At 33.7% G+C, this 72,089-nt stretch overlaps 3 protein-coding genes across 3 annotated transcripts in view; all 3 read left to right on the top strand.

Moving 5' to 3' along the window:
* Positions 1 to 6,553, top strand: part of LOC129228398 (acetylcholinesterase-1-like) — a gene marked incomplete in the record, with an annotated part of 45,971 nt that extends 39,418 nt beyond the window's left edge. Inside the window, 1 exon segment of the mRNA XM_054863077.1 lies at positions 6,431 to 6,553. Coding sequence (XP_054719052.1) covers positions 6,431 to 6,553 — 123 coding nt within the window.
* An 18,976-nt stretch (positions 6,554 to 25,529) lies between these two features.
* Positions 25,530 to 28,226, top strand: LOC129227519 (tRNA (guanine(37)-N1)-methyltransferase-like). The gene has a single exon (XM_054862095.1). The coding sequence runs from the start codon at positions 25,545 to 25,547 to the stop codon at positions 26,742 to 26,744; it is 1,200 nt and encodes a 399-aa protein (XP_054718070.1). The 5' UTR covers positions 25,530 to 25,544; the 3' UTR covers positions 26,745 to 28,226.
* A 3,746-nt stretch (positions 28,227 to 31,972) lies between these two features.
* Positions 31,973 to 60,214, top strand: LOC129227819 (putative ribosome-binding factor A, mitochondrial). The gene is made up of 6 exons (XM_054862432.1): positions 31,973 to 32,298; positions 40,270 to 40,300; positions 45,376 to 45,528; positions 47,044 to 47,159; positions 50,148 to 50,337; positions 59,719 to 60,214. The coding sequence occupies exons 1-6, from the start codon at positions 32,141 to 32,143 to the stop codon at positions 60,163 to 60,165; spliced, it is 1,095 nt and encodes a 364-aa protein (XP_054718407.1). The 5' UTR covers positions 31,973 to 32,140; the 3' UTR covers positions 60,166 to 60,214.
* The last annotated feature ends 11,875 nt before the right edge of the window (positions 60,215 to 72,089 follow it).

Here is a 72,089-nt window from a genome sequence, read left to right as displayed (position 1 = left end):
ATCGATGGCTTTGCGAGTGCTCGCATTGATCCAACCAAATCCCTTCGGGTACGCTAAAGAGGACTTTTTCACGTCAAATCTAAGAAGCATAAAAACCAAAAGCGAATCGACAAATACATGTTATGAAAATTACGAAACGGAAAATGTGTGTATGTGAGTAACACAAACATAAACAGAACATTAGGCCTTGTGAGATTGAACTTTTACTTCTTTCGATTTATAACGTATTTGAATTTGTTTTCAGTACTTTTTATTTATGTTCAATCCTAGTTTTTTAAAGCGTACAGAAATACCTGTGTAAGTACAAATTAAATAAGTACCTTTGCGCAACAAAGTAACAGTAGTAAACAACGTAGATAAAGCACACAAATAATTTATTTCTTATTTGCTTGCAGTTGTTTACTACTATTTACAAAAATTGCTTACTTACACTTGATCCATGTTGCTTACTACAGTTATTAATGTGTGCAAGTGTTGAAAAGTCTTGCATTTCATGTGTATGCTCACATTGACTGACGGCTTCTAGGAATGTGGGACTTGCTACTTGGTCTGCAGTGGGTTAGAGACAACATTGACGCATTCGGCGGTGACCCAACCAGGATCACGATTGCCGGAGTGAGCTCCGGATCCATCTCAGCAGGACTCATGTCTGTCTCTCCTCTCACGCGAGGACTCTACGCTAGACAAATCTTACAATGTGGATCACCTGCCTACCGCCTGGCATTCAGCACCAAGCAAACCCTGGACCGCAGTCAGCAAGTGGCAGAGAAAGTCGCCTGTGCCAATCAATCCTTTACTATTCAAGACCATCCGCAACAGGTCGTCAGATGTCTCAGAGGTAAGACAATAACTGGATTCATGATGATCTCAGAACACTTGCTTTTTGGAAAAGCAATATTACTTATAGTATGGCAGCATCCTTTTATTAGTAGTGGTTTAATATTTGACTGATAGTGGCCTGTGCCAGGCCATCGGCAACAGGTCGTCAGGTGTCTCAGAGGTAAGACAACAGCTGGATTCTTGATTATCTCAGAACACTTGCTTTTTGGGAAGGCAATAGTACTTATAGTGTGTCAGCATCCTTATATTAGTAGTGGTTTAATATTTGACTGATAGTGACCTGTGCCGGTCAGTCCTTCACTAGTCAAGATTACCATTCACAACAGGTCGTCACGTGTCTCAGAGGTAAGACAATAGCTGGATTCATGATGATCTCAGAACACTTGCTTTTTGGAAAGGCAATAGTACCTATAGTAGTATGTCAGCATCCTTTTATTAGTAGTGGTTTAATATTTGACTGATAGTGGCCTGTGCCAGTCAGCCCTTTACTAGTCAAAACCATCGGCAACAGGTCTTCAGGTGTCTTAGAGTTAAGACAACAGCTGGATTCATGATGATCTCAGAACACTTGCATTTTGGAAGAGCAATAGCATTTATAGTGTGTCAACACCCTTATATTAGTAATGATTTTATATTTGACTGATAGCAGCCTGTGCCAATCAGTTCTTCACTATTCAAAACCATCCGCAACAGGTCGTCCGATGTCTCAGAGGTAAGACAACAGCTGGATTCTTGATTATCTCAGAAACTTGTTGTTTCGAAGGGCAATAGGACTGTATAACTTAATGATTTAAGCATAATTTAAAAAGGTTACTTTTTACGATGGCAATTAGTTATTAATTTAATAAATTATTTCTTTATGTTCTATAAACAAATATGCTGGCTTAGATTTTCAATTTAAACTGGACAAGTGTAACTCAATTTTATTTTTTTATAATGGCAGTTAGCTAGTCAATTGATTTAATCATTTATAACTTGACTAGCAGTTAGCTAGTCAATTGATTTAATCATTTATAACTTCATATTTGATTGACTAATGTACCAAGTCACAATTAGTTAAGCGCACCCACTTTACGCGAACGGCTTACCCGCTTTAGGCCCCCTGGTAGGGCAAAACTGGTTTTTCAAGTGTTTTGTAATGTTTAATGATAATGGGTTTGAAAAAATGCAAGAATCATTTCTATTTTGAAGTTCACGATCCTTGCTAGGGAATGAAACCGAAATTGTTACGGTAAAAACTTCAAAAACTAAGATTTTTGTTTTGTGTTTGGGAAAATGTGTTGACGAACTGGAAAGTTAAATAAGGGGAAAACGGCTGTTTTAATTTCAGCAGGTAATCAGTCTTCGCTTATCAGGTAACATTTCTTTGAACTTTATCCTTTTGAGTGGACTCCAGCGGTATCGTACAGGTACTTGATTTTTTCAGATGTCGAAGCTATGGTTCTAAGCCGAGCAGAAGCGAGTTTGAATCCCCATTCCTCCAGAAGTTTTCTACCTCAGTATGGGGACGAAATCTTTCCCCAGGATCCAAGGATATCCATTGCAACGGGAGAGTTCCAAAAGAATAGCATTCTTATCGGCAACAACTTCGATGAAGGATCTTTTCAGGTAAGATACCTTCCAGGATTTATTGACTGCAACATGAAGGATACTTTCTGGTAAGATATCTTCCAGGATTTCTTGACTGCAACATGAAGGATACTTTTGGGAAAGATATCTTCCAGGATTTCTTGACTGCAACATGAAAAATCCTCTCAGGTAAGATATCTTTCAGGACTTCTTGACTTCATCATGAAGGATTCTTTCAGGTAAAATATCTTCCAGGATTCTTTTGACTGCAGTATAAAGATGCCTTGTTTTACAAACTACCGCTAATATTTTAAGACTAATTACAGTGATGGCTTGCTGAGCCGTTGTTCGTATTTGATGGATATAGCAGAAATCAAAAGGTGTTTCTAGAGTCCAAAATCATTTCGGTAATAAAACCGAACGTAAGGAAAATTAACTCTGAATAATCACCTCTAACTCACTCATTCCTAATCATTCAAAGGGTCAGGAAAAAGTGGTAACCAGGGCCCTACTATGACTCTCGGTGGCATCGGGCAAGAACTTTATTTAGTCCCCTCCCCCTTCCATGCGCGATTACAAGTCAATCGAACAAAAAACGAAGTTAATAAAAACATATTATTAGGTAACTGGAAAGTATAGCGAAGGAAGAACGTAGGAGTCGGCGTAATTCTCAAACGTATTTAATGAGAGGGGGGGAGAGGATTCTTTGGCTATGCTGTTAGGGAAAGACTTTACACTCACTATCCTGACAGGAGTATAAGGATAATCAAATTCATAACTTTCGAAATTGTTTACTGGTTGTGAATTCTTTTGGTAATCTATTAATTAATTAGATGTAATATAACTGTTCCTATCAGTTCACTCACGCTGCTACACTGTAAAATGTTTGCAAAATGTCACTGATTGCTTCCGGTTAACGTTTTGGGATTTCAAGGGCTCATTCCAGTTTCCTGTGAAAGTAAAGTTTTTGGGTGAAAAACAAGTTCCATGAATACCGATTTTACACTGTGGTGTAAAACATTTTTAGCAACCAGTGTAAAAATATGTTAGGTTTCTTTATTAGGTGTTTCTCTTTCCGTTTAGTTACTGCCCCTTCCGCATCGACGGAGCCACAATCAAAGGCAAAATGTTGTCTCTCCGGATATTGAAATTTAGAAGGAATGGCTTGCAATCCGTCTTAGCCTCTGCTATATTTGCTGTATTAACTTTCCAGTTAAATTAAAAGGGTGCTAAGCTGTTACTATATACATACCATATAAATTTTTACTGAAGGTTCTTGAATCAGTCCCAAAGCATGGCTGCATTGCATTGGGAAGGTTACTGAATTTTTCAGAAAGATTCCTATTTAGTTTCAGAATGGTTACTAACTTTTAGCATGAAACTTTCCTGGATTTTGCAAAATATGTTATTGACAGAAAATAGGTACATTTGCTGCTCGTAATTTTCCAGGAACGATTCGAAATTTTTTTTAAAGTTTAGTTCACGTGACCAAAGGAACGCCAGTTCTTTATAATTTCATAGATAGCAGTATGACAATTTCAGAGAAGTAAAATATTGTTACACCATTTTTATATCATCAATATCCAATGACTGAAATACTATTAATTACGTTTTGATTTTGATTGATTGGTTTTATTGAATTTATTGGCTCAAGAATTTGATTTTGATAATGCCTTCGTCATTTCAGATCGCTACCAGTAACCCAGACCTGTATGGATTTTTCGGCGAGAAAAATCCGCGCATCACCAAGAGTATGGCTCAGAACATGATGCGGTCCATGTTCTCAAGCTTCAAGGACCCGGATGCTGTGGTGTCCCACTACCTCCCTGATAGCATCGGCGATGACGATTACGAATTGCCAAGGCACCAGCTATACACAGCGTCCGCCGATTATTCGCTACTCTGTCCCACCGTTTATTTCGCCGAGAGTTACGCTTCCCAAGGTAGTGACGTCTACTTTTATTTTTTCACGAAGCGCCCCAGCACATCGCCGTGGGCACCCTGGATGGGCGTCGCGCATGTTGACGAGGTTCAATTCGTGTTCGGGGCTCCACTCAAGGATCCAGAGAAATATGAAAAGGAGGAAATAAAACTGAGTGAAGAGATTATAGATTACTGGACACAATTCATTAAGAATGGGTACGTAATTTTTGTAATTACATGAGTGATGAGTTCATAGATTACAGAACGCAATTTATAAAGAATGGGCGCTTAAACTTTGTAGTTACAGTCAAAAATACTTTGTTCCAACACTTGGATAATTTTTCGATGACACAAAAAGTTTTTTTTTTTTTTTTTTTTTTTTAATTTTAAATTTTAAGGTTATGAAACTCCGGTGTTTACCACGGTACGAAAGTTCTTCGTTTAATACAGTATTTCTAAATAGAAATGTAGATAAAAATGAATTGCTATTTTTATGGGGGTTTTCTGAAAAATGGTCCAAGCATTAAAATGTTCATCTTCATAAGGTAAATGAATGTAGTAATAAAAACGTTATGAGACATAAGCATGAACATGAAGTGTCTTATATGTGTTTTGCGGCTGAGTCTTTGCAGCTGTAAAAAGATGTGAGCTTCCGAGATGCCAGCCGAGCGAAGCAACGCAAGCATTTTACTATAATATGCTCCATCTGATCCGACTCGGTGATAAAAGTGTAAACATTGGTTCAAGTCTTAAAATGAATATCCAATTGAGATATGTATAACTTTACCATGGAAAGATGGCCGTTGAACTCGAAGCGGAAACTGCCCACTTCATTTTGTAATAGGTTGGATGAGCTGATTCTACCTATTACAAAATGAAGTGGTCCGTTTTCTCTTCCAGCTCACCCACCATCTCTCTGTAGTCGAGATTTAACATCTTTTCTCTATTTATAACATAAAATAAATCATGTTTGATTTCCACTTGACATTTTGCAGTGCGGAGCCGAATTTCAATCGAGTTGTAATTATATTTATTAATTTATTTATTTTTGGTCGGAACTCATGTTCACTGAATAAAACCGATAATAACTGACGATCGTATGAGTTAAAGGAATGAGATGACTTATCAAGTGACAATGAAGAAATTAACAGGTCTTCGTGGAGTGTTTCTCACGATTCCAAAAGAGATTTACTTTTTCTTTTACAGTTAAACTCTCTACCTTTTAGCATGACGCCTTAGGCACCTTATATCCTTTGGGATATAAGGAGAGCTGACTCATCCAACATTTTAGTTCCAAAAATGTGCACTTGATACCACCAGTATGTGTACGAAAATGACATTAAAGATAACTGTTGTCTAAGCTTCAAATGTGTTGCTATATGAATGAATATTTCAGTCTATAAAAGGAGAAATTTTTGTTCATTCGGAGTAAAAGTAAGCGAGGATTGAAGATGCAACTGTCCACTTTGAACATTTTCCTATAAGCTATTGTTAAATTCAATAAACATGTTATCTTCTCAGATTTACTCGAAGTGGCTTTTACCTACTCAAATTGAGCCAATGAGAAGCATAAAGGGATGTAAGTGGACAACTTAAAGTTTCGAGTAAAATGCGTTCAAAGTTCAGATCCTAGGTAGACTTTCATTAATTTTTTCTCTAAATCATGCAGTATAGCAGCATCCCATCTCTTGCTATAAAACAGAGGAGAGGTTGGATATCCTACCATTTGTACTCATTATTTCTATATTTTTAGTTTTGGCATTTACATCCCTTTGCTTTTCACTGCTTCAATTGTCATCAGTTCTTTTTACGACGCAGCAACCAGTGACTACCATTGCGTGCTCCGAAGTACTTGAAACGAGGATGGATCAAAAAGTCACGTTAACGATCCAAAGTCACTTTTAGAGGCAGTTATATAATGCAGATGTACAATAGAAAAATAAGAGGTCCCTGAGAATGATAAATACAGATTGATGTAACTTTGAAAGAACTGAAAATGCTATCCAACAGTGATTTTTCGTTTTTTCGATGGAGCAACTAATATTTTCTTTAAAAAATCTTCCTAAATATTTTTCTTTCCTGCAGGAAACCAAGTCAGACGTGGCCGAAATACTCTCGAGAGAATCCAATCCTTCGCATTTTGGACGTGGGATCAAACAAGACGGGCATGGGACCGCATAGGGACCACTGCGACTTTTTCAGGCCTTACTTTGGATTCTGAATTTGTCTTTATTCGTATCATTTTTTTTTAAAGCATTGTACAGCAATAAAGTAATTTTTCTTTGACTTGTTTGAATTTTCAATGTAGAATTTCTTAATATTTGGATCCGAGTGATACGGAGTTCACCGTATCACTCGGATGAACTTGTTAGTAAAGTAACACAGTGTAATTAAAACAAAGGGGGCACACAAAAAACTTTCCAAAAATGTTGAATTTAAATTTTGACATCTTGAATATAAGATGTGTGTTTCGCAAATCCAAGGGCGGATCCAGGCTCCGGTTAAGGGGGGGTCACCAAACGTGTACCCACAAACAACAGTATCTTGATGGGGGGGGGATTACGACATGCTAGTCAAAAAAAAAGGGGGGGGGGTTCTTCGGTCTAAATCGTAGTTTTACCATATTTCGTTATGTATGAAGAATCTGAAAACGTTGGTATTGAAATCTTGTGCTTGTTTCTTACTTACCAACAAATCGTTGTTGCATTATTAGCATATATAAAACAAACGAGCTGATGTGTGCATCACATGACTTCCTTTTACTCCAATTTAATGTCATTTTCCCATTATTGGCAATTTTAATGCGATTCAATAGTTTACTCTCTAAATATCACCAACAGTGGCCAAATCGATACCAAATTAAAAAAAAAAAGAAAAAAATCGCCAAATTTGTCGCCAAGTTGGCGACAAAACTTGGCGACCAAAAGACTGCCGATATATCGCCAAGTGTCCGCCAAATTATAACACCACTTGAGTTTACATCGAAATTAACAATGATTTCCCTCCAAAAAGGGGCAGAAGACCCCCTTAGAAACACCCGAATGCAACCAAAAGGAAAGGTGCACAACTAGACTCCACTTGGAGTCCACGTACCAAATTTAAACTTTCTAGGACATACCGTTTTTGAGTTATGCGAGATACATACACACATACGCACATACGTACATACAGACGTCACGAGAAAACTCGTTGTAATTAACTCGGGGATCGTCAAAATGGATATTTTGAGTGTCTGTACGTTCCTAGGCATATATCCACGTGTGGTCGAGTCGAAAAAAAAAAAAACAACATTCATTCGGGGGTGAGCAAAATGGAAATTAAGGCCAATTTTTGAGTGAAATTTTTTTCGCGAATACAATACTTACTTTTTTGTAAAAGGAAGTAAAAAGTTAATGAATTAAAAATTTTCTGGGATGATGAGAAACATTTAATGAAACTCATTGTAGAAAATAAAACTACTAATTGAATTTCATGATGCAATAAAAAAAGAAGAGTGAGAGAAGCAGACTAATGTGCCCTCGACTCCCCCTTATACACTTGTGCAGTCAAAATTCTTCTGAAAGTCAAAGTTTTTTTTAAGTATAAGTTGTAATTCCTTTTAAAGGGCTTACTTTTGGTATTTTTTTCCTAGGCAGGCTGTTCAAGTATTTCGGTAAAGAAAGAGCAGTTTTGAAACAGTTGCCAAGTGTAGAGTCCGTAACATTTTGGAGAGTCCGTAACCAAATTTAGAAAATTAATATAAAATACTGAATTAAAGTAATCATGAAACTTATTTTAGAATATTGTAACACTATAGGTGAGATTAGAAAATATTCAATTCAGGGACATAAAATGCATTATATAAAAATTTCAACAAAACTTTTCTTCTATTTATTGTTACGGACTCTACAGTCATCATTTTCACAACTTATAATTTCTTAACAAACGCTCTTTTTTTAATTAAAATTATTATCTTTATCAGAGATTATTCTTTACTTTATTTGTCCGAAGCACCATTTTTGGCTTGAAATTTAGTTCAAGTCAGTATTGAAGAAAAATTCAAAGTAGAGTCCGTAATGGTATAAGTTGTATTTTTGATGTTTTGAGTGTGATTACATGCAAATTATGAAGTAAAACGAGCTGATGTGTGCATCACATGACTTCCTTTTACTCCAATTTAATGTCATTTCCCCATTATTCGCTATTTTAATGTGATTCAATATTTATTCTCTAAATATCACCAACAATGGCCAAATTGAAACCAAAAAAAAAAAAAAAACTCCGCCAAATTTGTCGCCAAGTTGGCGACAAAACTTGGCGACCAAAAGACTGGCGATATATCGCCAAGTGTCCGACAAATTATAACGCCACTTGAGTTTACATCGAAATTAACAATGATTTCCCCCCAAAAAGGTGCAAAAGACCCCCTTAGGAACATCCGAAAGCAACCAAAAGGGGAGGTGCACAACTAGACCCCACTACGAGTCTATGTACCAAATTTCAACTTTCTAGGACATACCATTTTTGAGTTATGCGAGATACATACGCACATACGCACATACGCACATACACACATACGCACATACATACAGACGTCACGAGAAAAGTCGTTGTAATTACCTCGGTGATGGTCAAAATGGATATTTCGCGTGTCTATACATTCTTAGGCACTTTTCCGCATGTAGTCGAATCGAAAAAAAAACTCAACATTCATTTGGGGGTGAGCAAAATGGAAATTAAGGGCGATTTCTGAGTGAAAATTTTTTCGCGAATACAATACTTCCTTTTTTGTAAAAGGAAGTAAAAATACAGTATGCTTCTAAGAAAACTATGTATATTCTAAATGTTACAATTTTTAAACTTTGTGGAGACCTGATTTTTCTAATTTGAACTAGGAGCAGCAGCAGTCAACGCAACTAGATTATACTAAAATGAAAATGAAAAAATTATAAAACGAACAAAAATTTCAAATTATACGAATACCATACTGAATAGTCAGTAGCAGATTTTAGGGGAAGTCCAGGGGGTTCAGGTACCTCCCAAAGGTATAAATTAATGCAACTATTTCATTTAATTTTTTAATTGACTTCTCTTTTACATAAATAAAAAACTTTCAGTCATGAAAAAGAACACAAAACACACAAAGCATATTTGATTAAAAGTATTTTGTTTGCTCAGGAAGTTTAATAGACTCTCTCTATTCTGAACACTCATTGGAACGAACGAAAGTCTTCAGTTTAAGAGAATGTTCAGTATAGGGGGAGACGGAACTATAAGTAATGCATACGTGATTCCCGGGACCATCAAAATGTGTTCATAATATCTGGGTGTTCAGGTAAAAGAGTCGACTGCACTTCAGGAGTCAGAGGACAGAGCGGCAGAATACATTTGATTCATCGAAGAACCTAATACCGCGTTTCGTCTGTTAATTCCTCTTTGAGGGAATCAACTATTAACATTTTAAAATAATGTGTAGCCTGGAAGAGTCATTTCTATCCAAGAAGCTATTTTGGAAACAATAGAGTTATTTTTTAGCTTATAAAAAATGTAAAATGAAAAAAATTGCATGGTAGTTTCTTGGCTATGCCATATAATATTAATAGAAACGGCATTTAGTATCAAAATGGTATGTCATCTGTATCAGGGCATTAAGAACAAATCGACAACTATTTTGAAGGAAATAATTTCTACATAAAGCAAAATATAATACAATTCTACTAATGTAAATATACTACAAACTAAATACAATAAAACTTACACGTTATGAAGGTATGATTTTCTTAGTTACATAATATTTTATAGTTAACACATAAATTAATTTATAAAAACTCAAATGAAGTATGGATATAATTAAAAACCTTACCCCCGTGTTATAATCATTATGACAATGTTTCTAATTGAAACGGTTTATTTTATGGCATCTCGGTGAAATTATACAGGGTTTTTAGTAGAGGAATGTGGGGCAAAGTGAAATAGTTAATATGACTGAGCTCTTTCAAAATGAACAAATTGGAAATTTGTTTTGAAAATTACAGTACATAAAGAAAATACATTGTATTTTATAACAAAACTTGCATTGAAACCTTATTTTTGATTTTTGGTAGTAAAATTGTTTCTTCAAATAAAAAAGTGGAAAATGTTCACCTTTTTTTCCATGGGGCAAAGAGAAAATTGAAATATTTTTCGGTTGAAATATGTTCTATTCCATTGTGAAAAATATTTTTGATCAAATTACTAAGTAAATAAAATGGGATGATTTATTAGATAATTGAATGAGTGACTTTGACTAATTGTGAGAAATATTAAAAACACAAGTAAACTAAATATTAACTAAATAAATACTGCACCGAATATTAGAAGGTCCCAATTCATCATTCGATAATATCAAAATAATTTTTGAGTTACAACAAAATATTACAATTTGAGTATCATTTTTTAAAAATTGCTTGTATTATACGATTAGATTTTCGGAGGTAATTTTTTCTTGACTGGAATAGACTACACATGACACATCTTACTACATAGTTAAAATATTACTAGTTAAGTAGCGCTAAAAACGGAGTAGATATTTCACCATTTCACTTTGCCCTGCTATTTCGCTTCGCTCCACATTCCCCTACTAAATTGGCTTGAAATGTTAAACATATTTTACCTCCACATCAAAAGTGTGTTAGTGTGTAATATTTATGCATTAAAAAGTAGTTTAATTAATCTTAAGGGATCCTAAAAAACATTTGAAAATAAATTCATGAAAACTTTGTTATGAAAAATAACATTGGTGAAGGTGAGCGCTTTTCAATTTCCGGGGTTCCCTCCAAACATTATTTTAGTATTTCTGAACGGTTTTCTTCCACACATTTTCGCACAAAAAAAAATTTAACTTCCTTTTCGACTTCTTTGCGAATCTAGTGATTATGTGGTCAAAGTTTACATCAATGTCTCTGTGGATATTTAAGAGAGAAAGTCCCACAAGGCGTTCCTCACACATTGAGGCTCTTAACCAGGTTTTTAAACGCCGCAATGTCGAGAAGGTTCGCTCACTTGCGGCAATACTAACTGGCAATGTAGCTATGAGTCGAAGAAGGCAATTTATTCCAGGATACATGTCCTTGTCACATTCTTTGATAAGTTTTATGATACATGGAGGGAAATCTTTAACTAGATTTTGATTCTTTTCCCGTGTCCACTTCGCGACCCACAGTTGGTATTCAACTTGCAGCGATGATGTATTAACTGGCAAAAGTCCTTTATAAAAATCCCCCACTTTGTGTGTAAAACTGCGTTATTAGTACCTGCTAGCAGAGTTTGTAGCAAAAATGCTTTAAGATTGAAAAATAACCACATTTCACCAAAATTGTCGAAGAGTGTCCGTTTTAATGAGAGTAAAAATCCTTTTTACAAGAAAAGTTGTATCTGTGACCGAGTTTGAGAGTCTCCATTTTAATAAAGGAAAATTTAATGTTTTAATCCTAGAAAATGGAGGAAATAAAAATATAAAAAAAATGTCCGAAATGAGGGGTGTACGTTAAGCGAGGTTTCACTGTTTTACGCACACTTAAAGAAATTTTATTTTCCGCAAAACAACTCTTTTGCGAATATTAATTGTTTATGTGCAAAGATAGATGTAACCGCAATAGAGGTTTAGCAATGATCTGTTCAAACAATATATTCCTCTTTAAAAAAAAAATTCCAAGTAATTCCAGGTTTTAAAAGAAAAACCTATTTGCCAGAATTTGTTTATAAATATCCAACAAAAATTACTTTAGCCCCTGCCCCACCCCCTCTTTACTTTTTACTTCCTTTTACAAAAAAGGAAGTATTGTATTCGCGAAAAAATTTTCACTCAAAAATCGCCCTTAATTTCCATTTTGCTCACCCCCAAATGAATGTTGTTTTTTTTTCGATTCGACTACATGCGGAAAAGTGCCTAAGAATGTATAGACACGCGAAATATCCATTTTGACCATCACCGAGGTAATTACAACGACTTTTCTCGTGACGTCTGTATGTATGTGCGTATGTGTGTATGTGCGTATGTGCGTATGTGCGTATGTGCGTATGTATCTCGCATAACTCAAAAATGGTATGTCCTAGAAAGTTGAAATTTGGTACATAGACTCGTAGTGGGGTCTAGTTGTGCACCTCCCCTTTTGGTTGCTTTCGGATGTTCCTAAAGGGGTCTTTTGCACCTTTTTGGGGGGAAATCATTGTTAATATCAATGCAAACTTAAGTGGTGTTATAATTTGGTAAACACTTGGTGACGTATCGCCAAGCTTTTGGTCGCCAAGTTTTTTCGCCAACTTGGCGACGATTTTTTTTTTTTTTTTTTTTTTTTTTTTGTGCTTCTTATAAATTAATTGTTCTCCTGCCAAATATACCTAGCCATTCCTGATTTGTTATTTTATAAGAATGAGATTAAAAAAACATATATTCAGCTCAGTGGTGACTCTTTTTTACTTCCTTTTACAAAAAAGGAAGTATTGTATTCGCGAAAAAATGTTCACTCAAAAATCGGCCTTAATTTCCATTTTGCTCACCCCAAATGAATGCTGAGTTTTTTTTTTCGACCCGACCACACGTACATATGTACCTAAGAACGTATAGACGCTCGAAATATCCATTTTGAAGTTTCCCGAGTTAATTACAACGAGTTTTCTCGTGACGTCTGTATGTACGTATGTGCGTATGTATGTCGCATAACTCAAGAACGTAATGTCCTAGAAAGTTGAAATTTGGTACGTAGACTCCTAGTGAGGTTTAGTTGTGCACCTCCTTTTTTGGTTGCATTCGGGTGTTTCTAACGGGGACTTTTGCCCCTTTTTGGGGGGAATTCATTGTTAATTTCGATGCAAACTCAAGTGGTGTTACAATTTGGCGGACACTTGGCGATATATCGCCAATCTTTTGGTAGCCGTTTTGTTGCCAAATTTTTTCGCCAACTTGGCGACAAATTTGGCTATTTTTTTTAAAATCTGGTTTTAATGTAGCCATTGTTGGTGATATTTAGAGAGTTAGAGAGAGAATCACATTAAAATTGCAATAATAGAGAAATAACATTAAATTGGTGTAAAAGGAAGTCATGTGATGCACACATCAGCTCGTTTTTTTAAATAAAGCCTCTACATTGTCTCGTTTTTTAGAGGTACCAGGTATTTTGTGTTGAGATATGCATTGCAGTCTATATATAACTGCAATATGCTGCTTCAAACAGCTTAAAGCCAGAGCTCTCAGCACGAAAATCTTTTTAATTTAAATACAAAAACACGTCCCCCACCCCCCATTTTTGCACTTGGATATAATTTAAATTTGTACACAAATTGGGTGATCCTCAATTTCTCCTTCGAAAAAAAATCTGTAACTGGAAGATTAAAAAGGATCCGGTGGGTAATGTTCGGTTTGATTAAGGGGGGTGGGGTCATGACCCTCATGAACCCCCTCTTGGACCCACGCTTTTCCCCTCCGTAAATTTTGCGCTTGGATATAATTAAATTTTTTATACAAACTGGGTGATCCTCAATTTCTCCTTCGAAAAAAATCTGTAACAGGAAGAATAAAAAGGATCTGATGGGTAATGTTTGGTCTGGTTAAGGGGAGTAGGCTCATGATCTCCATGACCCCCACCCCCTTGGATCCACACTTGCTCCTCCCCCCTTAATTTTACACTTGGATATAATCATAAAGTGGGTGATCCTCAATTTCTCTTTCGAAAAAATCTGTAACTGGAAGATTAAAAAGGCTCTGTTGGGTTATGTTTGATCTAGCTGGGGGGGGGTCATGACCCCATGACCTCCCCCTTGACCCACATTTGCCCCCCCCCCCCTAATTTGTGCTTGGATATAGCCTAAATTTGTTCACAAACTGGGTGGTCCACAATTTCTCCTTCAAAAAATTCAGTAACAGGAATATTAAAAAGGCCCTGTTGTGTAATGTTTGGTCTGGCTAAGGGGGGGGGGAGTCATGACCCCCCCATTGGATCCGCGCTTGCGCAAATCACGAGTTGCGATGGGACCCTACTCGTTGGGTTTCTCGTCGCTACAAATAGCTCCGGTCCCCCGGAATCAACTCTATTTAGGTCCGATCCTCTCGACTCTACACAATCTTCTTCAGACAAAAAAGGCATCTAGCATACAATAAACCTCCGCCAATTCCGGATCTACAAATTTTCCGAGACGGGGCAAATCTTGAAACTGCCGCCCCTACCCATCTTCCTTCAAGTTTTTAAATTGAGTTTCAGCTAAAAAAAAACAAAACATAGAAATAGTGTGATTTTGCTGTCCTCTAGAAGTTGCCGCCCGGTGCAAGAACCCCGGCTTGCTCCCTGCTAGATCCGGCACTGACCTAGACGATCATGTCCCCTGGGCGGTAGCGTTCATGTCCTCTTGGTCCACGGCCCTCCACGAGCATGTCCCTCCTTCTGAATGGTGGTGGTGGTGGTGGTGGTGGTGTGTGTGTGTGTGTGTGAATGTGTGTGTGTGTGTGTGTGTGCGTGTGTGTGTGTGAGAGAGAGAGTAGAGCGTGGACACTAGCGCCCAGGAGAAGGTCACGCTCGCGGCGACTGTTGAACAGTGCTCGCGGAGTCAAAGGTCCAAAAATCAAGTCAGTATCAATTGTGGTCAAGTGAGAGTTTTAAGTGATGCGGGATTGCTTAAAAAAGTAAATATTTATTTTCATTTAAAATAAACTATTTAAGAGATACTGCAGTCTGTATCCATTGGCTGATGAAAGAAGTAAAACAAGACCCTCGAATAGTGAGTCCAGGTGTCGTGACTGGCACTGGCATTTTTCTGGTGAGCCCGGTAGAGCTGTATTTCCGAATCTTCGCAGTTACAGAGTGAGGTAGTTTTAGTTCAGCAGCAAACGATGCACCAGTCAAAGCGTAAACTTCGCTATGGGAGAATCATATGGGTCAAAGAGAGTAAACTTTAAAACATGACAGGGTTGGCCAAAAAATATCATGTGATCTCGCTAAGCTCGTGAACATGGAGGTGCAAGCGGTTGCAACCGAATAACTAATCTGGGCAAGTCACTACTGTGATAGGAACAGGAGACACTAGGGTGTGAGGTGAGGTTGCAACCAGATCGATTGCCAGAGAGCCACTGCAGCGTTTCCGAAAGCTGACGTCTTTGGGCCACCGCAAATGTTTTCGAATGCTTGCAGTGCCGCCGGCGCGATAGTTCCTTTCATTTCCGAACGCCCCCCGAAATTTTTATTTCTTTTGTTAATTTCTCAAATTACTGCAATAGGATTGGTCTTTTCAAGCTCTAGAAACAGCGAATTTCAATGATTAACTGGGAAATTCAGAGAAAATGTTTAATTTCTTTAAAACGTAAAGTTTTGAAAAATTGGGGACAAGTGAAACGAAGTTCATAGAATGTGAACACTACTCAGTATTGAAAAACATGGGGACAAGTGCTGGAAAATGGGAACTGTCCCCACAATTCGCAACTCCAGGGTTGCCCACCTAGGGGAAGGGGTCAAAATTGAGCGCCATTGAAATTTTTAGAAGGGGTTGTTTTTAGGGGCATGTTTTTCTTTTTGGAGGGGGGTTTATGTATTCGGTTGATCTTTGCAATTCGGGGGTGCACCCTTGCTCTTAAGGAGTGGGCACCCCTGTGCAACTCGAATAAACTATAGGGGCACTGCCGCCACCGTCTAATGGCGGATGAAAAAGGCAAAACAAACACATGCTGTAGCGTATAAAATGAAAATAAGTCTAGTAACTTTTATTTGTATTTATGAGTTTTTAGTTTATTCTTTTGAAATTAATTTTTTAAGTCTTGTGGATATTCTGGCCCACGTAAAAAGAAATGATAAATTAAGAAGCATTACTAAACGTTAGAAATTAATGCAAATCACTTAGTTCCTAGTTCTCAAGCAGCCATTTTCACGATGTTGAATTCGATATTTATCATTTCTTAATGGAACTACATTTTCATTGTGGCCATAAGACTGACAAGAGTAACATATAATTCTAGATAGTTTAATTATATGACAATACAATTGATTATCAAAAGAGGAAGATGATATTTCTTTGTTTTGTTTGGCTAGCCCTAATTGTTTTATATTTGTAGCTCAGTCATTTCTCAAATTGCTGAATCTGTTAATTTTAATCTTTTCTGTTTCATATGTTGATAATATTTCAATTAAATGATTTAATTCGATCATGCTATGCAAATCATCAACAAAATTCTCACGGATATAATGGCGGTAGTTCTCTTTTTAATTGGTTTTCCATTATTTCTTTATAAACTTTTAATGAATTCTGTAATCTTCCAACCTGTTTAATCCATTCAGCATACAAATAGTTTAACTGATCGCCAAGGCTTCTTTCCTAACCCAATACTAAATCTATAGCCCTAAATAAATACATATCACGAAACTCTTCAGCCGATAATGTAAGCAATAAAGTAAAGTAGGCTCACAATTTTGGCGAATTAAATTCTCAGCTTGTGTTTTTGCTACTTTAAATTATAAACGTTCTTTCTTGGTCAAATATTTTTCATTCCATTCTGGGATAATATTTTCAAGAATATATTTTGCATACTGTCTATTCCAACTAAATTCTGCAGTAAAATAAGGTTAGTTAAATCAATTATTTTTAAATTAGGCGGAGATGAAAGCCCTAATTCTTTAGCTAATGTTATCAAATCCGCTCTTCGATCTTCAGATTTAAAAAGAAAAATATATATTTGAATTCTGAAATTTTGAATTCAAATTATGTTTTTCGCAATCACGAACTAAGACAGGATCCTACTCATTGGAGTTATTGTTTCTAGAAACAGCTCCTGTCCCCCCCCCCCCCCAAGCCTGCCTCTCCTCCTGGGCGGTTACGTGTGCATAGTTGTGTGTGTAAGTGTGTAGACTTGTGTGTGTGCGTAGACCTGTGTGTATGCACGTAGGCGTGTGTGTATGTGTGTAGGACATGGACGCCTCCGACCAGGAGAAGTGGATAGCTCAGGACCGGAGCAGCCGCTCCGCCGCGCCTGCAGAGGACGGTGGGCGGTGGTGCTGCAGAGGCTTCTGGTCCAAGCTGAAAAAGGCACGGACCTCAAAAACGGTCAAATGAGAACAATAAGCAATCGTGATTGCTCAAAAAAAAACTTCAAATTTACCAAAAACAATAAAAAAGGTTACCTGGTAAAACTGTATCCTCTTTCCAAAAAAAAAAGAAAAGAAATGCTTCGAACAGACGAGCATATTCGTTGTTACTTTCATGCCAATGCAAAGTTTGTTGATGCAGAGTTTTCTTTTGTTTACACGTTCGCTATTTACGAGAATCAACTCACTTTTAAGGGGGAAATAAAGGAAGCTAACATTATTTTGAGAAGCTCGAGAATACCATTTAGGGACAATTTCTGTAGCTGAAAGCAATCTAGACACATCGAATGCCTTAATAAATAAATACTCATAACAAACTGCAAAAACTGCTTATGTTTTCCTAAACAGACACACGTGATGCGAATTGGGTGTCTAATGAGTGAGCTTGTGAACTTTTGAGGTAGCACTCCACCTTTTTCTTTTTTCGACGTTAAAAGAGATTTTATGTTATTCAGGCTGGCATCATTATTATAATGTACAACGTGAGTATTGTTTGTTTTTGTTTTGTCTCGAACTTTTAAAAGTAAACTGTTACACATCGGAATTATCTTTCTCTTATATTGCTAACCTTTCGATTATCTTGAGAAAAATAAATCCAAGAGAAAACAATCTGTGAACAGTTTACCAAAGATCTGACTATAATGCTCTGATTTTAAGAGAATACATATGATGCCGCCACATGCTTTCGAGATTCTGTTTACCTTAACTCTGTTTGAACAAATTTCATAAGTTAATGAAAGTTCCAATACAGTTTTTTAGTAAAAGATCCAAGATTTAGGAACTGTTTCATGTTTGTAAGAGCTGTTGATCATTTCTCTATATTTAGTGAAAGGTACGGGAGAGCAGGGTTCGCCGATATATATATCAGTGTGATATATCACGATATATATCCGATATTTATTTTGAAAATATTTTAATATTTTCGATATTTATTTTTTCAACTACCATAACTTCAATGTGAAAATCATATTAATCACTGTAATATTGCTAATTTATTATTAAAAATAACTAAAAAGTTATGTACAGTAAAACCCCTCCTAACGGACACCCCATCGTATACGGACATTTTAGAATTCTCCGATTCCAATGCAAATAACATTATTAAACCCCTGTCCTGCGGACACCCCTCTATTGTGGACAGAAACATTTGTCCCGTTAGTGTACGCATTAGAAGGGTTTTACTGTACTATGTTTTTATAATGTATTAATACATCATTAATATAACGAAGTAATATAATATTCCTTTTTCACTTGCATTTTATATTCATAAAATTATGAGTAATGTAACAATTTTAATTCACATTAAAAGTGCCTAATTAAATAAATGTTGGTCAAATCTGAAGAAAATGTCTTATGACTGTGCACGGACTAATACATATATATGTTTTATTTCTGAATCATATAAGTGTAAAAGTTAACAGAAGAAAAATGAGTAAAACAGCTAACTACCTAACTCCATTAAAATTGATTAAAATGTAAAATGAAATATTAGATGTAAATAATAAAAGAAACTTATTTTAAGTCCATATTGTAATAATATAAGAAAATAAAGAGTGAGATTTGAGTATGAATTTTTCGTTTTTTTTGAAGGCTAGTTTGTGCTAATTGAAGATATCATATATATGTATCAAAATATCCGATATATATATATCAAAATATCGGATATTTTCGATATTTTAGAAAATATCATGATATTTGCGAACCCTGCGGGAGAGTGATAATGAATGGGACATCGAGTTTTCTGGCCATGAGTATTTATAGTAAATGTAGTTTAGAATGTATTTTTGGTGTAAATCTGTAAGGCTAATCAAGTAAACTGGCAAAATATTTTTTCGTACTCGTTTAGTAAATTTCTTTAAAAGGCTTGAGTGCAAACAACCTTCTTGATTTTTTTTTTTTTTTTTTTTTTTTTTTTTTTTTTTGTTTCTCTGAAGCAGCTATTTCTTTTAAAATTTGCCCTTCAGTATGGTCGTTCGGGTTGTCAGATTTAACTCTAACACATTTACAGCTAGCTATGATACTATCACCTTGAAGCTTCAGTTAAATCTTAATAAAATAATTGTAGAGGTTGAATAGTGTACCCACACCAATCCTGGTTCTGAAAAGGAAGTTTCCCCCCCCCCCCCCTGTGTCCAAAGAAATTTGATTGTTTGCACATTTTAACTATTCAAAGAGAAAAACCTAATGTAGAAGTTTTCTGAAGTGTTTCTGATCGTGAAAGAACTCATGCAGTCAGAGGTGTAACGTTGGGGGGGCGGGGGCACATGCCCCCAAACTTGCTGGACACTTGACCTTTTGTCCAGGAATTATACAAAATTAGCACAAAAATCAAAAAGTGTATCTGTTTTTTTCCGATTTGTATGGTCTTAAAAATGCATTCTAGAAGATCTTTGTTAATATATTACGGCAGAAAAGCAGCCTGGGGGAGTTTTCCCTGGCCATTTTTCAAAATTGAAGCTTGAAAAATACAATTTTTTATTTTTTCCCTAATTACGTTAAAGAGGTTGGGGTTTTGGGGTTCTTTCTCAAAAAATTTTCAAAACTGTTGTTCTAAAAACGCAGTTTTAAACGATATTCGGGGATGTTGAGAGGAGAAATCCGGGGTCCTTCTCCCGGAAATTTTTTGAAAATGAACAATTTAAAATATGCAATTGTGCACCATCTTTGATATTGTTATGAGGACCAGAAATTTTTCGAAATTGGAGCTCCAAAAACAATTTTATTGGACTTTTGATAAAGTTAGGGTGAGTTTTCGGGAGCTTCACCCCAGTAATTATTAAAAATTAAAGGCCTTAGAAAAAAATTAAGACAATTTTAAATTATATTGGCGAGGGAGGGGGACTAGTTGACTCGTGCAAAGCATTCACGCTCAAAGAAAGAATTTTCAGATTTCAATGCAATCTCTTAATGCTATAGACCAAAGTGTGTAGTAAAGCAGCAAATGAAATTTACGCTTCTACAGTCTGATGGCCCTGTTAAAATCAATTATTTGTTTCCTGATTTTAACAACAGCAGGTATTCAGCTTAGAATTCTGCTATGTGTATAATTTTGCATATTGATGGAAACTTGAATAAAAATGCTACTGAAGAATAAAACCATTAAAACGGTATTTTTTGGCCCAGATTGAAGCCCCATGCCAAAAGTCTCATGCAAACAGGGATAATGTTATATATCTATAAGTTATTACACAAAATGGAAGAAATAGGGTGTTTAAAATAATTTTTAAAAGACTAACAAAGACTCTTTCATTCTTTGCTTGTGTATAAACTGTGTAGTTATTTAAGCTTAGGTCAAAGTACGGCAGTCAACATGCCTTTACAAAAGAGGAAGAAAGAATTTCATCTTTGTACCTTATAAAATTCTTTCAAAATAGGTACAATTTGACTTGTCCTATGTTTGAGCCTGAATGCCTGCATTTAGCAGTACAGAAAGCTTTAATTAAGAAATTTCTTAATACTTGGAGAAATAATGTAATAGCTGGTATCAACTGTGTGAAGGAAGAGAAATAACTATATGAGGCAATGTCTCTTTCTAGACCTAATAGTAAAAGCTTATTAAGTTGAGATATTAATTCATGATACAAGTTTGTTCTAGACAGTCTTTTAAATTGTGATATGTCTGCAATCTTAAAACTCCAACTAAGTCCAAAATAATTACAGAAAGAGGCAAAAAAAAAAGAAACATTTTTCTGAAGTAGTTTTGGGAGAAGGAAGAGAGTTTCCTATTCATATGAATTCAATCCATTTGTCTTTGCCATTTAAAAATTATTAATATTCAGAGTCCGCACTAAGCATTCACCACCGCCCCAAAGGTGAAAAAATCGTAAATTTGGCGAAAAGGAAATTCTCCAAAAAATTCCACAGAAAGAAAACCCCCTTGATCCTTAATTATATCATAAGATTGTTAAAAATTCTGCTTGAGAAAATAAACCTTGACAAACAAGCTTGGGCACCCATAGGAAGAAGGAGGGGCAACGGCAAGCCCTTCCTGCCCCCCCCCCCCTTTAGAAGTTAGAACTTGTTTGCTTTTAGTTCTTTTTTCTGTGCAAAATTGTAAAAACATTTCTTCTCCAGCCATTAATGAATAAGTTATTTAAAATGTCAAATTTCACTAACACTAATCTGTACTGAAATCGGTTTCTATGGAGAAAATGTCCTGCTAAAACATGGGGAAAATATCTGAGCCCCCCCCCCCCCTAAAATTTTGCATATGAGCACCCATGCAAACAAGTGTCAAAATTATCTAAAGTGTATAAGTGAATGCTGAATCATTAAAACATAAATAAGTGTTTGTATTTTATACTTTCTAAATTTATTCTTTGTTCTCCCAATTTGTTAAAATTAGTCTTTGGCTTAGAGTTTTGAAATTTGGCTAATATTTTAAAATTTTGGCTAATTTACTTGCTAACAAATTATTGCATATTTTTATTTTTGATAACAATAATAATTATTATTTTTTAAGAGTGCTGTCACATCTCCGATCTTCTAATATTTGAGCATGCTCATTTGAAAGGATGAGGTGTAAAATGATAGTAAAAAAATTAAAACTTTTTTTAAACTACAGTGAAACCCCTCTATTACGGACACTAACGGGACAAACTTTTTTGTCCGTAAGAGAGGGGTGTCCGCTTTACAGAGGTTTTTTTAATTTAATTAACTTTAGTTATTTGTTTATGTTTTTTGAAATCTTAAATGAAATATGTGTGAATTCTACTCTTTCATATGCATAGATTTTTTTTAATTTACTAGTTTTTACCAACATATACATAATAAACAATTATTTTATCAGGTTAAATTCAAATATTACAGTTTTGCACACTCAAAGAGATTTAAATAACAGGTTCGCATAAAAATTACATACCTAATTTGTACTTTTAAAAAATTGTTCGATTGATGTCTGTTGATATGTTTTGATCGATGAAAGTCTTTCATTTTCGAAATGTATCTTAAGTTCTTGTACCAAGTCTAGTCCTTTAGGATCGTTGTGTTTAATTGAAAATTCCCTGAGTCCATCTAATACGCTTAAAGCTTCGTTAACATTTTTAATTGTTTTAACGTCTTCTTTTACGGACAGTTCATCTTCATCGTCATCCTCAACTGTATGATCTTCGTTAATTTCGCGCACTATGCTTGCAATTTCTGTTTCGCTTTCTTCAGTGAAAACTTGGTCGTCGATGGGAGCATAGTCTTCAGCGGTCACATTTGTGAACCCTGCTTGTTGCATTAACGACTGCAAATCGGATCCATCATTGTCACAATCAACTTCGTTGTCAATTTCCTCTGTGGCAGATCCTTTTTTGAATCCAACGCGATTAAAGCAACTTACTATTGTTTCTTTTTTAACTTCCTTCCATGCGTGCTTAACCCAGCTGATTGCATCTAACACATCAATTGTTTTGGACAATTCGCTACTTGTTTTAGTTTCTTCCATTTTATTGATTAAATGCTTCATAACTAGTTGTCTGTATTGAATTTTAAATGCTTGAATTATCCCAGCATCCATAGGTTGGCATTTCGATGTTGTGTTTGCTGGCAAGAAGACTATTTCTATATTTTTCAAGTGAAAGTCTTTGGGATGGGAGGGCGCGTTGTCCATAAAAATAACAATATGCCTTTTTTCTCTCCCCAACTTCTTATCAAAAGTTACAAGCCAATCAGATATGACACTGGTTGTCATCCACACTCTTCTATTTGAATACCAGTCTACAGGTAATTTTCTTATATCCAGTCCTTTAAAACACCGAGGTCTGGCTGCTTTTCCGATGACAACTGGTTTTAATTTTGTACCATCCATGCTGGCACCCAACAAAACTGTTAAGCGTTCTTTGGAGATTTTGCCACCAGAGCAGTTTTCTTTCCGTAAAGTTAAGGTTTTATCTGGCAGAGCTCTATAAAACAAACCGGTCTCATCAATGTTATAAATGTCACATGGCTCGTAATTTTCAATCAAACTAGGCACTTTCTCAAACCATTTCTCGCAAACGTCAGCATCCACATCCATGGATTCACCACATATTTTTTTAAAAACGATATCATGTCTCGTTCGAAAACGATCTAACCATCCATTGGAAGCTTTGAAATTTTCTATACCCATTTCAGTAGCTGCTTCTTTCGCCTTTTCTTGTAAAATAGGGCCAGAAATCGGAATATTTTTGCTTCTTGCGGACACAAACCATTTAAACACAATTTCATCCACTGCAAGGGCATTACTTTTAGGAAAATCTTTTTTCTTCTCTTGGTTTCCATTTATGAACCATTCTTTCTTAAACTTCTCTTTTCCTTTTAATATACAGCAAATTTGTGTGCGTCCCACACCAAACTTTTCAGCAATGTTCCGTATTCCAATTTTATTTTTTTCTGCGAAATCTATAACTTCAATTTTTTCTTTAAGAGAAAGAGTACGACGCTGACGATGAGTATTCAGAACCATTTCAATGAGAACGATGAAACAACTGAATGCTTTTACCCTTAAGTTTACTTTATGATATTGCATTGGCTTTACTTTTACTCTCTATAAAATATTTTTGTTAGATGGCGCGTCAACTCGGCTCCACTTAGACACAACACGCCTGCTTGTTAGTCATCTGAAAAGGAACAAGGCAACGGGGGAGGGTAGGGGTATACAGACAGAAACTTGCAGAATAATCATTTTCTCTTTTCTTTTCTTTTATTTTTGACGATTTGATGATGTTTTTTGGAATGAAAAATGCATTTCGGTGTCAAGCTGAAAATTTTTTGCTACGCAGTAGATGCAAAGTAAAATTGCAAAGAAATTTTTTTTTAATCTCCGTATAAGCTGGTCGACTTTGCATTAAATGAAGCCTTTCAATGGAGTAGCTATTTAATTCTCAAGTTTTAAATACTATCCGCAAAAAAGGATATATCAATGTAAATGACTTCGAAAAGGGTGTCCGTGTCCGTATTTGAGGGTGTCCGTACGAGAGAGGTTCCTTATACATTAGTTTTAATGTCTCTCTGCCGGGGAATTAAAAACTGTCCGCATAAGAGGGGTGTCCGCATTAAAGGGGTGTCCGTTAGGAGGGGTTTCACTGTATATAGGTTTTTTTATAAAATAAAAAAACATCCACATGTCTAACAGTCCTCTACCCTATATGCTATGTGTGGTGGATTAAGATTACAAGATCAATGCAACTAGTTAAATTATCAAAGTTAACAGTTTCAGATTTCAATTTCAAAGCTGAATTCTATTAGCTCATGTATTGGTTGATTTCATAAAAAGCGGAACCTCCACTTACAATGGGAATGTCACTGAAGCTTTAAAATAAGTGGTGCTTGGTGGTGTACCTGCCTAATTGTTTCATTTATGAAACTTCTCATGTAATGCTCAAACTATTTATCGATGTGTTAAATTTGACACATAGGCATGAGCTAAAATTTATGGTGCTACCAAGCCATTTTCTGTATCAATTTATTAGAGTAGAATTATGTAATCCAAAAAATTTATGCCATAATTCAAGACTAAGACCAAACATGTTCAGTATTCAAGCTACTGGTCAAGCCAACTATGTTTTGTTGTATGCTAAGTGCTTACAGTTTGAGCGCACAAAACTATGACTGTAAATAGCAACAGGGTTAAAAATTTTGTTAAATAAATCTGTGGTCCTTTCTTGCATCCTGATTTTAAATAAGGAAAAATTAAAGAAAAATATTTAAAACAAATCTATATATAATTTAAATAGAGTTAACTAGCTGTTTTTGATCGACTTAGCTAAGTGACTGGGGAGAAGAAGAAAAGAATAGACAGATTTCTGTTAACCAAAACTGGTAAAGAGTCCTAATCAAGCCGAAGTAATGCCCAGGTCCTAATAAAATTTGGTTCCCCCCTGAAAGGAAAATCTGCACATGTTCAAAGTAGTTGTTTCCAAAATAGGAAAGAATATAATTTACTCTATTTTATGCTTTCTGTTATATATGCATCAAAGGAAAGTAATTATTGACTTTTAATTCTTTCTTTAGGTCTTGCAAAGTAATTTATGTTCAAAAGTGAGACTCCTAAAGACTAAGAGTTTGAGTGTTCTCTATTTTGCATCATTTAATTTATTTGTTCATCGTTCATGCAAAATGTCATCTTCAAAATCCAGAAACCTAGATCCTCCACTATGTGTATCTGGTATGACCGTTCTAGATCGTGCTGCTTTTCAGAAAGAAGTAGAAGTGCCATCACTTGTGATTCCTCTTGAAAAGCTGAAGCAAGTACTGAAAGTGTTGAAGCCATGTTTGTTGAAAATGTGTAAACTACCACCCGTTCGGTCAGAAGGGCATGACAGAAGAGTGCTATTGAACCCAGCTCTGTTTGATGAAAAACTACTGTATTTGGAACAGGTGTTACGAAATTTTAATCTGAACTCTGTAGAATGGACAAATCTACAACTGACTTATGAGAACTTTTCCCATGAAAGCATCTTCAAGGTTGTCCTTCCTGCTGATAATTGTAGTGTCTCCAGTTTCAGTATTGTTGGGCATATCATTCATCTGAACTTAAAGCCTCATTTAATGGACTACAAACACCTCATTGGTGAAGTACTGTTGGATAAACTTCACAACATCAAGACAGTTGTGAATAAAGCACAAGTAATTGAGACAGAGTTTCGCAATTTTCAGATGGAACTTCTGGCGGGTGAACCTAATTATGAAGTGACTGTGAAAGAGAATGGATTTCAATATGCTTTTGATTTCTCGAAAGTGTTCTGGAATCCTCGGCTCGTCCACGAGCATGGCGAACTTGTAAAGAAAATTGACAGTGGTGCCACTGTGTTTGATGTGTTTGCTGGTGTTGGACCTTTTGCCATCCCCTTGGCAAAGAAAAAGTGTGTTGTGCATGCAAATGACCTGAATCCTGATTCCTATCAATGGCTTTGCCATAATGCTGAACTAAACAAAGTAAAACATAACTTGACAGCTTACAATTTAGACGGACGAGACTTTATTCAAAGCATTGTCAAAGAAGGTCTTCTTCGTTGCTTCAAATCTCCTGAATCCCCTTCAATACATATCATCATGAATCTCCCAGCTTGTGCTTTAAGCTTTGTGGATACCTTCTGTGGCCTCCTTAAAAGTTCAGACTTTGAGAATCATACGACGCCTTTGGTATTTGTACATTGCTATTTTTTTCTAAAGAAGGATGAGGACGAAGCAGAAGTGGCTGAAAAATACTTAGATCTCGAAAGTCAGACTTCAATGCAGATCTGTCCAGTGAGGGTTGTTGCTCCTAACAAGAGAATGATGAGAATAACTTATAAATTATCTCCAAGACTTTTATTTTCTCTAAAAGAAGATTTTCCTGAACCCTCTGCAAAAAGAATCAAAACTTAACAATTTATTTGATCTACTTTGAATGTTGCCAAATTGATGCATCCAGTGATGCATGTGTCATCAGGTGCTGCCAGAAAGTTGTTGAGCTTATCTGGGAAACAAATAACTAAAAGCCATTGGCAAAAGAAGTTTCTGTGATTGTGTTGCAGTTATTTTTTCTTGGATATAAACAACATCTTAGTTTTATTTTTCTTCTTCTAAGTATTTGAAGAAAATTCTTTTCTCGGAACATATCTCAAAACTCCATAACTTAGGTTTGATGGTCAAATCTAGCATCGTTTTAGTAACAGCTATCAGATTGTGCATTGATTGTTCTCAATTCTTGGGTCATTATGAGATGCTACACAAGAAAAAAACATGCATAAAATGTTATCCACAAAGGTACAAAACCTTGGATTAAAAAAATTCTGGATCTGATTGTAAACTTCTGCATTCCAAGTGCATTAAGTCATTTTTAAGGCTTTCTGCAAGTATAATAGTTTAGTATTGACATTGCGAGATTTGTGATTTTTGGCCAATGGTGAATTTAACTATGAATAAAACCGGTTAAAATAGTTTTTTTTTTCTTCCAATTTTGGCCGTTGGGCATGGATATAGGAAATAACCAAGTTTAAAATGAAAATAAATGGGTACATAAATTTTAAAAAAATGTGAAACACAATCCTATAATCATTATTTAAATAAACAGCTAATTTTACTCTATGCAATTAATAAATTACTACATCTTCCAAAAGGTTGATCACATCACAGGAGAAACACATGATTTTTTTTTAATGTGTCAAACAGTGTATGTATATAAATAGCACAATATATGTTTGTTTCATCGTTTCATGCACACAAAATGAATTCCAAATTTGTTTCAAGTATATTGCTTATTTTTTCATAATTTAAATACATGTTACATGTTTTGTGAAAAATAGCTATTAGTTTATTTATACTGCAGGCAGTTTAGTTTTTTCTAATAAACTAGTATTCTCTGACTTAACAACCGTGAGACAGACAAATTCAGAATTATTTAAAAACTGTATAACTTTAATTTAACGATTTCCTCAATTTAGTAATATATTTCACTGGTCCCAGTTTGACTGCATTGAATGTTGATGCTTCTCGATTTAAGGATAACTTTTTCCAGTCCGTTGACAATCGTTAAATCAGGGTTATACTGTACTAAAATGTTTTCCTTTTTTTTTTCAAAAAGTTTTGTTTGTGGAGGTAAATTCTAGCTGCTCTTGTGATGAATGAATATTTAAACATTTTTGTAGCTGTTTTGTTGATCAATTGATTGGATTTAAAGCAGTGTTTCTTCATCATTGCCATTACATTAAATGAAATAATGTGTATGTCTTATTCACCACATTGTAACTTATTACTGAATGATTTATCAATCAACATACTTAAAGGAGCTTGTTCCTAATCTTGTGCTCCATTCCTATTGATGATGTAATCAAAACTTAATAGAGCAAGTTGTGTCCATATTTTTGTAAATAAATTAGTTCATTGTTTATGTTTTGACTCATTACTCGGCTATAAAACTCTTCTTGCAAAATATACTTCTCTTATTCAAACATAATCTGTAATCTGAATTACAAGATATTGAATTTTAACTGCTAACACTAATTTCATGCTCTTTTATCTACCTACTTGCAACCTTTATAATCATCATTTATTGCTAACTAAATTACCCTGTATTTTATTTGTTTTCTAAAGCTAAGACCTAGTGATCAAGGCTGTCAAAACTTGGATCGACTCCCATCTTGGGTGGTTTTCTATCAAGATCTTATGTTCTTGGGATTTTGTTTAAAATTCTAGGAGTTTTAGATTTTATCCATGGAAAAGACACATTTGTTAAATATTTTATTGATTAAAACATATTATTTTCACCAAAATGTGAGTTTGGCTAAGCAATCTAAAATGGAGGTTTCTTTCAAGTACATGCAGGAAAGAAAAAAAAATATATCCTAGCTCTAGCCTGTAGCTTTGCCTGCAGATTTATCTTCTTGCTGTGATTCTTTCACGCCTATCTGTCACATTTGTGTCATTGTATGAAATTTGCATTCCAATCTTTTTTTTGATCAGTATCCCACATGAAAATACTAACTTAGACAATGAGTGCTGTAAGATAATTTAATTTCCCTTTTCACCCAAAGTATTTACTGCTTATCTCACTAAAACTTCATACACGGTGCTATACTTTCTTAGAAAATAAGCAAGTAAATTACGTTTTAACTTGCAAAAAATCAAAATTTTTATTTTCCACTGCCTAAACTTTTCTGGAAATTTTGTTTTTCAAGTCGCAAAGCAAATATTACCGGAGGAGGGCCATTGATAGCGATTACAAAAAAAAAAAAAAAAAAAAAAGATTTTAAGAATTATTAGTTGCGTGATCTTGCCTAGATTTTCGAAATTTTATGAGACCAATCTTGGGTAAAATCTGTAAAATCTCATTGGTGATAAAAAGGTGTCAAGCATTTTCTTGTTGCAGAGTGAGTTCTCATATGTTCATGAAAGTAGTGTGTTCAATTTTTAAAAGACCTCAATTCCAAAATGTAAGAAAACGAAATCGTTAAAAAAGATATTTTTTCCCTCAATCTGAAAAGTCTGTAGTATTTATTTGTGGGGAGATTCATGTACTCGTTACTTTTTAAAGTCGTCTTACGTGCTCGTTCAAAAAATTAGTAAAAAAAATAGCGCAGAATCATCTCTGAACAAAACCACCTTCCCCAAGCCTTTTTTTTAAGGGGGGGGGGAGTGCGGCGGAAATTTTCAATTTACCAAATGGGACTCCAAATTATGCCGAACTGAACCCCCATTTTCGTCGAATGATGATAATTATGCCGTATGTAACTCCAAATTGTGCCGAATGATGATAGTTTTTCCGAATCGTCAGACAAAATTGCCGAATAAGGACATTTTTGGAAGGTCACGGCGACCTTCCATCCCCTCCGACCCCAAAGAAAACACGTGGAATGGAATGTTTTACCTTTTTCTTTAGTATTGTTAATCACCGCAAGGTAGCGTGTAGTTCCGAATATCTTTCTTCATATTTTTGTGTCGAATTTCTACGAAAAAACGCAGAAATAAGGCTTGCTCTCCCATTCAAAAATGGGAACAGTTTTAAAAACAAAAAAAATGGGCTATTCGGAACTCCAGCGCTCGAATACGCTACCTTGCGGTGATTTATAAAACTGCGAATGCAACTAAAACATTGCCACGTTGCGCTCCACATGTATCTGTTGACGTAAACGCGGTCAGTTTGTTCTGAGTAACGCATTCAACATGTCTAAGAACGCCTTCAACAACGGAAATTAATTCGTCCCTTAGTAGTATTCTCAAGCTTCTCAAAATAATGTTAGTTTTCCTTATTTCTTTCAAAAAAGTATTAAATGGTGGAAGCGTAAACAAGAAAACTCTGGATTAACAAAATTGGATAACGTTATACCAGGTAAAATTTTTTATTGTTTTGTATGAATTTGTAAGAATATGAGTTTTTTTTAATCTTAAATTAATTTAACTAATCATATTTTACAGCAGCATTTAGTTGGAATGGACAGTATGCAAAATATTTTCTTGAATTTATTATCGTAGAACAAAATGAAAAATGTTTAACCGAGAAAGAATTTACTTTATTCCTTTTATTCTCAGCTGAAAGGTTTCGCCAAATTTGTTTAGGGTTATAGTTTTGGAATTGTGCGAGCAAAGTAGCCTTGGCGAGATTTCGCGATTTTAGTTACACCATTTTTAATTTTTATCATGAGTGGAATAAAATGATAGTAAGATTACAGAATTCGATAAGTAAAAAGAAATAATGGTCAATCAACTGAAAAGAAAACTACCACCATATATAAACTGTGAGTACACATTTTATTTATTTTGTTCTGAGTGAATTTGAATAAATATCAGTTTTTCAATTCGATGAAGAAAAAAAAAACGAACTTAACAACATTGACTGGACATTTTTCCTTAACCTAATTCCACATAAATGATTTAAATAACCTTTGTTACTACAGTATCCTACTGAAATAGAAAGTATGCAAATAAATTTTCTTGAAAATATTTATCGCAGAACAGATTGAAAAATCCAGAAAGAACGTTAAGAATTTGATTAATAAAAAATAAAAGTTCGCCAAAAATCTGTTTATAAGGTTATGGTTTTAAAATTGTGTGAAAGAATAATGTGTCTTGACAAGATTTCGCATATCAGGTAAATCATTTCCATGACGAATGAATTAAATGCATGATTTCTTTAGATATCCAATCATATAGTCATAGAAATAAATTATCTAGTGTTAAACGTTACTCTTGACAGTCTGCCACGTATGTGCACTATGTGACAAAAATGTCAACAAATGCCGGAAATGTCACGAAACTGAACTTAATATGTACTAATGTATAGAAAAAACGGTACAAAATGAAAATGCCGTTCGAAGCGAACCAAAAATTTATGAATTCCGAATTCAACATCGTGAAAATGGCTGCTTCAGAACAACTTACTGTGTGTTCTGCATTAATTGTTTACTTTCGTAATACTTTTTGGTTTCTAATCTCTTTCTATATGGGTCAGAATATCCACAAGATTTTGAAAATTAATTTAAATAGAATAAAGCGAAAAATATCATACATACTAACAAAAATCACAACACTTTTAGCATTTTCTTCGTTACCACATGCGTTTGTTTTAGTTTTTAATTCCGCCATTAGACAGTGACTGCAGTGCCCCCTATAGTTCGTTGGAGTTGCGAATTCGATTTTAAGTTTTCTCCTCCTTTCCCATTTTGGGTGTGTCACGTGACAACAGAAATATTTATTATTGTGCTATTACATCTCCAGCGAGGAGAAGATTGTCTTTGAGTATGGCAACGAGAAAGTCTTCAGACCAGAAATAAATAAACGGGGCCATGGTAGCCTGATCGGTAAGGCATTGGACTCGGGACCGGAGGGTCTCGGGTTCGATCCTCGCTGGTCGAAGACCCACCGTCGTCATTAAAGGGGACTGGGCGACGTTAAATATGCTCGTGGTCTCAATGTCCTCCAAGTGAAACGATACCTCTGGGGGTGCTAGCACCAGGTAGCTATTAGCTCTTGGACTAGTTCTAAATTCTCATTAACTGTTCGATCCGATGATGGTGCTGCCATCTGTCGGTAGATAAAATAATGGAGGCAAGGCACTTAGTATGCAGTCCTCGACATAAATACAGTTGTAGTCAGTTGTGACTCTGAATAGGAATAGGAAATAAACAAATGTTTTCGCGTAGTAGTTGGAAATGAACAATATTGAATTTTTATTTATGAATTCGTTTCATATATATTTGTACAAAAAATAATTATAACAAACTTTATGTCCCAATTTGAGTGTATTTTTTGTTTCCTAATTCATCTGTATAAAGCAATAACTGAAAATGAATCACACGTGTGTTTTACACACACTCAAACGTCAAATTTTGAGTAAAATCTTGTGCTCATTACAAAATTCTGCGAATGTACATACTAAAATTAGTGCGACGGCAAAGCGAGGAATTCTACTTTCTCGTATGGTTTCACCGGCTAAAGATAAAGCGTAAGTACTTATCAAAAAATAACCAGGCATCTCAAAATCATTGATATCTTGGTAAATTGTAAGTAGTTCATTCAGTGTATGTAAAAATAAAGGAAAATTCAATGAAACAGAAATGTCTGCTTAAGCGTGTTATGGCATTACCACTCAGAGTCATAGAAATAAATAATAGAATCTAGAGAAAAAAACCTAAATCATCTTGTAAGCGTTTTCCAAAGGACAAAGGATAAAAATGAAATTAAATAAACGAATTTCGCGAATGTAACTAATCATCGTGTCTCATGTCGATTCGACTTGGAACTCAACTTGATTTCAAGAGTTGCAGAAAACTATGAGGCGGCAAAAAGAAAGTAATCATTTGATTTTAAATATCCATTTAAGTTCATATCTAAATCCTTAGCATTTGATTTTTAAAAAGTGAAGTAATTAGTGGTGTATGTGATCAGGGCCGTATTCATAAAGGGGGCTCGACGGGGCGGGGGCCCCTCCCTCGAAGCCCGAAATGTTTTGCAACATAAAACAGAAGATGTTTTTTTTTTAATTTTACTCACTAATGTCGGAAAAGGAAAATAACAAAGACTGTACAATTAACTTCTGCAAATAAAATGCTTTAAATATTTTCAACTGTTCTAGGGTCTTTGAAAATTATTTAAGATTTTGAAATTGCTTGAAGAGTACTTCAATTTTGCCTCTTATCAAGAAAATTAAGTATGACTTGTCCGAATGGCCAAAATATTACTCTTTTGTTGCATATTTTCTGAATCTCTACGCCATTTCTTTTAAAGCATTTTGAGCAATTGCTATAGGGCATTTGATGAAATGGAGGGGGGGGGGAATATTGAGGAAATGAACAAAAACAAATTACACTAAAAACCAATATGAACAAGTGACGATGTGCTTCCCTTTTCTCCTCCTTTGCTTTTCCTCTCTATAGATTAATATCAACGATTTATCGAACAAGCAATTTTTATTTTGATTGATCTTGACTTGCCAAAGAACGCTTAACTTGTAAAAGGTTTTGTTTGCCTATTTTTCTTCATATTTTTGGAGTCGTGATTACCCCCATATAAGGCCTTAAAGTACAGATTTTTATATCTATTTTCCCAGGGGAGAACCCCTCGGACCCCCTGAAAGAAGGGATATTCTACCTCCCACTTACAGGGACACTCTCTTGTTATCCTTCCCACTACAAGGTGAATAAAAAAAATTAAAAGAAAATAAAAGCATCGGAGCATTAAAAATGAGACAAAAACATGAGAGCTGAGTCGGTAAAAAAGACATAAGGGAGAAATGGTCTGTTTCCCCTACAACAAAAAGGTCTGGACTGCAAAAGGGTAAAACATACTTACAATCAGGGTTGCCAGATTTAAGAACAGTAAATACGGAACATGCTTCTAGGAGTGAAGGGGGAAGGGGGAGGATATTTTTGAGATTCAGTACAATTACTGGTTATGGTGTATTTTTAAGGGATGATAAACAACCATGTTTTTACAGCTTTTGGAAGCTTCCTCTCAGTATGTTTATGGGTGAGCACAATTTTGGAGGAAATCTATCTCCAAGAATAATGCAAGCAATAGAACAATGTTCTGTATACAGATCGATGCTGAGAGGAACAGGTGCTAATTCATTTTTTACTTGCGTCTGCTATAAGAGAAACGGTTACATTGAAAAATTTTCTTGGTAAATGTGACTACTTTATCAGGAATAATAATGAAAGGAATCATGGAGCAAAACTTGTTTTTTAATGCCACACCAGTCAATGGTGGAAAATTTGACTGAGTAAACCTCATTGTCTGCCGCCAAAATAAAAACATACAAACGAAATCAAAACGATAACAATTTTTGCATTTGCTGCCACATGATTTTCTTTCTGCTCTTTATTTCACATGTTTTGTTATTTTCCCCTTTAAAATAATGTCTCATTTTGTAAAGTATTGTTATTAGCCAGAATACGGGACTTTAGCCGTCCCGTATGGATGTTCCCAGGGACGCGGGACAATTTTTTTAAAATACGGGGTTGTCCTTTGAAATCCGAGACGTCTGACAACCCTGCTTGCAATAGCTCACTGCCCCGTCAAGTCTAAATCCGGCTCTCTAAGCTACTTTAGGACTTTTAACTTCTATGTTAAATATTTTTATGCATGTATGTGGTGTCTTCATAATGTGTGCATGTATATGTGTGTATGTTAGAGATGTACCTAGTAGTACTTTGGTGTTGTGAAAGGCTGAGTACTCGACTTTTCTTTACTCGGCCTAGTACCAAGTTACCGAGTACTGAGTACCAATTATGTTTCAATAATAAGAACTACCGACACATGTGATGAATTTTGAAATAATTGGAATAGTAGTTTTGAACTCCATGTCCATATAATAGTTTTTAAATTAAAATTCCAGCTAAAATTTAATCATGCATTATTTAAAAGACTTTGTGTTAAAAATTTAACACCAATTTATTTTCAAAATTAAAAATTAACAAATGAATAAAAGGTATGATTAATCAAGTTAGAATTAAAACAAATTATTTCAATCTATTATAGTTCTAGTCTGCCAAACATAAATAATTTTTTTAAGAAAACAACGTTTAAACCACAAATGTGCAGGAACACTACAGACACGTGTTTCTGTGTTACAAGGAACGTCTTTTTCAGTGCATAAAATGTGAGTTAATGAATGTAAAGACATCTGAAAAAAAATCTAACTTTTGTCAGATGTCTTTCAATCCATATGCATTGAAAGAGGCATTCCTTGTAATGCCAAAACACATGTCTGCAGTGTTCCTGCACATTTGTGCTTTTCAACGTTGTTTTATTTGCTTTTATTTTTTAAACAAAGGTATTTTTCTATTTCTTATAAATAATTTTTTTTTGTAGCAAAAATCAAAATTTCATATTTTCTATACTTACTTTTTTTGCCCCATTTTAAAAATAAGTTTTATTAACTTTGGGGACATTAAAATAAAGATTTACTCCATGGAAGCATAACAAGCTTCATTATTCTCAAAATTTAAATTTTACTTGTAAGTGATTGCAGTATATTATATGCTTGCACTTATTTTTTAATTGTAAAATCTGTCTTGAGCAATAGTCAATTTTTTACAACTACTCGGTATTGGCCGAGTATCTGATCAAAATTTGGCCAGGTACCAAGTAGTTACCGAGTACTCGGTACATCCCTAGTGTGTGTGCTTGGGCAGCGTGCGAAACCAAGCCCCTCAAGAAAAAAAAATTCTGGATGCGGCAGTGTATGAGCTTATGAATTAGACATAAATCAGCATGTACCACTTTTCCTTTCACTGCCTCATTTTATACATCTGATTCATCTGCATTGAAGATGATTTTCGTAGGGTTGCCAAGTTTTTGCCAGTGGTGGAAAAAACTACGTTTTTTTCTGCCGGGCAAAATTTGCCAGTGTTTGCCAAAGTGGCAAAAAAATTTGCATAGAGAACTTATGTACAGTTTTTTTACAATTTTTCCCTCAGTAAATTAATAAAAAACATTAAACATGCTTTTGATAAAATTCTAATTTTGGTTTTATTTGTGTTCTAGCTCAAAATAAATGCAATATTTAACTTGTTTAAAGATATAATATATTTAAAAAAAATTGATTTAAATTTTTTTAACCTGAAAGTAAAATCAACAATTTGTATTTAAGACAGGAAAATAATGGTAACTTAAAGGGCATATCACACGAGAGAAATTACAGGACATCGCAACCGCAATAGCAACCGTAACGCTATCCGGAACTGGTTTTTCTACTCACTTCCACAAACGATCGCTCCAAAATTCTCGTGTGCTATGGAAATTCGCAGTTGCTCGTATACGGGCAAACTTTTTCCTCCGCTAGAAAAAAATTGGCTTTAATTCTGGGCAAGTTACGATGGAACCAATCAGGGCGCTGGGATTTCGTGACCTCAGGCAGCGTCACTGTAAAATACATTTGCAATCGTGGCGACAGAAATGTGGGGATTCCTTTTTATTGTTCTATTTATTTTATGTTTCAAAAATTTTCAGTTACACTTTAAAAAACGGATGAGAGACATTTAACCTTTGGTTTTGCATCTGATTTTGAATTTAAATTGCTACTTATATGTTAGTTAACATCAGTGCGAATTTTATGCATTTCTTAATTTATATTGGTGTTTTTCGTTTCATTGGGTTTTTGAAAATTGTTTTGCACAAATGTTACAATGGGGTCGTTTCCAAAATTTTAAACGTATTTTTTTCTGAAGGAACATGCTTAAAAACATAAGATCTGACCATTTTTTATATAATTTGTTTTTGTTTAATATTTTTAAAAAATTACTTGAATCATTGCGCTTTTATTGTTTATATTTCTGTCGTGTGACGTCACGAATGATGAAATGCATTCGTGTTGGCATTCACAGAGCAAAATATTTGATTCGCATCTTTGCTCACGTGTATTTGTGACGTTATCAAGACCACACCTTGTTTCAAAAATCGAACATGTAAAAAAATTAATTAAAAAATAACGGTTTGGAAAATGAAAGTATTTTTAGGTCCAAGTTTTTTTTTTTTTTTTTGCTTATTCTATCAATTTCAGTGATAAAAGTACCTACTACTTTTGACTGGAGGAAACCACCCCATTCTGATACTTGAACAATTACAGTAAATTTTTTCCTTGAAAAAGTTACGTGAAAATTCCTTTTTAAAAATCATAGCATTGAAGCTGTACTTTTCTTTTTTAATTCAAACTGATGGTTACATACAGTATGTACCATTTGAAAATACTTAAAATGTAGGAGAATGTGAGGCAAAGTGAAATGGTGAAATATTTACTCTACTTTTAGCTCCACCTATTTAGTAATATTTTGACTGTGTAGTAACACATGTACTCTATTCCAGTCAAGAAAAATCATCCCTCTGAAAATCAAAGAATATGATAATGCAAAGAATTTTTTTTTAATGATACGCACATTGTAATATTTTGTTGAGATGTCAAAAATTATGTTTGGCATTATTAAATGATAAAGTTATTTTTATTAACATTTGAAATATTGATTGATACGTACTGATATTCAATGCAGTGTTAATTTGCTCAGTATTAAGCTTATTTGTATTATAAATGCTTGTATAGCTTGTATAAATGCGCATCATCGTTTCATTACATTTTTTTAAAGCGTCACTTTATTTTTAGATGTTTGGAACTATTTTAATAAACTCGGTCACAGATTTTCCTGTGTGCAATATGTATCTAGTGGCGTTATATTTGTGTAGGTTAAAGTGTTAGCACTTCTCCAATATATTTATGAACTCGAAGTTTAAAAAAATAATTATGAAAGGCCTATTGATCAGAGTTTGCTGGCTTTTTTTTTTTTTAATTTTTCATGTTTGTTTTTAGCTGTGAATTTAGGTATAATTTGTTAGAATTAAAATTTTTTCTTACCTGTCAATAAGTGACTAATAATTCCTATCTAAAATTAAGATTTAATTTAGTTGTTATGGGAAAAAATAAGCCTAGAGAAGTCATATATTCTGTATGTCTTCTTTAAATGTAACAAGAGTATCACTTTAAATCAAAAATTCAATTAATAGTAATAAAAGTTTTCTGTTTTTCTGAAATTTTCACCATAAGTTCTACAAATTAATGTTAAAACTCAAATACGAATTTAACAGGAGGAGTTTTGGAGACTGCATGAAATAATAATTGATGCTCTAGCTCTGAAATCATTGCCTTGATCATTTCCCTTTTTTTTTTTTTTGCCATCTTTTCACAAACCCACATACAATTAAAGCTGCAAGAGCTGCTTTTAAGTATTTGATTACTAATTTCATCCATAAGTGTCAAATTAAAGCGACGCAGTGTGATAATCAAATGCAGAATTGACAAAAAGCAATGAACAAGCGCAAGCACATGGATGTAAACTAAAAAATGGTAGCCCCCGTTGTGAACAAATCGAGCAACCGTCCACGCAACCGGCAGCACCCTGTAGGCAACTTCCCTTCTGAAAAACCAGTTCCAGATAGCGTTGACGGTTCCTATTGCGGTTGCAATGTCCCGTAATTTCTCTCGTGTGATATCCCCTTAAGATGATTGTCTTATAGAGCTGGAAATGTACAGGAAGTTTTAAGTTTTCTCCATTACTTTTCTTGGATATCCATTTCCCCAGTTAAAGAGGAAAAAAATGCATTATTTCTTCAAAGGAAAAAGTCTTGATAATTTTCTATATTGTTCAAGTAATTTCTGTCAAAGTTAAATAGCTTGAAAATCTAAATGAGATTGGGGAAAAATAATCTTATGTAGTTTTAATTTTTCTAGGGTTGGTCATTTAGTGAGCAAAATGTTATTTTTGCCAGGCAGTGGCAAAAACTGGAGAAAACCTTCAAAAATCGAAATTGACTGTTATAAAAATGTACAAAAGAACAATACAATTTTTTACAAAGTAACTGAATTTTAAATTAAAACAGACAATCCAAACTTATATAAGTTTTTCATTAATATTAATGTATAATAAAAACAATGTAATGCTCGGAGAATTAGGTAATGCTTTAAAACTTGCTTATTTTAATGCAATATTAAAAAAATAAATAAAAATACTTTCAATTAGGAAAATATAATTTAATATAAGTTATACATTTTTTTCATATTTCATACTAACGATATTGTATCTCTTCAAATTTTTATTACTCTGATAGCATTACAAAATTTGCATTACTACTCTGCTAAAAATTAACTTAAAGATAAGGACTTGTTATTGTTACAGTTACGTGTGAGTTTCATAGTTTAAACTGAAGTCGGAGATTTATTTTATTGCTATTTACTCTCCTCTTTCTTTTGTTCTGCATTCATAATATTGATTAGAAAAGCATTTTACTGAAACAGTACAAACTTAACGTTTGGATAATTGTTTCACTGACACATTTGAATATTTTAAGTTTTAAAACATTAAAATTGCTAGAATATAGTTGGAATTACTATAATATTAAGCTAGATATATCCAATTTCCATAAATAAAGCTCATCTCCTTTTGCTACTTTGGGCAAATATTGGCCAAAACATTTTTACTAGGACATTTCTTACCATTCCCACTCCCCCCTCCCACCCCCCTTTTGCAAAAACATGCCAACTGTAATTTTTGATAAATTTACCTATCTCAAATTTTATTATTCAAAGAATTAGACTTATAAAAATATTTACTGTTTTATTACATTGCAACATGTTGTAGTGGCAGTGAAGATTTAAAATGATTGCTTTTACTACTAAATGCAGATTTTTCAATTTATTTATTAATATAATTAATAATAAAATTGATAACTAAAATAATTTACTTACAGTGTATTTTTTCATTCATGTACCTAATTTAACAGAATTAAAATTAACTTTTTTTTGTAATTCTATTTTTGCCATTTTTTCCATTTTTGCCAAAGGTTTTTCCCACTGTCCTGGCAAAAGTACCTTTTTGCCGGCAAAATATCCAACCCTGCCACTTTTCCTTTCACTGCCTCATTTAATACATCTGATTCATCTGCATTGAAAATGTTTTTTCGTTCCCGTTCTATCCTCATATCTAGTGACTCAATTTAAGGCTGGTCATTCATTCTTTTGCCTTTAATATCTCAAGACTCTCCACTTGCTGTCTTACCTCTAGATCTTACTTGTGAAGACATTCTGAAGAAAATGAACCACATATCCTACCTACTGCTGTAACTTATTTCAGTTATTGTAGTAATGTAAAATTGAATAATTGAAATAAGAAATAACGGTTAATTGCAGATCACTGCATGCATCTTTGTTCGGGGTTTATAAATAACCCCTTTTTCAATGCAAAAAATTTGAGCCTATCAATGAAACCGATAGTTTCAGATTAAAGCATGCATGATGTAGCCCAGTAATCTGTAATTTTGTGCAGTTAAACGTTATTTCTTAATTTACATTGTAATAGTGTGTTCAGTAGTGAATAATGTGTATGGCACAATCCCTAGCTCTTAATCTAAAATTTACTTTATTCATTTACAGGAAACACTGGCATTACAAGATCCTTGATAATGTGAGTAATACCTTTTGTTAAATTACTCTGTAATAAGGTTTGTTTTTTACATGCATTAAATTATCTGGTGAAAGCCGTGTCAGATCTAAGGGAAGCAAGTTGGAACTTTTGCCCTGGGCAGCAACTTCTGAGCAAATTTACCCTATTTCCGTGTTTTCTCCTCGGAACTTGATGTAAAAACTTGAAAAACGTTGGATAAAGGTGGTAAATTCTAGATTTTCCCCTGCTGGAAAAAAATTGAAGATCCAGCGCTGGCCAAAAGATATTTCATAGAGTCCTAACTTGTATATGAAAGTGAGAAATGAAAACATCTAATAAATAGTTGTTAGATAAACTGGGATAAATATGAAAATCAATTTCTCTCATACATCATAAATACAAGGCATTAATAAAATTTAAAAATGATGTCTGAATTCCCCAATGCAATTTTTTGATTTATAAAGAGCATTGATTTTTATGAAGATGTTTTCGCTTTACCATGGCACTTGCGTAGGATTTCTTCCGTGAGCCTGATTTTAGTTGGGTATTGTTACCTTGCTGACAAAAAACAAGTGCTAATTGATGGAATGTTCCCTTCTGATTAATGATGTTGCTTATTTTGCACATAGAAATTTTTATACTTTGCGTTTCATGCCCATTTTTAATTGTAAAATAGAAATATTTCTCCTTGGAAAGCACAAAAACTCAATGCTTGTTTACATGCAACATTTTGAGAGAATGAAAAATTTAAATGTAGCTGATGATAATTAATATTTCCAATTATAAACCGTTGCCAGCTTTCTTTATTGAAACTATTTTCTTTTTGTAAATCCTTCACCGAAATCATTCATTCTAAAAATGTGTAAACACTCTCTGTATTAATTCACCCACCTCACAATCTTGCTTTAAAACTTCTATTGTTAAACCTTTGGGCATGCCCAAGAAACTAGGGACATCACCGTAAAAAAAAATCATTGTATCAGTATTTTTTTTCTTTCATATGAGGTAAAAAAGGCTGTATTTTTATAAAACTATGTGAAAAAAATTATAAACACATTTTTTGTTACTTTTATAGGCAAATTTTGACAACACTACCTTAGTGCTCATTTGCCATTATTTGTTTTCACTTAGGAAATTTATTGTTATATCTACAATCTTATTTTTTTATTGAAATTTAGTTTACATAGGAGGAGATTAGACCAACAAAGAAACTTAAGCTGCTATAATTGTCTTGTAATAATTGTTTTTAAACTAGGCTTCATACTAATGTAACATTAGTCATAAAATTGTATAAAAGCCTTGCATTGCTTAAACAAAAACAAACCCAAGTTTATAAAAAATCATATTCTCTTCATTTATGATGATATCTTTAACATTAATCCTTAAATGTTTAGAAATAGTGTAATTTATTTTTTAAAACTTATTTCAAATATGTAACATCAGTCACATTTCTCTTTTTGTTATAAACATCTAACAAATAGCATTGACTGCTGCAGAAAGGCAAAAAAGGAGGCAAGATAAATTAAGAAATCAAGGAAAACATGAAAATTAGAAAAAGTAAAACAAAGTAGAAGCTAAAAAGAGCGGATGATAAAAAATTAATAAAAATGTTTTTAAAAACCTAGCATAATTACCAAAGTTATTTCAGAATAAAATAAAAAAGAGAAATTAGATGAAGAAGTAGAACAAGAGTAGAACTAATTTAAAGTATTGAAGTCCCAGGTTTAAATTAGCAGCTGCATTATTCCTCTTTAAAATAATGACACCTTTGTAAAATCAGTTAGTCATTAAAAGCGCTCTTTGTTATATCTTCACAAAAGAAAACTGCAGCTATAAAAAAAAAAAATTCCAGCATGAAATTTGACAAGCAGATACTCCTAGTTCTTCAAGTATTACATTTAAATAAAAAGGCCACATCATCAATACAAAAATATTTCTATGTCACAGCTTCATGCAAATTTCAGAGCTATCACCATCCAACTTGCAATCATGCTATATAGAGTTATATTCCAGTGATACTTTTTTTTTTAATTCAAAATCTGTGTTAAGTGTTTAGCAACGACCCTTTTTTTTTACAGTAAAGGAGGGAATCACTTCCAGCAGAACACATTCCAAATTGTTGACTGCAACTGGAGAACGGGTTCTTGAAGAATATGACAAACAATTGTATCACGAGAAATTAGATGCATTGAAATTGAGAACTAGGAGCATTTAGTAACTGTCAAGATTCAAGCAGTAAAACATTGGAAATAGCCTGTCAGTGAGGATGAAGTTTATTATTCACATGGGAAAGGAATAAAATATTTAGCGCACTAGATATAGTAAATGTAAGAGGACTTTTTATTTTATGAAATATATCAAAAATATAACTTTAAAACTTTATAAATGTACCTTTCTTGTAATTTAAATACAATTTTTAAACAAAACGTGTATGCTAATTTTATCTCCAAGAAGAAATAATTTATAAATGCAGCAATTTATTGTGAATATAACATCAGTCACAAAATCTTTGTATCATCAGTCACAGGTGTTAAAATATTTTTTTACTTTCAGTTTTAAAGTTTTTTCAATAAAACAAAGTGTTTTCATCAAGTCTAAAATCTATTTTAAGGGGAAGAAACCTGTTTAGATTTTACAGTATTAGTTTGAAGAGAATTTCAAATTATAAGTCACAGTTTTCAATGTCTCTTCTGCGTAACATCTTTCACGGTTTTTCATTCCCCTTAGTATTATACAAAAATAATTTCCTCAAATCTGAAAACAAGTGTGGGGGCAGTAATGTACCATATCATGATATTTTAAATCAATTTCAGGATAAACAAAATTTAATTTCAAGACAGTGCTGAATTTATAAGTTAAAAATTCATTCAAATTGTAACGTCAATTCACCGTTTACTGGCCCCCAGAGCCGTCCCAAGTGGGGGGCGAGCGGGGCAATCGCCCCGGGCGCCACGAAATAAGGGGGCGCCGCAAGGCACCCCTTGTTTCGACGGAACACGATGACATTCACACGAAATGAGGAGCGCCCATCATCGTATAAAAAGCCCCGATTTTATAAAATTAGGGGTGCCTTGCGGCGCGTCCTCATTTTGTGTATCATAGATACACAGTCATAGACACACAAAATAGAGAATCATTGCAATGATTCTCTATTTTTTTCGGGCACGAAATATTCCTCTCTCTAAGTCTCTAAAACATTCGTTTCCTTTGTATCATTGAAGCAGATACAATTTCTGAGAATATAACTGTTTAGAATCAAACAAAAGGCACTTCTCCTTTGTCTAGTTCTCACCAAATTGCTTGAATTCTACCCCTGCATGCAGTGACGTAATCAGAAAAAATTTTAATGGGGCACATTGAAAAATCAAAAAACAGATTTTTTTTTTTTTTTTTTTTGATATGATAGATCAAAAGGTGCACGGTCAAAAGTTTGAAACTTCTAGTTTTGAAAACGCAAATTTAGCCTTGAAAACACTATTATAGGCTATGTTTATTGACGTTAGGGTAAGGGAGGGAGCTCAGAAAGTGTTTCCGATCGATTTTTTTTAAATAGATTGAAATCAATTTCTTCTCTCCCTACAAGTTTTCGAGATTGAAATTTCAAAAACACAACTTTAGACAAACTCTTAAGATTTTATGGACAGGAAAATTTGGAGCATTTCCCATGAATATTGTTTAAAACTATGGTTAAAAAATTTCAAGCAATGTTTTACATTCAGGAGCTATTCTACTTAAATTTTTTGTTGTGTAAAAGAGTTGTTTAAAAATCCATTTTTTGTGATATTAAAAAAAGGCCGCATGGGGACCCTTGCACGAATATTTTCTTAAAGTCAAGTCTTAAAACGCAATTTGTAAGGCCATATTTTGTAATATTAGCTAGCGCCAGTGATTTTTCAAAATTAGAGCTCCAAAAACGCAATTCTGAGCAATTTTCGATGTTGTTGAGTATTTGTGGGCTTCTCCCTAAAATTTACAAATATTTGATGCAAAAGAATACCATCCTTGTTTATAACATAGATATGAAAGTTGGTGTTAAGTTGGTACAAGTAAAACAAAAAACTCTTGATAAGAATTAATGGATGAGTCCAGGTCGAAATCTAATTTTGATGTAATTTACTTCGATAAATACATTTTCTATTTATAATCAGCTACTTATTTATTTATAGTAACCCACATTGAGCACGTCCCCAGGTGGCGGATAGGGGAGTACCTCCACAGGATCACCCTGTGGGTGGTAGGAGGGAAATAAAATACCTCCCGCGGTCCAAACAGGCAGAAGTCCAACCTCTTCGGAGGCAATGGCACCCCCTTTCCAATGAATCATTTCAAGGGCATGAAGATTCTACCAAATAATATTAAATCCTATCCGATCAGCAAGCACTGTCCCTATTCACAACTAACCTCAGACCATGTCTTTAATTGCCAGGTCATTATTCGCTCCCTCCTCCAACTTGGAGCACCACCACATGAAATCCTTTACAGTCATCGGGCTCCAGAATTAGCGGATCTTGTTTTTAAGACTTTTGGAGCCATTTAAACCTTTCGCACTCTGCACTTCTTTGGACACAACAACAACAACAGCTTATTTATTTGTGTTCTTAGTTTGATCAATATGAATAACCAATTCAGTTTTAATTGTTTGTTTTTTATCTAGTGGGATAACATTTTACTAGATAAATATTTGGATTTTTAACATTTCCAGTTTTGGGGGCATTAATGTTTCGCAAATATTAGAAACAGACTCATTGCTTGTGTTTTAATTGGATTATGCATAGCCCTCTGATTGTTCTGTTCATTAATATGTAATAAATTCAAGTATTTATTATGCACTGATGTTATAGCCGACTTGATTTTTCTGTGTGTAAGGGGGGGGGACGCCATGAAACTTTCGCCCCGGGCGCTGTCAGAGCTTCGGACGGCCCTGCTGACCCCTTTACTGAAATAATGAATTTTATTTTTGACCCAAAAAGGTAACATAGTAACTACTCCTGCCACCTAATCCAATATGTTTGCTGTTAGAAGAAGTAGACAATTGTATATGGGGGCATTTATTTTTATGTAATCCTAATAATGAAATTTTTTTATCCTTTTCCCAGCCACCTAAAGCAAAAAATGTGTTTGAGAAAGTTCATCGTCCCAGCCGTCGTCAGATTGTCCTGAATTCCCTTTTCATTAAAAATATTACTGATGTGCTCTCTACAGGGGATGTTGCTCCTGAAGTCATGGGGTATGGGATCGAAATCACCAGAGTGAGTGTGAAGTTACTTTTTTACAGACACAGAGTTTTGGTAAAAATTTATAAGTTTCTGAAAGCTTAGTAGTAGGCATGTTTTTAAGCCGATGCTTGAAGCCGATGCTTGTTTTCCACTTCATAATCACATTTTACTATTGAAATTTGGCTTTATCTACATATGTACCATAGCATGTATGTGTATAGCAATCTGAGTATGTGCACAGCATGATCATGTGCTCAGTAGGAGTACAGATAAAAAATTAGTTTGAAAAATTCAGTAGGCACTGGTTTCTTCTCTTATTCAATAGTAAAAACCTATTTTTTTTTAATGATTTATTGCTCTGATGTATAATAAATTCTCATCAATATCTTGAATGATTTTTTGGAAATTATATTTGATGCCTCATGGCTCATAAGTTTCAGATAATTTGTTCCAAATCAAAACCTTTCAGAGAACAGTTAAGAGATTTTGGACTGTTGTTGAGCATGACTTTAATGTTTTATTTATTCATTAAACAGTCATGCCCTAGTTTATTTTAGGCATAGCAATGTGAGCCAAAATGTCATGCCCAAGTGTTTTTTTTTTTTTTAATGCATCATGTTATTGTATCTGAATATATACCAATGTTATGTTTATTTTGGCTTCATTTTTGTGTCGAACCAGAATCTTTTTCGTAAAGTTCTTTTGTGTTTAATTCAATAGTTGCGTTTAATTCACTTTACTGAAGGTTTCAAAGGTTTGTGTTCAAAATGCATCATGGCATTTTCTTTCTATTTATTCATTTTTTTTAAGGAAGTACTCAAGTGAATATGCAGTGGCTAAAAAAGCTTAAAATTTTTATGCATGAAATTCAAAACATCAGTTTTTAACTTCCTAAGCATATTTTACTTTGAACTAAATATTTGAATTTTGTTATGAAAAAAATTGACAATTAATGTACCTAAAGCATCAAAATAACTTGACAGTTTAAAGGTTAATCCAAGGAAATATTAACCAAGGTTTAGGCAAAATTTAACCTAACATGGCTCAAAAACTTTTTTGTTACATTTTACTAAAATTACGTTTTTTAGTAAAAGTATTTTTTTACATACTGTGCATTCTTACGATAGTAGTATTTGTTAATGCAACTTGGTAAATAGTTAAAATTGACTTGCTAGTGCTAAAGCCTTTTCTTTGCCAATATTACTGTTGTTTTTGTTCATTTATTTAAAAAATTCACAGGTCGTAAAACGCCCTGAATTTTGGGATGCCTTGACAGGCACCATTTGAGCGAATGCGTAAAACTTTACAAAAATATATACCTGGTTCGATGCTCTTATGCCACTACAATAATAAGCAAACAAAAACAAATTGATTCTACCATTTTTGTCATTTATGAATGCAGACTGAAAAAAACAATTCACAAAATACCGTGCAAAGTTTTCAATCATGGTAATAAGTCATTACAATTGAAATCATAAAGTGTTGAATTTTTATCTTTAAAAAAAAATTGAACTATGTCTTTTTTCTTTAATATTCTCTGATTTTCAGGTAAAAATATCACCTTGTTGCAAAATTTTGAATGTCTACTGGCAGGTTCCACCAAACTCTTTCTCACTGTGCGAAGACATCGAAACCAAATTGAACTGCAAAGCACGGGCAATCAGGTAAATAACTCATATCAAACATGCATTGGTGTATTAGTAAACTTTATAGCCTCTATGAATATGTACACACATACGCATATGCAGTGGCGCAGCCACGGGAGGGGTTTTGGGGTTAAAACCCCTCCCAGAACACAAGCACATTCATTTTCTCCGTTAAAATCAAGGGAAGAAAGCAGAGTATTTGAGCTTTTCCAAGCGGAATAGGTTTCAACAAAATATCTTGCTGCTTTTAATAATCGGGAAACAGTCAGAAATTACTTTTCAATTCTTAAATATAAAAGTTGTATTTCATGATGAGCACCTAACGGCCCCACTGGTATAAGACAGCTAAAATGGTGTCAATAAAGCTCTACAGGGTATCATGGTACCTCAGCAGTGGCGTACCGAAGGGGGGGGGGCGGAGGGGGCGGTCCGCCCCAGGCCCCGCTTTGACACAGGCCCCCAAATTTCAATTTTTGGTTTTCACCAATATTGTCGCATATCTTGGTTTGAATGCTTAAACAAGTTGGCTTATTAAATCATAATTTTTTTAAAGACCAAATATTTGTTCAGGGATACAATCAATACCTCTTCGGGATCAATGTAGGGTTTATGATACCAGGCCCCGCTTGGACATAGGCCCCAAAATTTTAATTCGTTTTCTTTTTCGCCAACGTGCCTTATGTCATGGTTTAGATAAATAAAAAGTTGACTTTTTATGTAGAATGAATATTTTCTCAGTGACTCTTGCCTAAACAAAGAGAGGGCAAATTATGTCCCACAGGCCCCGCTTTGACATAAGCCCCGAAATTGTATCTCATTTTTTCCAGTAGATCTGTCATATACATCATGATTAGAAATATTAATCAGTTACCTATATATGCGAGTATATATCATAAATTTTGTTAAATATGACTTTTTTTCATAGTGACCCGTCCTAGTGTACAAAGGCACATGAGCGCTTGGGCCACGAATTTAATGGGGGCCCCAAATTTTTAAATTAACTAAACCTATAAAAATCACTTGCTTTTATTTTGTTAAGTGCTTTCAGCAAAGTTGTTGTCTATCCTTTGTGGCGTTGGAAAAATCAGTCAGATAAGTTTTTCTTTTTACCAGCTGCACTTCTGTGGTTTTAAGTTTCGTCGCCTGCCCGAAGCTGTAACTTCTAAGAACAAACCGGATCCTTTCTGACTCAAGCAAAGGGGACTTCCTTTTTGCTATGCCCCTTTCGACAGCGTAAAACTGTTTAATTGGTCAATCCTTCGGGACTTTGACCTTGACTGCATAATACCTCCTCCCATCCATTCTATACTCAATTGCAAGCTTACTTGACTATGGAGAAATGTGCTGCGGCCAAGCAAAAGAAATAGTTCCTAGCCCTTTGTCCGATAATCGGGGGAAATTATGCTCTTCGCTTTAGAAATCAGATTAATTAGTTATAGCCACGCATACGCAAAATTTTTTTGTCTTAATTTCTGTCGAACATTAAATATTTTTAATTCTACCAGCGAAGCCGCGCGGAGCGTTTTCTCCACTTCAACACTTCAATCAAACGCGCCAGGCAAGTATAGGGTCACACCAGAGTTTTTTTTGTCTGAAGAACATAAAGAGCGGGTTTTTTTTTTTTTTTTTTTTTTTTTTCTGTGAGTGAGACCTAGCAGAAAAGTTTTATTTAGACTGTGAACGTGTGAATTTCATCCTTATTTAGGTAAGCATGTTTTAAAAATATTTTTCTCTGAGATTAGGTGATGTTATCAGGTAAATAGTTCCCTGGTGTGTCTTACTCAAAGGAATAGTAAAGGTTTTTTTTTTCTGTAAAAGCCCATTTTTATCCTAAAATTAATTAAATCTGGAATGCCTAAACGTTTCTGTTCACTGTACTTGGATGTTCAGATGCAATAAATTTTTAAGATACAATATAATTTTAGGACTTTTTTCCGTTTTTGATATTTTCTGACAAAGCACAATTTTATTAAAAATATAGTATTTACTAAATTTTACTTAAAACCATATGTTTTACTTTGGTATTTACAATATTGTCCGAAATCAAACCAACACTACTGAAATATGTAAAAATGTACCACTTAAAATAATTACTGTAATATGTGGTACGTACACATAGTTTGAGAAACTTCAGTTTTAATACCAGGTAGGCCCCCATTTCGAGTAGCGCCCCAGGCCCCCATCTGTCTTGGTACGCCACTGTACCTCAGCAATTCCATCACTGCACAAATCCTTTTTAGGGACATCTATTAGAGAGAGGAAGCCTACCGCACCGGATTTTCGGAGGCTCTTAACCAATTCTCATCCAAACCATTATCAGCTAGCATTTGACATTCATAAAGACATGAATGTATTTGAGGAGGAGGTTTTAAATGATCTTGCGAAAAACACACAAAAAATTAATGTAATATTAAAGTAAAACTAATAATAAATATTCTGTGCTTTTCCCACTTTTTTCGTTTTATAGTGATATCAATACGAATTATTAATTGTTTTTATGGATTATTCATTCGAAGTAACTGCTTAATCTGTAGAAATTCTTTGGTATTGAATAATTACGCATTGTAAATGAATGGGAAAGAAAGCAACAATTTTCGATTTTGAAAACCCCTCCCAGAAAAATTTTCTGGCTGCGCCACTGCGCATATGTACATTCATTCAGTCAGACTTTGTTTGTGCAACAGCTAGATGTCACAACACTATGGGTGTTTCTTCACTTTTCAAAGTCCTGAAACAGCAGATTTTAATGTTAATTATACAACACTGTTAACTTTGGATTTCATGTATTCGCTTTCTGCTTGGTGCTGAATTGTTATTGCCATGCAGAACATATGGTTAGTGCCACCAAATATTGCATTTCTTTATTTATGTCTTTAATTAAGGCCAAGCTATCGACTTGGTAGCATTGTGAAGGCTACAGAGATCATAGCCACACCATTACAAATGGTGATCCGTTAATTATAGTTTACCATAAACACAGTATAATTATTGCCTTATCCTTTTTAGGGCAGAGATCATAAGCCGGAACCTTATGGGCAAGGTGCCTCACATCTTCTTCATTAGAGATCACACAAATGCAAGGCTGGCTGCTTTCGAGTCAGCATTGAAGGATGTTGAAGCAGAAATCAAAGAAGATTCTCCAATTGTTCTGGACGAAGCATTTTTAGAAGATATACTGGCTTTTAACTCTGCTAAGGTGAGCATTTTAAATGCTAAATTGAACTTGAGAGTTCATAATGCTGCTGCTCGTAAATATTACAGTAATTACTTGAACTGAAATCTTCATCAAATGCAATGAACACTTCATTTATTTGAGACAAAAGTGCAATTTCTGATTGCTTTAGTATTAATTCTTATATGCTCATGAGTTATGGGGAAGTTTCATAGAAAAATGCTGCATATAAGCTCAAATGACTTTTTTTTAAACTGTTATTGAGCAGATGCCATCATGTCCACTATTGTTCTAAGAAATATGCTTAAAAATCCTGTTTTCCCATAGAATATTTGGAAGTATGCTTCTACAAATTCACACAACCAAACATTTTCAATATAAAAGTTGCCAAATTGCAGTATTGCTTTTGCACTACATGATGCTGTTTAGTCTTGAACTGCTACACTGTTTTCCCTCCAATTTCACTTATGTCCTTATATAAGGAGTTATTACTGGAAAAAACCGTGCAGTTAAGGAACAATATTCATATGATATTACTACTTCAGTGGCGACAATTTGGGTGGGGGGGGGAGGCAACTGCCCCCGCAGGTTTTTCATCATCAAAGATTGCCTCCACGTTAAGATTTTAATTTCCAACCATTCTGGATGAGATTATCCAAACGTCACCTAAGTCACCTAATATTGCTTAAAATTTCAGTTTTAAAACTTCAATTTTGAAAATTTTCTGGGAGAAAAAATCTCTAAGCGCACTCACTCACTCCTTCCTTTAAATTCAAAGATGACCTAAATTTGTATAAAAAGACTCCATTTTGAGGGGGAAAAAATCAGGAAAGGAATCCTCCTAGATAGCGTAAAACTACATTTTTAAGACTCCAACTTAGAAAAAGAAAAGTCTGGAGTTTTTTTTTTTTTTTAAGTCCTCAAAGGAATTTCAAAACGTTTTAAACATTGCAAAAAATCTAGGAGCGAACCCCAAACCCCTTGCTCTAAGTTTGCGAAAGATGGCTATTCTTTATATCAAGACATCAGTTAAAGATTTTTTTCCGGGAAAAGCCATACATATCCTTGCGTTGCCAAGGACAGTCCAAACTTTTTCGTTTTTATTATTAGTAGTAGTAATTAAACTTTATTTTTTAAAAAAATATTACGGGGACAGCATTGGAAACTCTTTTCCGTTCCCCAAACATTGGCAAAGCTCTACAAAAATGGCGTTTTTACAACCACAATTCCGAAACATTTACACGAGAGCGCATCATAACCTCCCCCCCCCCAGTCACTCAAGATAGCCTAAAATAGTCTTTAACTTCCTAAAAAAAGTTGCCCCCACACTTTTAAGCCCCACGTTGGTTCTTTAAAAATGAGCGTACAATACCATTTGAAAGCCTTACTGAATGCCTGAATGTGTCCAAAGATCTTTTGAACAATACTTAAAATTATAGTTTAAAGAATTTTTCCAGAAGCTAGCACAGTGTAATCAGATGATTTTTTGTAATTCCAATATCAGCAGCTGAAATATTACAAGCAATGAACAAAATGTTGTTAGTAAATTACTTCCCTTGTGCAACTGGAATTTGTGTAGCACCTGGGCTGATTCACTTTTCTTTCAATTGAACTAGAAAGTTCAAGAAATTTAGATTTCTTGCTGCACAATGTAAGAGTAAGACTTGTTTAATTGTAGCAAACTAGTGTCAGAGTCAAAAGTCAATTTAAACTGCACCAAATGCAGTAGTTCTTCATGACCTCTAGATACTGGGATAAAATTATGCTTGCAGTGATCAAATTACTGATGCCATACAATGCTCTTTTTGCATATTCAGAAATAAATTTTGATGAAATTATAGTGCTGAAAGATAAATAAGCACATATCACAGCCCTTACAGTCTTAAGAAATCATAAAAGATAGAAAAGATACAGCATCAGCTCAACCTGTCTTTAGAAAATTCAGCATTCCTGATATAAAATTTTAATCGATAGACTACATCAATGATAATTCAGCATTCCTGAAATAAATTTTGAATCAATAGACTACATAAACAGTATGAAAAACATCGCAACCTTACCAAAAATTTTGACAGTCGTAGAGATGAAGACTTTTGAATCATGCTGTAAAATAAGACTTCAGTTAACTGGCCGTTCTCTTATTTTCCTTTTTGCATCTAAGCTGTAGAAATTAATGTACAGCTTGTTACAGAAGTCTGCTGTAAAGTTAGTAGCAGTGAAAACTGGGACAGTTTCATGTTAATTTGAAATCTAGAAAGACTCTCTTTCCATTCAGGTGTAAAAGACAGTTTAACACTAGAACGACTGACATTTTCTGTATACCTAGAAAGACTGAAGGGGCCAGTGTGGCCCCTACCCATTTTTGGAGTGAATTCTTTTAAAAATTCTTCCTGAGGGAGTCCACATGCCTGATACACCTTCTTTCATGACTAAATAAAAACTTAGTACTTAATTGTTTTTAGTTTTTCTCTCTATACTAGGCAAAAGGTAGAATTAGTTTTCCTTTCTAAGAGCAATGGCCACCGTTAAGATGGTAAGCGTCGGTACTGTTTATAGCATTTGGATATCCAACCGGCTGCATAAAGAGGAAGTTACAGGTTAAACTAGAGTGAATGGCATTTTTTTATGCTACAACAATTAGGAGAAAGGAAAAAAATTAATTTTTTAATTGTCAACAGGGCCGATCCTAGCAGGTGTGCAGAGTGTGCACCGCACAAGGACGGCCAAAGCAAGGGGCGGCCGCAGGCCGCATCGTATAGTTCTTTTAATGAAGCAAAATTCCTCATGAATTTCTCACAAGATAACTTATAATAAGAAATAAATATGCTGAATTTTAAATGTTCAATTATCAAAGTAAGTGCCGATTTCCCGACAGCATAGCATACTTTAAGAAAAATAGATTGTTAGGGAACATTGTGTTGGTTCATTGTCCATTAATATCTACTCTTTACACCCATTGCTTCATTTGGTTGCAAAATTTGTGACAGAACCGGTAATATGGCATGGATACAGGGGAGGGGAGATGAGGGAAATGGCCCCCTCCTGAAGCATGAAAGGGTGCTTTCTAAAAGGAGCACTCAAGGCACAGGGCGGCCACTAATGTAGAGCCTGATTGCCGCAGGGGCATGAGGGGCACAGGCCCCTCCCCTTAGATTTCAGAAGGGCCCAAAATCCCCTTAATTTATCATGATAATTAAAAATAAATAATGATTTCACTCAGAATCTAGAGTACAGTGATATCCTTATATATTATTTCTGTAGCCTGTTTTTGGTTTCTACGCCAAATTTCCCTCAATTCTTGATCGATTTCTTTGATTTACGGCTTATTTTATAGCTTATGGTGCTGGCTACTGACGAAAAATAGACCCAAGGTCTGAAAATTGTTTCTTTAGCCGAAAAACCTGTTTTAAAGAACCAGAATAAGGTTTTCGGTCAAACTTATAACTTTAATTTGCGCTATGACCGACAGAGCTGAGTAGCTTGATCGGCAGAGCGTTCTCTTCGTAACCAGGAGATTACGTGTTCGGGCCCACGTCCGAACAATCTGCAACAAAAAAATTAGAGAAATATCGCGTATTACATGAACACTGAATTAAATGAATAACAACTATGAGGGAATAAAATAAATGAGAAGGAAATGCTCCTTGCTGATATGAAAACATTCAGTGATTATGTGCTAAATTACTTCGAAATTGCACGTGTTTTTTTTTTTTTTTTGAAGCTTTGGCTCTGGAAAGAAAATTAAAGCATAATGTAAGCGAAAATATAAGTAACAGGTTTAAGATTTCAGACTACAATAGAATTGTTTTTTGTTCAGAAAAAAAATAATAAATCGTATATTGAAATTTATATTCTTCTAATGAGTTTTTGACTCTTTGTACAAATAAATAAAATACTACCTCAATTTGAAGGGTAAAATATATATTTTTTCTTCTTTTTGCTAAAAAACAAATAGCTTATCACATTTTTACTACATTCGAAAGCATAGTTCAATTTATTTTGTATTTTAACCGTGCTGTTAAATGATGAACACGTGCTGCCATCTAAGTTATAACGGTTTAAGCAGCCTGCGATAACAAATTGTAAAAATTTTCAAAAATAAAAACATTTTTCTTCAATATCTTATCTTATATATTAATCCCCTCTCATTTTAAAACTTATCAGGCTGGCCAATGACGAAAAAAAGACTTACGGTCGAAAATTCAAGTTTTCGAAATCGCCTCTTGCTGTTTCAAAACCTTAATGCTGCCTGTAGTTCTTATGTATTTTTTAAAGCAAAGTTCTAATGCAGTTTTAAATTTTTTACGTCACTTTCGGCAAAAAAAAAAAAAAGAAAAAAATAGCCTTTGTGTGTGTTTATATTTTAATAAAGCTTAACAGCACTGGACTTAGTTGTTCGGTTTAATTGATAAGTTTTTTTCGGTAGAGCGTTCGGCTATAAACTATCTGAACTTCGGGCAAGCTTGGGCTGTCCGACATAATATCAAATTTATATTAGTATTACGCATTACATATGCTCATAACATACACACCTAATAAAATAAATGCAGTGGGAATGCTACTTGGTGTTTCGACTCCTTTATGCAGGCTACAGTTATCATTCGGATAAGTTGATTGTTAATCGAACTGTGTTCTTTGACTACATCCAGACCACTCAACATAATGTAAGCATAAAAAAGTATTAGATTTACCTAAAGAAATCCTTTTTGTGCAGAAAAACATTTTTATTGTATGCTAAAATGTAGATGTTTCTAATAGCAGTGTTCGACCTTTTGTACAAATGAAAAAATACTACGCCCGATTAAAACTACGAGTTTCACTTAGTAAACCTTTAATTTTTTATTCGCGCGAATACGATATAAAGCATTAAAAGTATTATCAACTTCATTAGCAAGAAATTATTTTCTACTCCTCTGCTTTCTGCTGAAAAAAAAAAAAATACATTTTGTCTACGTTCGAAAAATTACACTTAAGAACGGACTCAGTTCAACTGGTTTTGGTTTTGAATTTTAAGTGTTCGATTAAAAGAGAAACATGTGAGGGCATTTAAGCCGTAACGGTTAAAGCAACCTTCTATGTGAAATAGTTCAATATTCAAAGATAAAAACACTTATTTTCAATCAAATTTATTACTTCTCTAGAATGTTTGTTTCAATCGCTACGTGAGATCTTCGTAATTCTTTAATCAAATTCCATGCTTTGCGAATAATTTTAAATCGTATCATGCTGATTAATGACAAAACACAGATGCATGATCTTATTATTATTATTATTATTATTATTTTTTTTTTTGGCAAAAAGCTTTTTTGCTGTTTTTTACTACGCATTCCTTCAATGAATAGCTTTCGAAAAGGAAGGCGCAATTGCTAGGTTTGTTGGGGTGTCGGGCTGTTAGTCAGAATGGCGCCAATTCGAATACGTGCCAATAAATATCTCTTTAATGTTTCTTTTTTTCCCGTCAGATGCTGACATGTGCAGGACTGTATTTGCCACAACCTGTTTTTTCACATGCACAATTATTGCTTTTTCACGAGTCACCACTCAGCCACACTTTTAATGACATCTATGTTTGCATTGAAAATATGTACGATTAAAAGGGGAGCTATGATCAAATTATCACAACGTTGTATTTAACGAGGTTTTGTTACTGATGTCTTTAAATTACATGCCTTCTCTTCTGCGCTTACTTTTTTTTCGGTTCTTCGTCATAATGTTCTTCCTTTGAAATTCTTAAAGAGCGAAATGCCTTATGAAACGATTTGAAGCACAGTGCGGAGTTCCGCACGGGTCGACTAGTCATTTATATTTGTGGATTTGTGTAAATGCTAAGAGAAGCAAAAAATCTCTTATTTGTTGATAAAATTCCCCTTAAAAACTTGATGTCTTTACAAATCCTAAAACCACTCCAAGTGTAGTCTGTATTTACTATTAAAAGTTATATCATAGGTAACTTTGATATTTACGGTTTAATGCAACGAGCAAAGTTTAACCACAGCTTATATAACTATCGTATACAATATCTCTTCTATTTTTTAAATGCATAATACTCTATTGTGATATGAGGTACCTCCAAATTTAGCATGGTATCGAAATATTTTATAGCTTCATTATATAGAATAAGCAGGAATGGGGGAGGGGGGGGGGCAAAATAAATTTCATGCCTAATGTCTTCAAAAATCTAAGTCGGGCCATAGGGGGGCCCTGAAATAGAACTGTGCCCCGTGTCCAACATCAGAATGATCGGGCTCTGCACTAATGTTTAGCCCCCAAGCTTTTATAGACCTAAACAATTAAGACATATTTCATATATTATATTTTTAAAAAGCTATACTTATTAGTACTGATTAGATACTCTCGCAAGCATTTCAAACAACAAATTATGATTTCAACAATCGCGGATGCGTGGGAGAAACAGTGGAAAATTGCGACCCCCCTGAGAATCAAACATATATGAATGACGAACTAAAATTTTGTAATTTTCCCCCTTTACAGCATTTTTTTCGAATTAAAATCACGAATGAACTGCCCGGTTTCAGATCAGGGCTTTTGCCTCGAGTAATAGATTTAAACGTCGCTCTAAAACGAAGATCCAAAAGGATGCCATGACCTCCTTGACGAGACTAAAGAAGGCTTCAAATTGCGTTTTTAGGACTCTAATTTCGGAAAATTTTGCTGTTTTAACCACCTATCTTAAGGACCCAATTAAATCTCTGATTCATCCCTTTCACCTTAACTTAATCAAACATAGCCTGAAAATGTTCGCTTTAAAATCCAAAATGTGCTTTTAGAAGACAGCCCTTCTTAATGTCATCAAAATTTACTTAATGACATTTTTCTTATTTCGTTTTCGAAATTTTTGCGATGGAGGGCCCTAAAATCCATTCCCAAACATTACTACCAAAGATAGTCTCAATTAGCATCTTTAGAGAGACCCATAATCCCTTGAAATTGACTTGAGTTTCAAAAAACAGTTCGTGAGGACACACTGAACCCCCCCCCCCCTGGCCGCTCCCATCGTTATCAAACAATGCGTAAAATATGATTTTCTAAAAAACTCTGGAGGAGAACTGCCTGGCTTATGTAACTTTTTACGGCGCTAGGGCATACCCATCAATTGTCGAAGTGAGATGGACAAAAGGTCTATAGTTGTGCATTTTCAGATATTAATATCGAAAAATATCCGAAAGATCCGCCGAAGCTTCCCAATTTTGTTAACGTTACCAAGATAGCAAAAAATTGCGCTTTTAGAAATATCCACTTGGGAGCCCCAAAACCCTTCCTTCCCAAAAATAGCCTAAAATGGATTTTAGTTCCGAAAAATATTTCGGTTTGGAATATTTTCACAATTTTCCTATCGGTTTCAAATATAGCCAAAAATGGGTTTTTGAAACAATAGTGCCGAGAAATTACCGGAGAAAAGCTGCGAGATCCCCTAACGTCACCAAAGACAGCCTAAATTTGCGTTTTAAACTTCAATTTCGAAAACTGTCGATACCTCCCTCTAGCAACGTCAACAAAGATAACCTAAAACTGCTTGTTTAAAACTTCAGTTACGGAAAATTTTCGGGAAGAGCGCCAATCTTTCCTAAGCTACGGTCACAAAAAATAGCTTCAAATTGATTTCAATTTTGAAAGAATTTTAGGAGACTCCAACATTACTTTTCCCATAAAGTCTCGAAAAAGTTCGTAAAATTGTGATATTTGATGTCAATTTCGAAAATTTCTCCACACACCTTGAATATACCCAACTCTTTTCTCCTTGCAACCAAACACAACCAAAGATTACTAAAGCTATTTTTCGTAGGCCAATTTCGATAATTTTCTTTGAGCAATCCCCCCTCCCCTGATTCCTCCTCCTCCGTGCTTTCTCTGATGTCACCGAAGATAGACTATAAAATGCATTTTTACGACTAGTAAATTTTGGTATCTATTACTTTCTTCAAAGATATCAATTGTACCTAAGGAGTTTCTTACTATAAACTTTTCTCCCTTTTTATAAGTTCATCATTCTTGTTTTTTTTTTTTTTCTTTTTTAAATTAGAACTTGATATAGAAATTTGAAGAAATATTTATATGGACGTCAAAGGTTAGTCAAAATATGCAAATTACTCTTGAGGGGCGGCACATTAGATCTTTGCACACGGGCGGCCGACACCCTAGGATCGGCCCTGATTGTCAAAATGCTTAGGGGCCACTGTGGCCCCTCCCGTCTTTCTAGGTATAAGGATCAATATTAACAGTACTATGAGGCGAATGATTAAATGATTAAACAAGCATTCAAATAGTGTCATATAATGAAAAGTCAGAAAATTCCATTAAGTTCCGTTAGATATTATCCGAGTTATTAAAAAACAAACTACGCGAGGGGCCCCACAGGCCCCTCCGTCTTTCTAGTGTTAAAATGTCGAAAGATGACTAATTTAGCTTTAAAAAAATTATCTTCATGCTGAACTTCACATATGTTGTGCATTTATATTGTGAACTGAAGCTTATTTATATATTGGCTTACTTAAACAGAAAATTAGTTTTATGTTTAGCCATATTTTTTATCGTAAAATTGACATTACTTCTAAAAAAAGAATTACTTAAAGTCAGTTAATTTAAGCTAAAAATAGAGAGTATGTTATACATTTTTTAATCTATTTATTTATTTATTATTTTTTTATTTTTTGTAATATTGTGTACTGAACCTTATATTTTGATTTATTTAAAGAGAAAACTAGTTTCATGTTTAACCATTTTTTGATCATGAAATTGTCATATTATAAGTTCCCTTAAAAATCTGAATTATTTAAAATGAGTTAATTTGAGTTAAAAATGATGATTATGTAACAAAAACTTTTTTAAGAAATTGTATTTTTTTGTTATATTGTAAAATGTTAGGGAAACTTGCCGAAACCATGGACTGATCCAGCTCCTAGTTTTGGCTTTAGACTGTATTTGGTTGCGTAAGTGGGCCATGACCTCCACAACTCCCTCTCTGGATTCAAAGTTCCAAGGTTGACTGGAACATAACTAATATGTAATTAAAATTTAAAAAAAAAATAGAGCAGTATTTGATTCTATGTAGAAATAATTCCTTAATACTATTAAAAGCCAGATGAATTTTGGAGAAAAGAAAATAAATTGAATTTCAGTGTTTTTTATTGAATTTTCGAAGTTTTATGCTGAGAAGGAAACCTTTAGCATCATCCACAGTACCAGAATTTTTGCACATTAATTGCTTCTGGGAACAACTTTTCTCTGCACTATTGTAGTACAGTACTCTTCTTTTTTCTTTTCTTTCTTTCTTTCTTTTTTTTTTTTTTTGTCTTTTAGTTTTTTTTTTTTTTTGATAGATCTTTTTAGATTTTGTCCCTGATGTATGTGGAAAATACATTTTAATTCTTCATTTTTCACTTTTAGAAAATGCACCAGGAAATAGAAGAAAAGCCGGTTCCAGTAATTGAAAAAGAACCCGATGATTCCCCTATGTACCCACCACCCAGACCCTCAGACATGAAATGTGATGTGTTTGGCCTAAGACACGATGTTATGATGGACAGAGTGATGGCTGCAAAGAAAAAAACGAAGCCCTCTGAACACGAATTTGTGGGTGCCGAATCTCGTCCTTCGGAAGACGGAGACTTGTTCTCCAGGATATCCGGGGAGACTTTGGAAAACATCGACCGTGAGAAGATTCTGAAGCAGTTTCAGGTTGAAAGAAAGAAGCTCAGATCAAAGAAAAAGGAGGAACATGAAGATGAAGTTGACAACGATTATGAATGGCAATCATACACAGAGAATGAAACTGCTAGGGATACTTTTGAGGAGGACGATTACATTGAAGATGAAGAAATTCATAAGCGTTAGAATTGTGCTTAATTAAAAGTGTTTAAGTTAAAAGCAATAAAAATATGAAAGCCAAAAGGTCTGATTTTTTTTAAGCGTCTTAACTAAAGTTGGTCATCTAGAGATTCTGTTAAATTATACTTAATGTGTTAATTGCCATAATCAAATTATAAAAGAAAAGCATTGACTAATATTATTATTATATACTGATAGATAAGGGATTAAAAGTTGTTTTTAATCAGCATACACTTTAACAGTACAGATACTTGCCATTTTATAGAGATGTTATTGTTGGCAGGTTCTTGCTGTACAAAAAAAAAAAATTAATTTATTACTTGGCCAAATATTTTTCTTGGTAATTTAAAAATGCATTAAATTTTAACTTTTATAGTAGCAAAATAATATATACATATTTCTTTAGATGCACCCCCCCCCCCCAAACTACACCAGTGTTTAGGTCTAATCAATGGAGACATTTTGAAAATTTGAGTTTCATACATTTTGATTCAGATGCTTTCGCTAATCAGTTATTAAAAATTCAATAGTGACTAAATGTTGTTTAAAATATTAAAAGCTTCAATAGTTACTGGTAAACTATTGTGTCACAAATAAATCGCCTAACCCATTTCACAGGTATTAAACTCGTCCGGCATGTAGCACATGTTCTCATCCCAATGAGTTGAATCCAACCAAAACTAGTATGTTGTGGCCATCACGAAACTTTCTTCAATATTTTTCTGTATGTGTGTGTATGTGTGTGTGTCACGTCTGTGTGTGACCAGTTTTTTGTGGCCGCTCTACAGCAAAAACTACCGCATGAAATTGAACGAAATTTGGTACACATATGTGCCCCTATGTGAACTTGTGCCCATTGGTTTTTGGCGCGAATTCCTCCAAGGGGGGTGGAGCAATGGGACGTTTTTTGAGTTACGCGTGCTTGCTATTCCTCAGGAAGTAACTGGCGGAATCAGACAAAATTTGGTCCATATGTTGTCATTAACAGGAACAGGTGCTGATTCAATTTTGGTGTCAATAACTCAAACGGGGGTTGAGCTATAGAACGTTTTTTGTCGTCGATTGTGACTGCTGTATCTCAAGAAATAATGAACAGAATGAAAGAAAAATTTATCGGCAAGTAGTCCTTAGTGGGTATAAGAGCTGATTTTATTTTGGTGTCAACAGCTAAAAAGGGGGTAGCGCAATCGCCCGTTCTTTTTTTCCATTGTGAGTGCCCTATCTCAAGAAGTAATGCTGCATTCTGGTTGAAATTTGGAATATATGTGAATCCATACGTAAACAGGCATTGGTTCAATTTTGACGCCAATCGCTCCAAGAGGTGTTGATTTTTTTTTTTTTGAATAAAAATATTTTTATTAATGCAACAATAAGAAAGATAAATCGTAATAGATTGTCGTCTGCGTATTTCTCGTGATTTTAATTGAATGGAAATGATCGGAAATATTATCTCAATGATTTAAAATTTTTAACTGTTGCCATCTTATGTTTGTTAACAAATAAAATATTTGTAATTAATTCAAGCAAGGCTTTTAAAATAACTTTCAATTTTCGCTCTTTGCTTTGCTTTTAAAATAATTCAGACATTGGGATGGTAGTCAAGTTTTTGCATGTGTAATTTTGTTTTTGTTGGGAATATTGCTTCCTCGTCAAGCATGGGGAGGGATCAGAAAAAAAATATATGTATAGAAGAAAGTTTCGTGATGGCCACAACATACTAGTTAATTTTAAATACAGTATGGGCTAGTGTAAATGGGACACTACAAATATATTTCATTTTAAAATAAAAAAAAAAAAGATAACAATTTGCAAAAAGAGTGACACAGAAGTGATTGTTTAATGTTTATTGCACAATGGTATTTCCATACATTGAGCTCCAAAATTTACAACTGTGAATTCATATGCTAAGGATATTAATAAATCGAGAAAAACATTCCTTATGAAAGAAATTTTGAACTTCAAAAATTGACTCTCTGCAACCCTGTTTGCCTGGCTGAAACTTTTGATCAGAAGATATAAAGGATACGACCTTACCACAAGCGCAGCCAGAAATAAATTCTGGAGGGTTTTTTTTTTTTTTTTTTGATGAAAAATACCTTCTGGATAGTTTTTTTTTTTTTTTTTGACCAAAATATGTTTTGGAGTGCGTTTTTTGATCAAAAATAGCTTCTGAAGGAGATTTTTTGATCAAAACAGCCCTTTCATATGCATAAACTACTGTATTAGAATTTGCATTTATGTTAAAACCAATGGATCTGGGGGGGGGCTTCCCCCCCCTTGCTGCGCCACTGAAGCAGACCGCTTGTGTATGTATATGTTTTTCTTTAAGTTTTCAAAACTTATATTTAAAAAAAAAAACAATATGGAGGGAGGCACTCTTGCCTATCTTTGATTTTATTAAAAGTTGTAGTTGGGGCAAAGTTAACCTGGCATCATCATAGTGCTATGATTTGGATCTGTGTAGCTTTCACAATGCTGCCAGGTTAGGTTTCTCCTGACTATAGAGAAAAATATTGAGTGAATAAAGGGTGATTAATAGTGTTGCTTTTATTAATTCTCTTATTACTTTTCTGTAAACAGCTACGTAAAACATAAATGAACTTTTGCTTCCTGTCGAGTTTCAAACCTACATTGCAATTTTTTCTTCACTTTTAGTCGTGAACAGACTTTTAATAAGGAGTTAGTGATTTTTTTTTTTTCTCTTAGCACTAAAAGTTCTGATCATATGAGTTACTTAAAAAGTGAACTTTTCTTAAAGAACTGTTTAAAGTTTTATTTATGTCAATTCATTAGTCAAAAATGGCGGAGGTGGACGTGAATAGTTCTTTTGTGCTCGCTTTTTCATTCTCTTAATGGTTAAAATTTCGACAAATAGGAATGAGATAGAAGTTGCCAGTCCTATTCCCCACAACACAAAGCCACCCAATATATCTGTGACACTCAGGGGCTTGATGCCGTCTGAAGGTTGCTTGGAGCAGTGTGTGTAGTTGCTGTAGACACGATTCATCCAGCGATCGACAATTTTTGCCTGTACGATGTAAGTGAGCCTAGAAGTGAAAGAAATGAGAAAAACAATCAGTTTGCTTAAATTGGACCGTTAACTTCAGAAGCCAGTCAAGGATAGCCATTTAAAGAATCAAGGTCCTAGGTCCAATTTTTTGAGAAAAGTAACACGTATCTATGTAATGAGTCATTAGACTCAACAATTCAAACGAATATTGAGTTAAATCTTTACTACTAATAAAGCTGAAAGTCTGTAAGGATATCTGGATCTCTGTGACGCGCACAGCGCCTAGACCGTTCGGCCGGTTTTCATGATATTTGGCACAAAGTTAGTTTGTAGCATGAGGGTGTGCACCTCGAAGCGATTTTTTGAAAATTCGATTTTGTTCTTTTTTTATTCCAATTTTAAGAAAATTTTACCCAGCAAATTATCGCAACGTGGAAGAGTAAATTACGAAATTATCATAACGTGAAACCGTAACATGGGCGAGCAAATGAACATAGCAAATTGGCGAGAAATTCGTCATCCATTATTTGTAAATATACAGGCGAACCAAATGACCTTTTAATTTTCAACTACGGGCAAAGCCGTGCGGGTACCACTATTTTTAAATATAAATCATAAGAAGCTTGAGTAATAAAATTTCCTACTTAAACTGAAGATGGTGAGTAACCGAGAGCAGGGTGTAGTGTTACCATTAGTTTTATTGACTTCAATTAATCGTCTCAAAACAGCTGTTATTAGGAAACAATATAGATCATTGGAAAAGTAAACATTGAATCGTTATTTACTTCACACTCCAGTGTCCCCCGTACCTACCACTATTTGTGGTTTAACCAGTTGGAAGGGACACTGAAAACAGCTCATATTTTTTGATCCAGACCAGAAATCGAGCAATCCCTGGTCCAGCACCCCCTGAGGTACCGTTTCACTTGGACCCAGATAGCATTTTTTGCTTGCAGCAAACTTGCAACAAATTTGCTTTGCAATTCTGCAAACTTGCATCAAATTGGATGAGACAAGTCTGCAAGTCAGATGCAAACGAGATGCAAGCTTATGCAAGCCTTGCTTTCCCCACGAAGTGAACTTGCAGCAAGTGTCCTGCAAGTCTTATCAAGTTTGCTGCAAGTTCGTTGCAAACCAGTAGGAAAGTCATTTTTGTGGTATCAAACTTGCTGCAAGTTCAAAGCAACTGAAGCTTTGCTATGACAAGTTTGCTTCAAACTGAGCTTTGTCATATCAAATTTGCTACCAGTTCATATCAAATTTGCATAGCATTGTTTTGCTTGCAGCAAACTTGCTTTGCAATTCTGCAAACTTGCATCAAAATGGATGCGACAAGTCTGCAAGTCTGATGCAAGCCTTGTAGTCCCCACGAACTGAACTTGCAGCAAGTTTGTTCTGTAAGTCATATCAAACTGTTTCAGGTTCATTGCAAATTTGCTTAGGTGCAACAAATTCTGAAAATTTTCTGCAAACTAATAGAAAAGTTTGTTGTACCAAATTTTCCACAAATTAGTGAATAAGTAGCCATTTTTAACAAAAAGTATTATGAACCCACTGCAAACTAGAACATACTTTTATTGTATCCATTGCAGAAATATTTGTAATCGAACAAACTTTATTGTATTAAAAATTTGAATTTATAATACTACACTCCTTTGAAAAAAATCAGGTCTCAAAATTAGTAGTATTTCTAGCAAACAATTATTTTAGTTTTAGCAATAACTGTAGAAAAATATTTTACACATATAAAAATATAATTAAATTAAACAATGAATATTTATGTTATGCATCCAAGAGAAGTTTGTAATAGTTTGCAATAAGTTAACAGTACCTTTGATCTGATTCACGAAAATTTGATACAACAAAACTTTTATGTTTTCAGAAAATTTGCAGAAACTATAAATTATAACGCAAAGCTAAACTACTGCTAATTTTATAAGTTTTTCTCTAAACAAATTCTCACTTGTTTTTTAATAAAGGATTAAAACCTTTTCAAAATTTTATATCCCAATTTACACAATGTAATACAGTAAAACCTGTGAAGTTGACCACCTGTCCAATTGACCGCTTTTTTCAGGCACGGAATTGGCCCTTATCATATAAATCTACCTTTGTAAGTTGACACTTGTTTAAGTTGACAACTAAAGTAATGCACCACAGGTGGTCAACTTATACAGGTTTCACTGTACTAGCTTTATTTACCAATTAAAATTTGAATAGGGCATTTCATTTTTCTTTAACAAAAATTCTCATGCATTCATCGAATGCTGTAAATACAATGTTAATTATATACAGGTGAATGTAAATTTAAACCCAATTTGCAAGTAAATTTGAAGACTTTTTTTATTTTACTTTATTATTTACTATGTAGGATCTGATTCAGGCGTAAAAAGTTTGCTAATCTGTGATCATATATTCATTTAATTTTATGAAGAACAGTTGATAATCAAGCAGATGAACATAAAACAAATCCCAAATTCAATGTAACATTATATTATTATTGAATTAATTAATTTGTTTTTGGATATTGAACTGGCATTTAGTTCACTGTCTCATAGCGACCTTCTAACAAATTTGAGCACAGAAAGTAAGGTATAGGTCAAATTGCACAACTTGTACTGAATATTGAATTGATAAAGTAGACTTCTCCAGAAATGTTAATTTTTGCTATTATTTTGATAAAATATACGTGTTAAAATGTACAATTGAAACTAAATTAGATGGAGAATAAATTACTAGTTCATTATTTTTTGGACTTTTTTTTCTATGATATACAAATATGGCACAAGCATCAATTAAATAAACTTTTACTCTACGGAGACTTTTCAGTTTTGTGGTAACACTATTCTCAGCAAACACAAAATAAATTAAAAAAGACATTTATAATAAAGCAATACAGACTGTTTATTAACAATAATTACAAACAAATTGTCCAACAGTGTTTACAGAATATTATAATACATCGATTCTTCACACTTTTCTTCATGTCTTTGTGTCCTAAAATAAAAAAAAAAAAAAAGCATTGTAGAAAAATTATGTTTTACTTTCATTAAAGAATTCTGCTAACAGTAGTCTTAAAGACAGGCATAAACTATAGTTCCCCAGTTATGAACCCTACTCGCATTAAAGGGGCTACTTGAAAACCACCAATTGCTAATATTAACTTAAAGAAAAATGAATTTTTAATGTTATATTTGCATTTATTTTCAAATCTTTTTTATATGGAGAGCTAATATCCTTTTTTTTTTGTTGTTACCACACAATTTGTTTTTCACTTCTGATGAAATGAAGAAGAATCTTTGCTGGTAAGTTATTACTTTTGGAGACGTTTTCACTTTTGAAACATGTTTTAAAAGAAAAATTTCGTATTCTCAAAAATATTTCATGCAAAAATAATCGCTATCACTGAAATGCAAACTAGACACGTTAAACATTATGGTCCTGTGGCATTAACATAACCAGTACCAAAATATATTTTTTCAGATGATAGCAAATATAAACAGCGCGAAGCTTCTTTTAGAATAACATCATATGAAGCAGTGAGAAGCATAGGGATGTAAGTGGACATATGCAAATTTTGAATAAAATGACTTTAAAGATAACGTCCTAAGTGGACTAACATTAATTTTTTTCCTAAGTCATGCTGTACTACAGCACCTACCAGGGCTAGGGTTGCCAACCTTGGAGAAACAATTTGACAAGCATCTGTAGCAGGGTTGGCAAGGTTGTGGACACAACAGTAAAAACCAGTTTTTACCATCCTGTCCAAAACTACATTTTTTAAGAAACTATATTTTGTGAGAAAATATCAAAAGCAGAACAAAACGTGTTAAAAATTATGTTTTATATTGAATATTCATTCAATGGTGAACATTCAAGTATAAAAATATATGAAACTGAATTATACAGCTAATTCTAATCTAGTTACAATTAAGTTGAATTCATCATTAAACATTCCAAATTGTACGCATTTTTTTTGTTTCATAATAATAACCAAACTTTTTGGCATTTATGCACGTGTGCAAAAGAAAGTGTTCAAAATGTAGTTCAATAATTGAATGAAATGCAACAAATAGTCACAGAATGTATATTATATAAAAAATATGAATTAAAAAAAGAAATTGAAGTTTTAAAATTTTTAGAGACGTACCGAGTACTTGGTAACTACTCGGTACTCGGCTAGTTTGCCAAATACTCGGTACTCGGGCAAATTTTGATCAGATACTCAGCCAATACTGAGTAGCTGTAAAAAATTGAATATTGTTCAAGACAAATTTTACAATCGATAAAAAAGTGCAAGTATATAATATACTGCAATCATTTACGATTCAAATTTAAATTTTGAAAAAAAATGAAGTTTGTAATGCTTCAATCGAGTCAATAAAGAATTTATTTTAATGTCTCCAAAGTTAATAAATCTTATTTATTAAAAATGGGGAAAAAAGTAAGTATAGAAAATATGAAATTTTTATATTATTAAATGGATTTTTGCTACAAACAAAAATTATTTATAAGAAATATAAAAATACCTTTGCTTAAAAAATAAAAGCAAATAAAACAATGTTAAAAGCACGAATGTGCAGGAACACTGCAGACACTTGTTTTGGCGTTACAAGGAATGGCTTTTTCAATGCTCAAAATGTGAGCTTATGGATTTGAGAACATCCGACAGAAGTCGTATTTTTTTGTCGAGCTCATTAGCTCATATTTTATGCACCGAAAAAGGCGTTCATTGTAATGCAGAAACACATGTTTCCTACATTGTTCGTGCTTTTAATGTTGTTTTATTAGCTTTTTAAGATTATTTATGTTTGGCGGACTAGAACTATAATAGATTGATGCAATTTGTTTTAATTCTATCATACCTTTCATTTACTTGTTTATATTCAATTTTAAAAGTAACTTTTTTTAAAATTTTTGACAAACAAAATTTTTATGCGAAATTTCAGCTGCAATTTTGTTTTTAAAACTATTAAATATGGACTTGGAGGTCTTTACTACTATTCGAATGAGTTCAAAATTCATCATGTGTGCGTCGGTGGTTCTTAAAACATAATTAGTACTCGGTACTTGGCCGAGTAGTAAAAAGCCAAGTACTTAGTACTCGGCCAAAGTGCTACTCGGTACGTCTCTAAAAATTTTAGAGCATGTATTTAATCAATTTATTATTCTTTAATCTATTGTAAAAAAAAAAATGTTAAAGCATCATGTAAAACTTGAATGCAAAAACCATTTAAAAAAATTGTTTTTTTTTGCACCTAAATATTACACATTTAATAACATTTTTCTGAGTTATAAATGGAACTGAAACTAGTTGTCTTGGTAGTGTAGTAAATTTCTTTTCATAACTCTAACAACTGTAACATAAGAAAGTTTTTACATAATAGAGTTATTGGCAATTTCTTTAAGTAAAATATTTATTAATGAACCTTTCAGAGAAAATACAAATACTCATTAAACTTATTAATATTTATATTTATGCATTATTAATATTGCAGTAAATATGAGTTGATTTGATTACACTTTTAGCTTTAGCATACTTTTGGACGGTAAAAACCGCCTGTTCTTTTTCGAAACCAGTTTTAGACAGTCCAAAACTCAACCCTGATCTGTGGTGAATTTGAGGAGCAGCTCGGTATTTTGCATAAAATTCAACAAAAAAACTAACTTTAGATCTCAAAAACACTTATCTAACATTATTTTTGAGCCATAATAATCATTTTAAACACTAGCATAAAAATAATTATTTTTTCCTTAATAAGACAGTTTTAAACACTGTGCATGCCTCATGCTTTTGAATGCTCGACTGTGAAATGGGGAGCAAAATAACTTTTTTTGCAGAGCTACAGAGTTTTGCAATCTCACTGCCTCATATGGAGGTTCAAAATTTAATTCAGCTAAAGTATGAAAACAATAATAAAAATTAAGTTTAACATTGATGGAATTTATGTATGAAAGAACCTAACTAAACACCAAGTACATAACAAAAGACCTAAGGGAATTACTAAAAGTAGGTATCAGCAAACTTTAAAAAAAAACTGAATATTTCATGTTCGTTGAAAACCTTTGATCGAAAGAAGACATTCTTTGTTTTAAGTAAAATTTAGAAATGATACTTTAATAGCATAATCCAGCCTTCACATTCCCCATAAATAGTGAAAAATAATTAATTTGGTGAGTTTTCTTCAAAGCAAAAATTCTTACTTGTTAACACCTAATTGTAGCATTCCCCACACAAATTGTAGGATTTATTATTTCCAAACAAGGTTAAGTTTATAAACATGACGGAAATACAACACCGGTTTAAACTAAAAAACTTCGATTGTTCAATTTGCTTGCGAACAAAAGCTTACTGAAAAAACATACAAATTATAAACTTGCAATAACTGTCATAAATCCTGCTGAAATTTTAAATAAATAATTGGTTGGTCTAAACTTGATAAGAATTGAAAGTAAAATGAAATGACAAGTTTAAAATCTGATTTTTAATGCATACTCAAAAATTTTTGTGTTTTCCCCCCTTTTCTTCTTTGAAAATTCAAGCTAGCACATATTTTTGACATAGCCCAAATGCATTAATTTAGCTTACATGCTAAGTGGGATGTGTCTATAAGATTTTCAAAAAGAGCTAACCTCAAATACAAGTGCAAGATATTCTTTTTTAATGTTATTTTCACAATTATTTACCATCTAGTCAGTCTAATTAACTTAAAAGTATTTAATGCACTTATTTAAAAAAAACAATCATTTTTACCTCTAACTGCTTTTTGCCAAATATTAAATACATTTAAGTATTATCTATGCATACCTATTTGACCACTGAAAGTAAATTGAAAATGAATATTTACCTTGAAAGCAAATAAGAGGGGAAGTAATTATTCTGCTGCTGAATACTTTATATAAAGCCATTCAATAAAACTTGGGAAATATGATAAGTTGCGGTTACTAAGGTATGGTAAACATTTTTGACTAGAGGTGCAAGAGTTTACACTGCGAAAGACTGTTACTAGTCAAAAACCTGACAACCCAGCTTTATAAAATCCTATTTATAAAGTTTATTAATAAAAATAAAAATGTTGTACTCAAAAACTCACATTATGTCTTGATATCAGCTGCCATGTATCCTTATACACCCTTTGACAGGCAGCTATAAAAAAACATAAGAATAAACAACATGCTCATGCTATATTTGCTAATACATTTAACCAGAGTTCAAAGTAAAGTCAACAAACAAGAATACTATTTTGAAATTGTTGACTAAAATTATTTTATGGAAATATAACCAGTTTTAAAATTGGAGACAAATATTATTAATGGAGCTGATATTTTGAATAATAAAAACAAGATATTGCTAGAAGCTAAACTAAGTTACAGTTAAGCTATATATGCAAAACAGTTTTGTTTAATTTGAATTAAGGAATAAAGCCATATGAAACACATGAAATCATCTGGCAATCCACAGGCAAAAAAGAAATTATTCAAGCAAACTTTGTTTTGATAAAGGTAAAAAATCCTACAATAAATATCAGAATAATCATTCTGCACAGGTATATTTCAAGCTTCGTGTTAAACACAAAAGTTATGTTTCTCCTCTTTTTTTTCGTATAGAGACCTCAAATAAATGTTTTTAAATTTTAAACCATTTCTTTAAAACAGCTTCTCAAAATAGTTAACAATAATCAGTGCAAATGTAAATCATGCTGTGCAACAGAAAGATGGAATGAACTTTTCAGAGCTCATAGAACATTTTCAGTGTCGAAAATAGGATATTTTCGAAAAAAGAAGGAAAAAGTAGAATTAATACTTGATTACAAAAGAAAGGACAAAATCAAAACAATTAAAAAGTGAACACATAAATATGTTATTATATGTGCACTGCATCTTACTTGAAGTTTCACCACGAGAAAACTACACACATTTATAAAAATCAGAATGCCCCGAAGGGAGGTATTAGTCAAAATCCCATATTCAGCAAATTCTAGCTGATGATTTGCAAATCTGGAGATATAATTGCAAGTTTTTAAAAACCTAAATATTCCTTTTCATTAGTTGTAGGGGGCTAAAGGGACACATGGGAACAATTTTTTACATTTCTTTATTTTTCAAAAAAAAAAAAAAAAATATCAATTTTGCAGCACCAAAATATCTCCAAGATCAAATAGGTAGCCTTTTTTTGTGTCATGGACTTTTTAAAAAATGTCTTTAATTGCTTACATGTGCCTTTTTTGGGGAGAACATATAAACAGGCCTGGGACACATATGAACATGATTTAAAAATGCAGGACATGCATCATATTTTAAAGAACAATATAACAATTTGGATTAATGAAGTTTGACCAAACAATTTAAAATATGTTTTCCCAAGTAAAGAAAACGATGAAATTACATAAAACAGCTGCTCAAACGAAGAAGTTTCGACCAGAGAAACATAAATTTCATTGTTCCAAATTTTTGTCCAAGTGATCGAGTACTGGGACTGCTATTATTTGAGATTTTTTCAAGATTAATGTTATGTAAAACATGCCATGTTCACAAGTCTCTGCCCCCCCCCCCCAAGTGTGAATAATCATATTTTACCAGTCGGTAAAATTTGAAGTTCCTATCAGAAAACTGACCGGGTCCCTGATAACAATAATGGCAGTGTTTTACTTCGTGAAAAATTTACACTGAATGAAATATACACCAATATTTTGAAAATTGGGATTGAAGACAGGAGTCTGGTAAAGAAAACACATTCATTTGAAATGCTTATAATCAATATTTCACAAAAGATCATACAATTAATTTACTGCATTTTAATTTGATGTAAAATATTCCTTCAATGAGAAGAACAAATAGTATATTTTAGTTATTCTGTCTAGAAGTTTTTACTAAAAAGAACAGGTACGATTGATCCAGGGTGCAGGGCAACCGTGAGCTA

The sequence above is a fragment of the Uloborus diversus genome, chromosome 8 (genome assembly GCF_026930045.1).
Source record: "Uloborus diversus isolate 005 chromosome 8, Udiv.v.3.1, whole genome shotgun sequence".
Taxonomy (NCBI): domain Eukaryota; kingdom Metazoa; phylum Arthropoda; class Arachnida; order Araneae; family Uloboridae; genus Uloborus; species Uloborus diversus.
This window is presented reverse-complemented; position numbering and strand designations above follow the sequence as displayed.

Bases quoted from the DNA above. Each gene is read 5' to 3' on its own strand.
- LOC129227519 (XM_054862095.1), top strand. From the start codon at position 25,545: ATGACCGTTCTAGATCGTGCTGCTTTTCAGAAAGAAGTAGAAGTGCCA.
- LOC129227819 (XM_054862432.1), top strand. From the start codon at position 32,141: ATGAATCACACGTGTGTTTTACACACACTCAAACGTCAAATTTTGAGT. The intron at 40,301-45,375 runs GTGAGTAATACC...TCCTTTTCCCAG, and splicing joins ATTACAAGATCCTTGATAAT to CCACCTAAAGCAAAAAATGT. The intron at 50,338-59,718 runs GTGAGCATTTTA...TTTCACTTTTAG, and splicing joins TGGCTTTTAACTCTGCTAAG to AAAATGCACCAGGAAATAGA.